The 69,444-nt window shown below is 42.7% G+C and overlaps 4 protein-coding genes across 9 annotated transcripts; 1 reads left to right on the forward strand and 3 right to left on the reverse strand.

The window, feature by feature from the left end:
• The first annotated feature begins 3,203 nt into the window (after positions 1 to 3,203).
• On the forward strand, positions 3,204 to 11,801 carry ANKRD22 (ankyrin repeat domain 22). Its single transcript, XM_057401030.1, has 6 exons — positions 3,204 to 3,558; positions 7,712 to 7,903; positions 9,373 to 9,480; positions 9,803 to 9,880; positions 10,755 to 10,853; positions 11,605 to 11,801. The coding sequence occupies exons 1-6, from the start codon at positions 3,538 to 3,540 to the stop codon at positions 11,680 to 11,682; spliced, it is 576 nt and encodes a 191-aa protein (XP_057257013.1). The 5' UTR covers positions 3,204 to 3,537; the 3' UTR covers positions 11,683 to 11,801.
• Positions 11,802 to 14,959: 3,158 nt separating this feature from the next.
• Positions 14,960 to 28,497, reverse strand: LOC130594825 (lysosomal acid lipase/cholesteryl ester hydrolase-like). 2 transcript variants are annotated; one of them, XM_057401021.1, is made up of 11 exons: positions 28,173 to 28,497; positions 27,883 to 27,969; positions 24,099 to 24,237; positions 22,687 to 22,801; positions 21,397 to 21,595; positions 21,016 to 21,125; positions 19,566 to 19,702; positions 18,859 to 18,999; positions 17,286 to 17,357; positions 16,035 to 16,103; positions 14,960 to 15,190 (listed from the first exon to the last, which is right to left on the reverse strand). In XM_057401021.1, exons 3-11 carry the CDS (start codon positions 24,228 to 24,230, stop codon positions 14,960 to 14,962), a joined length of 1,206 nt encoding a protein of 401 aa, XP_057257004.1. In that variant the 5' UTR covers positions 24,231 to 24,237; positions 27,883 to 27,969; positions 28,173 to 28,497. The 2 variants fall into 2 exon arrangements, with proteins under 2 accessions (XP_057257004.1, XP_057257005.1); XM_057401022.1 differs by lacking the exons at positions 27,883 to 27,969; positions 28,173 to 28,497 and adding an exon at positions 24,366 to 24,435.
• A 2,127-nt stretch (positions 28,498 to 30,624) lies between these two features.
• LOC130594823 (lipase member M-like) lies at positions 30,625 to 41,599 on the reverse strand. Of its 3 annotated transcripts, none has more exons than XM_057401017.1 (10): positions 41,309 to 41,599; positions 39,821 to 39,932; positions 38,304 to 38,421; positions 37,455 to 37,653; positions 36,677 to 36,786; positions 35,855 to 35,991; positions 35,140 to 35,286; positions 34,000 to 34,071; positions 32,432 to 32,503; positions 30,625 to 31,285 (listed from the first exon to the last, which is right to left on the reverse strand). In XM_057401017.1, exons 1-10 carry the CDS (start codon positions 41,323 to 41,325, stop codon positions 31,052 to 31,054), a joined length of 1,218 nt encoding a protein of 405 aa, XP_057257000.1. In that variant the 5' UTR covers positions 41,326 to 41,599; the 3' UTR covers positions 30,625 to 31,051. The 3 variants fall into 3 exon arrangements, with proteins under 3 accessions (XP_057257000.1, XP_057257001.1, XP_057257003.1); XM_057401018.1 differs by having other exon boundaries at positions 39,821 to 39,889; positions 41,309 to 41,598; XM_057401020.1 differs by lacking the exon at positions 39,821 to 39,932 and having other exon boundaries at positions 41,309 to 41,598.
• Positions 41,600 to 58,703: 17,104 nt separating this feature from the next.
• Positions 58,704 to 65,548, reverse strand: TMEM72 (transmembrane protein 72). Of its 3 annotated transcripts, XM_057401027.1 has the most exons (5): positions 65,186 to 65,548; positions 61,226 to 61,292; positions 60,740 to 60,811; positions 59,868 to 60,007; positions 58,704 to 59,696 (listed from the first exon to the last, which is right to left on the reverse strand). In XM_057401027.1, exons 1-5 carry the CDS (start codon positions 65,253 to 65,255, stop codon positions 59,236 to 59,238), a joined length of 810 nt encoding a protein of 269 aa, XP_057257010.1. In that variant the 5' UTR covers positions 65,256 to 65,548; the 3' UTR covers positions 58,704 to 59,235. The 3 variants fall into 3 exon arrangements, with proteins under 3 accessions (XP_057257010.1, XP_057257011.1, XP_057257012.1); XM_057401028.1 differs by lacking the exon at positions 65,186 to 65,548 and having other exon boundaries at positions 60,740 to 60,803; positions 61,226 to 61,275; XM_057401029.1 differs by lacking the exons at positions 60,740 to 60,811; positions 61,226 to 61,292; positions 65,186 to 65,548 and adding an exon at positions 60,587 to 60,608.
• Between the last annotated feature and the right edge of the window lie 3,896 nt (positions 65,549 to 69,444).

Raw genomic sequence — 69,444 nt, forward strand, 5'->3', positions numbered from 1 at the left:
AAATGCTGGAGCAAAAGTTTCACATAGTATGAAGTATCTAACTATGTCTTAACCCCCAGTATCTGCCAACTCTTTTTTAAGTACCCTCGAGGTAGCCTGTGCATCTAAAGACATCCCTGATGATCTGCAGGCTTGGAGGGGGAGGACAAAGGGGAATACGTCTTCCTTTCTCTTTTGCAAAGACTGTAAAATACAAAAGTAACATTCATCTAAGAAAATAGTCTGTATATGCTTTTCCTTTTGTCTTTGAACCCTATTCTTCTTCTCAAGTACTTTTATAGTTCTCATCAATTTTCTCCCTGCCTTTCATAGAATCAATCATTGAATCACAGAATGGTTTGGGTTAGAAGGGACCTTAAATGATCTAGTACACGGTGACCATGCCTATGGCAGGGGGTTTGGCACTAGATGATCCAAAGGTCTTTTCCAACCATAACTATTCTATGATTCTATGGTTAAAGAATCCCTGCCACAGGCAGGGACACCTTCTACTAGCCCAGGTAGTTCAAAGCTGTATCCAACCCAGCCTTGAACACTTCCAGGGATGGGATAGCCACAGCTTCTCTCAGCAACCTCTTCCAGTGCCTCATCACCCTCATAGTGAAGAATTTCTTGCCAATGTCTAATCTAAATCTACCCTCTTTCACTTTAAACTGTTCCTCCTCATCCTATTGTTACTTGCCTTTGTAAAAAGTCCCTCACCAGCTTTCCTGTAGGTCCCCTTTAGGTATTGGAAGACTGTTATGAGGTCTACAGTGAGCCTTCCCCAGGCAGAACAAGCCCAGCTCTCTCAGCCTGTCTCCATAGGAGAGGTGCTCCAATCCTCAGCATCTCTGTGGCCTCCTCTGGAGTCACTCCAACAGCTCCACGTCCCTCTTGTGTTGGGACCCCCAGAGTTGAATGCAGTACTTCAGGGGGGGTCTCATGAAAGCAGAGTAGAGAGGTAAACTCACCTCCCTTGACCTGCTGGCCTTGCTCCTGTTGATGCAGCCCAGTATACGGCTCCCGTTCTGGGCTGTGAGCACACACTGCCCGCTCATGTCGAGCTTCTCATCAATCAACTCCTCCAAGTTGTCCTCAGGGCTGCTCTCAATTAGGTCTCCACCCAGCCTGTAGTTGTGCTTGGGATTGCCCTGACCCAGGTGCATTTTCCACATGATTACCTGTTGTTGAGCAGGCATGTATGGGAAAGAAGCTAGCTGTTTATCAAATGCTTCAGTCTGCTGAGGTATCGCCCAGTCACTATGCCACTTGGCCAATTTTAAATTAAGAATCAGCATATGAGATACTATTGATAGTGAAAATGCATACATGTGTCAGCAGGTTTGTACAGCCCCATTGGCTTTTACAAGACTGCTGTGCTCTACATTGTGTCCATGAACTGATTATGGGGATCGGGATCTCATGTAGGCTAGGATCAGCCTGCTGGCTGAACTGCTGGAGTTGAGCCACAGGATGGGCTGTAACAGAAGTAATCCAGTAGTCACTAGATGAGCACCTTATTCTTTCTCTGGTGAAGGCCCTTCTGACAAACTCTTAGTTCACTTCTGGCTCACATGAAACTTTTGAAGTGTAGTAAAATCGTTTCAGGAAGTAAGAAGCAGATTTCCTGCACAGACTGAGTAGATGACAGCTTGCTCAAGCATTGAGTCTTGGCACCTTCTTGAGTAAAAAAGACTTATTCAGCAAAGAAAGATACAATTTTCAGGATTCAAATCCTCATAAGCATAGTAATGAAACTAAAAGCAGTATGTGAAGCAGAATTAGACCTAACTACATAAATTTGCATAAGTCTAATACCTCATCATTGGGGTTGGGCTGCTTATCTGCTCTCCAGCTGAAGTTCTGATCAAAGTAATCACTTAACTGATTCTCAAGAGGGCCTAAGATGTGATGTTGGATTAAATGGTAATTTACACTATCTTGGGAAAGGTGTTGCCTGAAGCTACCGCAGTGCTTTACGGAGGAGGGTGTGTTTTGGTTGTGTGGGTTTTTTTGGTTTGTTTTTTTTTTTTAATGTTTGTTGGTGTGTCTTTTTTTGAATACTTTCCGTGTTACCATACATTTATAGATTGGTGTTTGTTTAAGGAAGATTCAGTAAACTACTAAGATGTTTTATGTTACAGCTGAGCAATTTGATGTTTCTTTCAACAAGTTATAGTTTATAAAATCGTGTTTATAACAACCTGGCTAGTTAATGCAGGAGGATGTCCATTTCTTAGGAACTGGGTGTGAAGAAACACTGTCAAAGAATGCTTTTTCACCTTTGAGTTGTTAATCACTTCTCCATGTCTTTAGGCCAACAGAAATATCCACCACATGGTGAAAGATCAGTCTATTGAGATCCTCCCAACAGATTGTTACAGATGGGTGTTGTGTATGTTTTTGTTACGAACCAATCTAATTTTCTTCAGGTAAACAACCACTAAAAGGGTTAGAACTGGTGCTGGCAAACTAACACTACCATCAGTAGTGCTGTGCTACTTCAACCAGGGAAGGATAGAGAGACTGTAAGTGATTTTATATGACCCTCCACCTCACTGAAGAATAAATATGAGAATGATATGGAAATAAAAACTCTCAAACATAAGACAGGGGGCTTGGATTTAGGACTGACAGTTACATGTATTGTTTTAAAACATGTTTTAAAATATACTTGAAACATGAATTTTAACTATAAAGGAAGAAGATACTTTGGGTTGTCCGCAGACACTTGAAATGTGCATGCCCTACTTGGAAAGAGTGTACTACAGAAATACTGTCAGCATCTTATCCTCAGAGCCATGAACACGCAAAGGGGGTGGAGACATCCACAATAATTCTCTTCCCAAAGAAGACCTAATGCAATTTACATACATAATTAGCAGGTTAAACATGAATAATATTCATTTTTTGGGGGGCTGGGCTAGGAAGAGAAACCTAAGCAAAAGATGATGAAAGCAGCTGCTGATTTAATGAAAGACTGAAGCTAGTTATACCGGGAGCTCTTATGAAGGGTGTGGGATCTAGTTGCTTCCCTTTTCCCAGTAGGCATCTCGAGCTGTTCTTGCAGAGGGATTGGAATACATTTCGTTCAGAAGTAGCTTGGGTGACAAACCAGCTACCATTCATAGTTACTTGTTTTAAATATTTGGTTCATGTTTTGTTTTTTTTTACCCTTTTCTCCTCCCTTTCTTTGCTTGTGAAACCTTCTTCCTCTCTCCCTCCTACCCTCCTCAGCCTGTTTTGCTACTTTCCTTTTTAGGCAACTGGAGGGTGTTATTGCAAAAATGACAAAGGAAAATGCTTGTGTGTTGTAACTTGTTCTGTCAGTCTCCTGTAAGCTGCTGTTCTCAGGTTTACCTCCTTGGGTTGGGTTTCTGAAGACAATTGTTTCATGCTATCAAGTGGAAAACATTTGAAGGAAATGTATCTAAAGAAAGAGTGATACTTTTAAGTTAAATATTAACCAGATTCAAACAAACTCAAGAATATTTCAAGTGAGGTTAACTTGTTGGGCTGGTGAACAAGAACGAACTCAAGCAGTGAAGAATAGGCATGGGGATACTCTATTCAGAGGTAGGTGACCCTTTTTTGCACAGTAACTGAAGCTATGGAAGATATAGATATTCACTGGGTTTGATTTGTTCCCTTTGCAACCTCCCATACAAGGCTTAAACAGATCTGGATGTTCTTTCCCTTTGGAGATGCTGTACTTCAGCTACTACAAATTGTCAAAAGTACAGTTTGTAGGAGTAAATAAAATGCAATAATCAGCATAACTATTGTGATTTCATGGAGAAAGTACGTGTTTAACACTTTTTGTTGTTCTGTGTTGAGATCAGAATGATTCTGAGCATGGTGCATACTTCACAAACTGCAAACAACTTGCTTGTGTTAAATATAGGTAATAGAAAGCTACTGCCCAAGGAAACACTCCCTCCCACCTGATTTCATTTTTAGCTCTTATCTTTATGGGTTTGTCCCCAGACCACGGTCCATTTAGTTTACCCCTGGATTTTATCACAAATGACACCTAAATTTTATTCATTATTTCATAAAGTTTCCGTTTGCACACTTGTGAGTAAGTGAGAATTTTGGTTCCATTCAACTGTGAATACAGTGGATTGCACTGTTGTTTCTTTTCCCGGAGATAGCATTACATAGCTGTTCCTTTAAAAGGTTACATTTCTGTGCTGAAAGACACCCTTTCATTTTTAAAAGGCTACTCGATGAAATCAAGTGTCTTCTCCTTTTTCTGCGTTACAGGGAGCCTGAATCTGTGCATTCAGAAGGTGATGGGCTGGGTAGACTGTGCCTTGTTCTGAAAGGATTTGTTGCCTCTGCATGTCTACTACTCTGAGTTAGTATTTTACAAGAAAACAGTGTCAATTAGCTTAATTAAAGTGGTGTTTGGAGAATGTTCAAATGCTGTCCATATCTTCCATGATTATTAGTTAATATTTCATTTTAAAAAATTTTGAATGAGATAGAGTTTTCTGGATAAAGTATGATTCATTTATACAGTATAGAAATCTAGAGCAACACATACAAGAAGGTGTACGATGCCTTTTCTGAGGAGCAGGGATTGGATACTAGTGCACTCAATATCATAATCATGATTCAGACTTTCATGTTCAGTTCTTGGCCTTTGGATCCATTTTAGTGCACAGAAAGAGACTATGGATTAGTTCAGAATATCTGGATGTTCTGAAGTAACTCCTTTTTGTCTAAACAGCTGCAAAGTGTTGATGCAATTTAGGCAATCCCCTGAAGTTCTCAAAGGAGTAAGCAATTATAATCTGAAATTGTTCTCCCAGTTGCAAGACTGGCTTTACCTTACCCTCCTCTCTGTTGGCTGAATGCTTTGTCCTTAGTGCCAAGCCTTTAATCTTTATTTCACGTGTGGTAGAACTTGCTGAATAGCTTGAATAGTAAAGCTAAGCAGAGGGAGTTGCAAGAAGCTCTGGAAACAAGTAGACAAATGCAGACGTGTTCACATGGATCTGGGTAAACTACAAGGTCCTGTTTGCAATCCCATTGCCCTCAGTTGATAAAAAATAGAAATAATTAAGAATTCAGTTGTGTAGAGGTATTGTCCTTCCTGACAGCAAAAGTTCTTTTTACTTTTCTTGCACCCCTTATCTGGTGATCTCGTACTGAGTGAACTCAGCCATAAAAACCCTTGCCTGTTCTATGACTACTTCTCACCTTTCTTGAAGCCTCTATCTATTATTCCAGTTAAGTGCCTTCTATAACAGCTTTCTTTTCTTTCTGTGGGAAAGACTGCCTAATACAACATTTGCCACTGGTTGCAGCTTCTGATGCCTTTCTTACACAGGTGACAGATTGCCATGTATTTGTATTTTTCCTTATCCTTATTCTTTCCTGAAGGCTTTTTCCTAAAGTCCTATTGCTATTGGTATTAAAATAATGAGTTTATATTTATTTTGACTGTTTTTTGTACTTACTTAAATATCCTGCTACTATGTTAGCTCCTTCAGTCATGGAGTTGTATTTGTCAGTTTGGGAGGTATATTACAAGTCTGATTTATAGGACTTTTCATATTTCTTTGACTAAAAAAGGCATTTTATAGAATGAAAACCAGCAGAGTGGGTCTCAAGAAAATCCTATAAACCCAGGAAAAAGTTGTGGAGTTTTTGTTTGTTTGTTTGTTGTTTTGTTTTTTTTTGTATGAATGAGACATATTAATATGTGAAAGAATCAATCCTACATAGACCCCCACCTGCAGTGAAATAATAATAATTAAAAAAATACTTCCAGTACATCAATTATTCCTGAATTAGCTGTTGGAATGGATGAGAACCGCTTCCTTACTTTCTTTGTACCCTGGGTGTTTTCTGGTTTCGGTGGCTAAAAAAGCATGAATGACTCTTGTGTGCTGGTCTCTGTGCATGACTTTAGCCTCAAATAGCATAGTCTTTTAGGGAATGGTAAGTGCTGCACCATTATTAATGGCTCTAGAACTGGGTTCAACAGTAGCGTAAGCTTAAAAAGATCGCATGAGTCAATGACAATATAGGTCAGAAATGTTTGGGGTTTAAGGGCCTAGCAAGTTAAACTCTTTGAGGCAGAATAGAAAGAAAATCACAAAAGCACACCATTTGGAGACACAAGCTACTGAACTAGCAAGACTCAGAGTAGAAAAGGAGAAAATTTGTGTGGAAAATGGCTGATTTGAGCAGATGCTCAACCAAACAGCAAATCTGATTAATCTTTAAATAAGCAAAGCAATACTTAAAGGCAGGAAAACCAGAGGTGCAGACTGCACCTGATCTTGTCTTTCCTGGAGAAGTTGCACTATTAGACATCAACATGACAGAAAGTGAGGTTCTAGAGCATACTGATCATTTAGATGGCACCTGTATGCAGGTCACAACAAGAGTGGTTTAAAAAAAGGAGTTTCTCCTCAAAATCGTTAAACTGGTTCTGGTTCTGGAGGAATGTAAAATAGCAAATGGTATAGTAGGCTTTTATAAGAATACAGACAGATGTGCAACATTGCATGTATTCTTTGTAGAGTTTTGTCTGATAAAATAAAAACAAAACAAGAAGTGGTGTGAGGTCTGGTAAACTTGTAAATAATCTCTTTAGAAAGGAAAATCACTTCTCTGATGCAGCTGTCCAGAAGATTAAGCAGCAATGATGCTGGAGGTAAAGTTGTGTGGTAGATCAAAGTTTGTCTGAAGTGAAAGTGTAAATAAGATGAATCTTTTTAATGTGTGTGTGTGAAACCTAACTGCAGGCGGAGTGAGGAAAGAGCTTAGAGTTCAGGGTTAGATCTTGTTTATGTAGTGTATTTAGGATGTAATAAAAGGAGGATAGAAAGGAAAACCTGTAGATAATATTCAAAGAAAATGTGTATCTTGGAAACCGGTGAATAAAAACCTCAGTATCAAAGACAAAAAAGAAGAAACTCATTCTCTTTTCCACTGGAGAACTTCAAATGCTACCAGTCTGCTGTACATTCTTACAGGCCATTAGAAGCTCATAGTACTCTTGTCATACTCAGCCACTCCTCAGATTGAGTTCTTGCTGCTGGAGAGGGAAGGAATTGCAGAGTAAGTGAAGGGTGCGTAGAAATAGTGAATAAATAGTTAAGCAGCAAATAGTTCTCAAAAGCCACACTGAGCTGTGGGCATACATGTGTGTATTTTTTAGGTCTGAGGTTTAACTTCAAGCCCTGAAAAGAAACATTGTGGGGGTTTGATTTTCAGCCCTTTGTTGAAAGTGTGGTTTTGTTCTGGGAACTGATGAGTGAAAAGTGATAGCTCATTCAGCAGTGTTCATCCAAAAAGAAAGCCTGTTGTAAATTTTGAGACGCATGGGCTTATTCGTGCTTGTTTCTTAGTACAGTGAATAACTCTGTAAGATTGGAAGACAGCGTTTTTTTATGGTTGCAAATGAACCGGATTTATTTCTTGGATTATATATCTCCATATATATATGGAATATGTATATTATTATGATCCAAAATGAACAGAAAGTTCGTTCCATTGTGCAAAGGCTGCGACTTCCCAGGCTGCGAGCTGCTGTGTGGCAGCTGCAGAAGTATCTCTTACCGCCATCTTCTGGAAGTCGCCTAGAACCACCTCTATCAAAAGTGCTTGGCAGCGCTTGCGTATTTTAGGATTTTCAAGTCAAGTCAGAACGGGAGGTAGGTATGTTTTAGTGAAATGTGTGCTGATTAATATCATCGTCTTTCTTCAGCCCATTTGTCAGGCAGCTTATAATAACGATTTCAGCGAAGTTCAGTCCCTTCTGGAGCGTGACAGCAACTGTCTGAATATCCGGGACAGCTTCAGTGGAGACACCCCATTAATTTGTGCATGTAAACAGGGAAACAACAGGATAGTTAGCTATCTTCTAAAAAGAAATGCTGATGTCAACCTCAGAAACAAGGTAAGTGGCCGCCCTTCTGTAGCCTTTCTTTGCCTCTCTCTTTTTCTCCACCCTGGTTAAAAGGAAGGTCTGAAGGACAGCCTGTCCATCTCTCACAAATGTGTGCCTGTGGAGAAACTGACTCCACACAAACCTGCCTTATTGCCACTGCAGACCTGCTTTTGTCATGCTACAGAACAATAGTATGACTCGTAATAGCATGCTGGGGGGCAAGGAGGGAAGCCTTCCCCTGTTCTTCCTGTGTTCCCTAATCTACACACACTTGTCATGCACAGGAGCTGTGACTCACTATTTTCCTTAAGGTGATGAGGAAGTGTGGTTTTGTGGTAGGTTACAAATAAAAAGTAGCTGAAAGGTGTGTGCTCTGGTTTCATTAGTAACTTATTCTTACAATGTTAGAGGTGATAAATAACCAGGGAAAGCAACCCAAAACTTTGTCAATTCTATTGTATTATCTCATACTCCAAGGCAATGCTTAGCAAGTTCCTATACATTTGTGGATGATCTTCTGTCTCTGGTTTCCGGTGCATTTGTATATTTCACAGGAAGGCAGGAAATTATCATGAGGTCAGTGGCATATTCTATCCCACCTCTTCTTCTTGATGCAAAAGGCTCTCTATCTTACCTCAAAGTCCCTTTGAAAGGGCTCAGAATTTTGCAGTAAGGTCATTTTAATAGCATTGGCAGCCATTAGATAGCTGTGCTTGCCTATCTTAAATGTGTCTTTGCTTCACCTTCACAGATGGAATCACTCCCTTTGATGCAGAGCTCAGCTATGGTTCTCAGAAATGAGAATGGGAGCAGAGGATAGCACAGAAAAGCTTTTCTGTTTATTTTGGCCACAGTGTAGCACTGTAACCTGGTTTGTCTAACTCCAGCATAACAACCTACAGGAGATTTAACACAAGTGGTCTTTAACACCCAGATTTACAGCTCTGCCCTTTAGTTGCTTTGGTACACTTGGTATTCACAGTTTTTTTTTCACTCTGCTCTCACTAGAGAATACAGGCAGGTATTGCTACTTGCCTGTGTTTCTCATGTGTGCCAAAGGAGATGCCATAAACTCTCATATGTCTTTGTTTCTGTAACAAGCACCTCTATAGGAAGAGTCACTGTGGGGATTTTTCCTACTGGTTTAACTTGCTGGGTGGCAGTAACAGCCACATGTCTACTCTGCCCTCTTTCTCTGCAGCCATGTGCAAGTTTGTAGACATATATATGGAATCCTTTGGATCCCGCATCCTTCTTGCATGTGTAGCCCAATTTACATGAGCCTGTGTATGTTAAATGTGCTTCTGCTTAAGGAAGTAAAATACATGTGTCTGTTTCTGCTTGAAAATCAGAAAATATTTCCAGTAGATAACCTAAAAGAAAGTCTATGAAATATAAAATGGTCTACTATTGCCAATATTAAATAAATATAATCAGATCACTGAATCTGGTACTAATCAGAGTTATTTTGTGTTTAGAAGGACCGCACTTGTCTGCATTATGCTGTGAGAAAAAGGTTTACCTTCCTTGACTATGTGCTCATCATTATCCTCATGCCAGTGATGCTTATTGGATACCTTCTTATGGTGAGTCTGGGTGAAATGAGGAAAAACCCTGTACTTTTTCCTTTCCTCTTATCACCTTTCTCATGGCAATATTTCAGGCCAGGAACCTGTATAGGGTATGGACTGCTTTTTTAAAGCAAAGGCTGATGGAAAGCAACAGAAGAAGCAGGGATTTTGTCATGACTATAATTGGTGAAGCAACAGAACTGTATTACTGCATCGGTTTGGCATTTGCAGAAGCAAATTTCTTTTAGGAAATAATACAGCATTTAGCCATAATCTCCTTTGTACTGTATGCAGATGGACTGTCTTACAGTGCTACTCCTTCCCTTGCGCCAAACAGGTCTCGAAGACTAAACAGAATGAAAACCTGATCAAGATGTTGCTTAGAGCTGGAGCCGATGTTAACGCTACAGACTTTGTAAGTGGGTTTATACAAATGCAGATGTGTTTCTTATGCATGCAACAATACTAACAGACTTATAAATCTTCCAGCAACAGAATCCTGCTTTCAGAGTAAGATCTAGGACTGAACTGACTGTCATGCACTAGGAGGATTCAGTGTTTCTCCTTGACACTTAGGCAATGGTTTTGAAACGTACACAGAAATAATTCTCCACTGACCAACTAATTCTCCGTTTCTGATCAATGCCCTCTTAAAAGAATCCAGGCAAGACAGGCTGAGACACTTACATATTAAATACCTGATCATATAAAGATTCTAGTAATATAAGGGTCTGAGTTTATCATTATTTATGAGTTCTTGGACTGGAGCAGATATGAGGGCAAAGGCCATGCCACAGTGCTAAACCCTTTCTTGGTCTTCAGAGTGCATTGATCTGCCATTTGTGGAGTTCAGTATCCACTGTCCTACTTGGGTGTGGAAGTCAGCCCCCCTACTCTAAGGTAGAAAAGGATAACACCCAATTCTAGCAGCAACCAAGTTCTAAAAGTGAACTGTGAACAAACAGTATTGCTTAAGACATAGTCGTTGAGATCAAGATCATGGAATCCTCTGAAGTTAGTAAAGAACTGTTGGCCTCCTGCTGAAGATAACAGACGTTTTCTAGCAGCTGCATCCCAGGGAAGAAATGATTTTTTTTGTTCCTGTTGCTCCTACGCAAATGTATTTTGTTTGTTGTGTAGTGTCATGCCAGGAAATGATATGTCTTTTGCATCCAGGTATTGGGGGGAAGCTGCTAAAGCTTTGTAGTAGTACTTAGGTAGTTGTACTTACCTATGATTTACTAACGAAGTAATAGAACTAAAGTTCATCTGCTTCTGTTTCCCTTCAGTCAGGCAGCACAGCACTTCACTATGCTTGTAAAATGAACAACCAGGCAGTTATTCCTCTACTGCTTCAAGCTCATGCAGACACTTCTTTAAAGAATCAGGTAAGAAGGTGAATTTGATAACTGTATTTTCTTATCGTGATGGTGAACCAGTACATTGTAGGCTTTTGCTGATGTACAGCAGTTTAAAAAAAGAATGCATAGCTTCCTGTCGGCAGGCTTGTTTGCTGTGGGGTTTAAAGCAAAGTTTGCTCCATTGCCTTGTTGGCAAGAGCAATTGTAAAGTCCACATCCTTCACTGCTGGATTTCCACCAATAAACATTGCCTGGATGTCTACTGGATCTTCTTCTTAACTCAGAACTGCTCTGCAATTGTTCTTAAGATGCAGGCTGCAGGGGAGTGGCAAGAGCCTTCTGGGGTGCTTTTTGTGCCTTTGGACACCATTCGTCTGAGAGGGGCAAAGTCAAGCTGCTTCTGTCATTAGAAAAGCTCAAATATTATCCAGATAAATACTGGCCTGGAAGTATCTGCATTATTGAGTTGAAGTGAGAAACGTACTGCCCATGTTTCTCTTGAAATCAGCCATTAGCTTGGCTCTGCACTGACTCTGGACATTAGCCCCAGGAAACAGTGGAATGGCTGTTGCTGCTGGAGGGGAGGACAGGATTCTGCCCCTGGCTTCAGTGAAAGCAGCATTAGAGCCAACATGTTCTGAAACCTCTGTTTTAGAGCAAGGGTGTGACAGTGAAACTTGTGCAGCAGAGCACTGAATCTGGGTGGCAAATTCAGGAAAGCTCTTTTTACTTGACCCATATCTATCGTATTGCAATATGTGTCATTTGTTTCTTTCAGGATGGTGAGACTCCCTTAGATATAGCAAGAAGACTGCAGTTCCACAGCATTGAAAGTATGCTATGGAAAAATTCCTAGTCATTGAGGACTCCTGAACATGCAGAAAATTACCTCATCTGGGGATCCATCTTGTGCAGCAGCGGGAGTCCTGCAGAGGGTTGAGGGCTCTTTCTTGATAAAGACTTGGTCCAAATCCACCCTTTCATTGCTGCAGACTTTTGAATATTTTGTGTGAGAGTTGTCAATAACCTCAAGGCCACATGCACTGGAAAGTGTTAATTTGGTGTTACTCAGCCTTGAATGATTACAGGAGTTCAAAATATTGCTCTTCTCATCTGCTTCCCCAGTGTTATGACTTTGCTTGTGAGGTCAGTGGATTTTGAAAGCTAACTTTAACATGGCTGGAAGCCTAATGATGATGGTTGGCAGCCAGTAAAAAAATAAAATGTCCTTTAGAGTGTGTGTTACTTATTCTGCAGGGTATACACTTGACAACTGAACAATGGGCCACAGCAGTTTATACAAAGGCTGGTACCTTCCCCTTAGTATTTCTCTTCTTACAATGGGAGTGATTTTTTTTTTTTCTTTTCATATAAGAAACAGCAAAAAGAGATTCTGTTCAGCCTGAAGAAAAGAAGGCTGTGTGGAGACCGCATAGCAGCTTTCCAGTATCTGAAGGGGGCCTACAAAGGTGCTGGGGAGGGACTCTTCATTAGGGACTGTAGCGATAGGACGAGGTGCAATGAGTTTAAACTTAAACAGGGGAAGTTTAGATTGGATATAAGGAGGAAGTTCTTTACTGTGAGGGTGGTGAGGCACTGGAATGGGTTGCCCAAGGAAGTTGTGAATGCTTCATCCCTGGCAGTGTTCAAGGTCAGGCTGGACAGAGCCTTGGGCAACATAGTCTAGTGCGAGGTGTCTCTGCCCGGTGGGGGGGACGGGGGTGTGTGTGTTGGAACTAGATGATCTTAAGGTCCTTTCCAACCCTAACTATTCTATGATTCTATAATTCAATGAGTTGCTGGAGACCAAAAAGAAAGCCAATTCACATGTTGGTTTAGTGCATTAAAAAAAAAAAAAGAAAAAATGTTTGGTGCGGTAGATAAACGAGTCTCTTGATCACCTTTCCATTATAAACAGTGTACTAAAGAAAAAAAAATCAATAAATGAATTGCTGTTGATGTATCCTCCCCACAGGACTGGACAGGATAGCATGCTTCTCAGAATGGTGCATGTAGCAGAGGATGCATGTACCCCAATAATAATAAATTCATGAGTCTTCTCTTGCCTAGGTGAATGCAGAAGAAAACCTGCAGTGGTAAGCATGTATTAATGTGGCCTGGCACTTTATGATTTAATAATATAGCAATTAGGGGAATCTCCTTTCAGATGCTGTTGTATCTTGCTTTCTTGTCTAATAGATCTTTATTTTTTGTTGATAGTTTTGGTAATTTCCTGTGAGCTGTCATAATTTCACAAGATGATAGGTGCCATCATCAGTACTGCTAATGACTGCTACACTAGGTACATGGACCAGCTAACGTATTTGTCCTGTGCTGCAGAACAGATATATTGTTCAGTGTAAGTATCCTATTGGATGCTGACTCCAAGTATAAAGGGTCTTGGTTGGGCAATGTGAGTTTGAGGTCCAACCCAGAAACACCCCAGGAAAAAAGCTACCCTTTCTGAGTCTTTAACAATGAACACTTTGGGTGTAACCTGGGGACGGAAACTCCTGCCTCCAGACCAAGCTGTAGGTGAGCAGATGTGAGGCACTCACATGGGTAATGAAGATGCAATCTCTTCGGGTAATGGCTGGAAAGGGGAAACAGCTGACTGCTTTTGCATGCTGTAGGAATTGCTTGAACAAGGACAAGAGTTAAGACAAAGAGTTATTTGGAAGTTAAAGCTGATAGCTCAGAGTGCTTGCAACAACTTGTAGTGACAGGACAAGGGGTAATGGGTTAAAACTTAAACAGGGGAGGTTTAGATTGGATATAAGGAAGAAATTCTTTACTGTTAGGGTGGTGAGGCACTGGAATGCATTGCCCAGGGAGGTTGTGAATGCTCCATCCCTGGCAGTGTTCAAGGCCAGGTTGGATGAAGCCTTGGGTGGCATGTTTTAGTGTGAGATGTCCCTGGCCATGGCAGGGGGGGTTGGAACTAGATGATCTTCAGGTCCTTTCCAACCCTAACTGTTCTATGATTCTAACTTCATTGGTGGTGTCAAGAGTAACTCATAGGGTAGAAGCTGTATTGTTAGGAGTGCAGCTTGCCTGGCAAGTCTACATCTCCTTATTTCTCAACTGCCTCCATGGTCTTTGAAGCTGGGGGGTTTAGAGTGCATGAACAAATGTTTGGGTGACATCTAGGCATGGAGGGCAGGAAAACATTTCTACAAGTTTTTCTGACGTTGGATTTCTTGTTGTTTGGAAGTCATAGAATCACAGAATAGTTAGGGTTGGAAAGGACCTTAAGATCATCAAGTTCCAACCCCCCTGCCATGGCCAGGGACACCTCACACTAAATCATGTCACCCAAGGCCTCATCCAACCTGGCCTTGAACACTGCCAGGGATGGAGCATTCACAACCTCCCTGGGCAGCCCATTCCAGTGCCTCACCACCCTAACAGGAAAGAATTTCCTCCTCATATCCAATCTAAACTTCCCCTGTTTAAGTTTGAACCCATTACCCCTTGTCCTATCGCTACAGTCCCTAATGAAGAGTCCCTCCCCAGCATCCCTATAGGCCCCCTTCAGACACTGGAAGGCAACTACTGAGCTATTGCCTGATCAGTTACCTGTGTCTCAAGATCTCTTGACTGTGTCGATACTGTAAGTAAATGTGAGGAGGGAAAAAGAAGTAAAAAAAAAAACCCAGGTTTTCTGCCAAGTAGATGAACGCTTTAATTTAAGCAAAGGTCAGTTGTACTTCAACAAACAAATGAACAAATCCCACATTTTGGTCTTCATGGGAAAATACAAATTGGGCATGGAAATGGCTCTGTGGGGTACATAAGGTACACATGGGACCAACAGAGTTTAGCCTTAGGAAACTCAGTCTTGCAGTCTTGTAGAAATAAAAATTGTCCAACTTCAGTGATCTCTGCAGCGTGTGCTCAAGTATATTTATGTTTTCAGTTTTCATTCCTATACACCTCAAACTTCTCAGGAAGACAGCAGTCACAGTAACACTATAAAAACCCTCAAACTATGAGGAATGCAAGAAACAAGTGCAGGTAAATACTGCTATCCACTATGTGTGTCTCTGTGTTTACCTCTTCCCCAGGTTTTACCATTATTGCAAAACAGAAATTCTGGAGATTTCTGCTGAGTGAATCATGTGCATGTGATTTCAATATTTTGTCATTAGTTCAATGATTTTCCGATACATTTTGTCAGTTGCTTCAAGGCCCCAGATGAAATCAAGATGACCCCAAGAAGGAAAATGCTCGTGATAAAGGAGATTTTTAATCTGAGGGAGCAGCTTTGCTATGTCTTTTGGATCTGCAAATTTGTCCTGTCCACCACTCCAGACAGCAATTGGGGTGTTTATTTCCTCTATCTTGTACACAGGAGGAGAAGACTGTAAGAAAGGGAAGAGACTTGAGTGAATGCTGTTATAGCAGGGGTTGTGTTTAGAGGAAGGATTCTGTGCAAGCACCTTTTTTCCCTTCTGCACTCACTGCAATAAAACAGTAAGGATGAAGACCACCCTCTTAGTGTCTATTTCCCTAATCCTGTTCTCTGTTTACTGTGAAAAGTAATGATCCATTCTATTCCTGTGTCTTTCTATAAGATATGGCAGAGTTGTCTTGCCTGCTTTTGCCTTCAGAACAGATATGAAAAGAGCCATATCTGTTTATCAGTCAAGAACTCTGGAGCTTTTTAATGTGTGTATTTAGAGTGGGAAGATCTTTAAGTTTTGTTGGGGCACTGAGTGTAACTGTTGGTCTTATTTGTTATGCTTTGGATTTAAGTGTCAAGGAAATACTTTGGTCAATTTCACTCTAGAAATTTTCTAAGCTTCCCCAAACCAAGGTATGCATTTCACTTTTAGCTGTAAGAAAGATTTCTTTCCTTAGCTGAAAGGCAGACCTTGAGGATTTTGGGGACAGTGAAGAGCTCCATACTCATCCAGTTTTAGGATTGGCTGTTAGCCTTTTGGGAATGGCAGGTAAATTGACATGTCATTGGACACATGTCTGCATCAGTAGAACAGACAAACCAAACTTTCTTAGCTGTCTGCAAGGACCTGCCTATGCCTTCTCTGTGAATAGACTTTTACGAGTATGAAATTCAGGTGAAACATTACCTCAGACACTCTCTCCCTCTGTCTGTATCACCTACAGGTGCTGAAATGTGAATTCTTCTGTTCTTAGTTTTTTCAGGACCTGAGGATAGTTCTCAGGGAAACTGTATTGCCTTACCTGGTTGTACTTCTTCATATTTTCCTTAGAGCCATAGTCATAAGCTTGCAATTGGCCTGCAAGTCTTATCTGTCAAAAGAACAGATAGAAGTGTTGAGGGACGGAAAGGCAGCGTGCAGGAGGTATTTTCCTGCCTGTAATTGAAGCCAAGGCTTAGACAGTGAACTCTGAGTTACTCCCACCCCTTCCTCTGGCTGTAGGCTTCCACAAACATTGAGGGTGGATTGTAGGGTGAGTAGCTCCATCCTTTCCTCTTGCTAACTTTTTCTCCTTATCTCCAGTCACGTCCCTTGGTATGTTTTGTTATTAAATTTTCACTTGAGTACCTTGGTTAACTAAAGTTGGCAAGTTTGTTCCTGGAGTTTTCTCCGTATCAAGTCCCTGTTTGTGATGCACAGTTGGGTTCAGTTGTCACACAGGAAGAGGATCTGAATGTCTAGAACATTTCAGGTTTATTACTAGTTTATTACTAGCCTAGCAGAATATAAGACCTCTCTTTACGCCTCACGTGTTTTGTTTGTCAGGTTTGTCTGGCCTGTTCACAGAATTGGTGGCACTTGCAAAGGCTCTGTAGTTACATGAGTTTGGCTATGTATGAGTTGTGCCCTGACAGCAGTTTTGAGGTGGAACATTAGACACAGGCATTAGCCTTCCTGATCTGGTTGTCTAGAAGAGCTGCTATATGCCCTGCAGGACTGATGTTAAGAGTTAAGTACGCGTCTTTGGAGGATATTTTTTTGGTTTGTTTTTTTGTGGGTTTTGTTGTTGTTGGGTTTGTTTGTTTGTTTGTTTCTCTGTGTGTGTGTGTTGGGTTTTCTTGGGTTGTTTTTGTTTTGTTTTGGTTTGTTGTTTTTTTTTTGTCACATTATTTTGCACAAAAACAATTTTATTTGTGAGTGGTTGCATGTAATAAAGGATTGTCTGTCAGTTTAGAAAACCCTGACTGCAAGGCTTCAAGTACCTGGGAATGTGATAGAAATCTGTTTGCTGTATTGCCTTTGTTATTTTCTTTTTATCCTGATCCTTACTGTCTGATATGTCCTGGGGAAATCCTAGTGCCTGATACCAAAGGGGCAATTCAGATAATGCTCTGGTGTTCCATGGGATACAGTGCTCCTTCTGGCAGGTGCCCATGGAAGCATGTGAGAGGATGTGATCCTCCAAATCCACCCTCTCTGGACTTCCCTTGTGGGTTGTTGGTTGCATAAAAAGCAGTAGTAAGAGTATTTATAGGGCAGTATGCAGTTATACCTGACGCCAATGGATAAAGTCCTGTGCTGATGTTCCAGCAGGAGAATGTCCTACGTATGTATCTATTCGACTCTGGAGAGAAAGCAGAAGTGTTATAAACACAGTGATCCAAAGTGTTATAAACACTGTGATAGAATAAAGATGTGAAGGACCCGAGCGAGCAACATACTGCTTCTGTGCTAAACCCCCATTTTAATAGGCTATGCCTCAAATATCAGACAGAAAACTGAGAAGCAGACTTAGGAATAGCTGTTTAATTGTATGCACCTGCACATTTTCTCCATGAAAGCAAGTCTGTTCCCTGAAGACAGTACTGTGGGATCCTGTGGTTGAGCAGCAGTAGGGAAAAACCTTCCAGTCCTTGCCAAGTAGATTCCTCACCTCACATCAAATTCCTATGAGTGTATAAGTCTTTCGAAGCTTTGGTTTTCTCTTTGCTTTAGTCCTAGTGCTAAAGAAGCCAGCTTACAAAACTGATTGCTTTTTCTTCTGTTTTTTTTTTAGTTCTGCATTTTTATAATTCTGTTAAGGAGATGTTCTAACTCCATCTCCCCAGATTCCTCCTCAGACTTGTTATCTTGCACTGAGAACCACATTAGTGATTTAACCCAAGTCAGGAAAGATCCTTAATGGTTTAGCTCTGCAATTCAAAGGGGCTGCAATGCTTCTAGTTGCTTTTGCATTGAACCTTTGATTCTCACTGCTTTCCCGTATATGCTTTTACAAGTGGTTGTAGATGGAGAAAAATGGTCCTCAGTCTTTACAAATGTTGCAGTAATAAACATTACACAGGCCAGCTTCTGCATACTTTGGCCACTGTAAGGGGAATTTAAGACACACTACAGCATCCATGTGTTGTTAAGCATAGGGACAACTCTCCTGTCTCTCCTGTCCACTCTGCCTGACTCGCTAATCTCTGTGAATCCCACTGTAGATATGTTGCACTTCACAGACAGAGGGGAAGGGCTTTCTGTAGCTCTACAGATTTTTTCAGATTAATTTGTTGAGCACAGTTCTAAGGACAAAAAAAAAAGGAAAAAAGGAAAATAAGGAAAATGGCCCTTACTATAGATCCTTAGGTCCAAGTTCTGGTACAAACAGTCTGAAAAGTGGGAAGGGAGAAGGAGCTTTTTCCTGCTTTTTAATTATTCCAGTGTTCAGAGGACCCTGGTGTCTGCACGCTGAAGAAGCAAACTGGGAACTGTATTACCAAGAAGTCTGACTCCATCATCCATTTGCTCTTTTTAAAGAGCATCTGTGTATGACCAAAACATGATTAACTTAGCCTCAAAAGAGTGCACATTTATTGACATGTGCAGTATAGCTCCAGATTGTTTTCTGTCCTTTCTGTGACTAGGATTTGCCTAATTGTTGTTCCCATCCGTCATTAGCTCTAATCTTGTTTGGCACAATGTCCTGGCATTCCCTCCATCTGCTGAGAACTATGTTGTGGTTTATATATGTTTACATTCCTGACAGTTACTAGATGAGGATAGAGCGCACAGATGTAACTTCTGTAACTTCTGATATCACCTCAGTTTTACTTTGAGTAGGTGTTCTTGCATATACATACCGTGTTCAAATTTTTTATGCTACCTCCAGCTACATAACAGAGTATGTGGCCACAAAACTTATCCAGGCTTGCACACAGCTGTGTCACAGGTCCTCTCAGAAAACCAACCTGGTGCATGGTTCCTTTGCAACCGAATAGTAACTGAGGGAAGGAAAAAGCACAATCACAGCATCACAGCACTTTTTTTTTTTTTCCTTGTTACAGTAGTATTTTATGCATGAAACCGTTGCTAATAGCCTAGCCTCCTAACTCAGTACTCAAAGATTGCTAAAGAAGGTTGCCCTCTCAGTACCCCTAGCAACACCTTCTTCCCCATAGTGTATCATGTATCCTTCCTTCTTGTTACTGTCATCCATACTGGAAGAAACCATCCTCCATTTCTAGTGAAATGACCTCAGTGGTCACTCATTTCTGAAATCCCAGAGATTGTATAGCTGCTATTGCAGCTCTGGTTTAGTTCCTCCTGCATGAGGCCAGCAAAATATTAGTTGAGATCAAGTCTCCTGCTTGACTGGGACCTGCTGCTACAAGCCCTATATCTCCAGTATTTTCCTCACAGAGTCTGGGAACATATTTTTTAAAAGCACTCAATTCATCCCAAGCTCAGCATCAGCATGCCATCTGTTCAGGAACACTTTGCCTCAGATTGGGTGAACCCTGTGAAGTTAAGTCAAGCATTGGGACCCTTAGAGGAAAGAATGACATACCCACATCAGTGGTTCAGGAAGATTTGTCATCTTAACCAGAGGGCTTGTAGCATATGAACATGAGGTTACTGGGCCCAGAGCACAGAATATTTTCACCTTTTTAGCCAGCTCAGGGTATGTAGAAAATGCTATGAAGCCTGCAAGTGCATAAGAGACAGCCTGAGTTAGTGAAGACATCTTCCACAGACAAGATGATAAACAAATAAGTAGTAGGTAGCAAATGAGAAATTAGGCTAGATCTGCAGCCCATTGTCTGTTCATGTTTGTCTGTGCTTCATGTTTTACCTAAGGCAAATGTTGAAGCTAAATCATGAAACGGATTTTATTGGGAGGCAAAGTTCATTCTGAGTTTTAGAGCATGTCTGAATATGGCATTTATCAGAATAGTTTCTGTAGGCAACACGTCAATGAAATTTTTGTGATAAAATCAATTTCCCCTAAAGTTCAAAAAACTCTCATGAAAAATGAGTTTTTCATATTATAGTCTCTAAAGGTCTATGTATGTTCATGCTTCCGTTAAACTGCAGAATAATTAGCTGAATACGGGGAGCTTTGAATCTTTTTGACTGATTGCATCAAAGACAGCTGAAGAAGTCCTAGATCATTACTTTGTTTTGCCATGAGAGTCTTTAAGTAACTTCATGAGAGGAAAAGAAAGAAAAGGTCTGGAACTGTGACAATATATGATTTTCCCACATCTCCTTCTCTTGTCTTCTGGGTCATTTCACATGAATGAACTGGCAGTTGCTCATTTTCTAGTCAATGTCCATTCACAGCTCTTAAACTGTAAACATCAGGAACTCTCAACTTATTCTAAGAGAAAGTTAGTTACATTCAGAGGCCATGCAGTGAGTCAATGCTAAAGGCTGGCACCAAGAGAAAATAAGTTATTGACACTTTTTTCCTAATGTTCAGTCTCTGACAATATTATTTTAAACAGTAATATTGCCAGTTAAAGCAACTCATAAGCTATGCTTTAAATTTTAACATTGCCATTAAGTCACATGACTTAGTAATGTTAAGGTTCTTTTTCCTTGTCTCGTTATTTGAAGTCCTGTATTATATTTTCTGTTTTATCTTTTTAGCTTATCCTTCCTGTTCACAAAGGAATTAACTGAATGTTTTAATATTAAAGAGGAACATAAAAATTCCTGTTGCTAAGAATTTAAGAAAAATACCTGAAGTAGACAGTAAATAACTACTCTCATGTCTCTAATTACATGAAAAGTTGAACTGTATTTGGATCTACTATTGGGTTTCTTTGCTTATTAAGGGTAGTCAAAGCTTGGTTTAGAAAAGTTTTGCATATTTTCTGAATCTCAACTCAGAAGACACTTCTATGTTTGCTAGCTCTCTATAAACAAGAAAAACAACTGAATCAATAGGGTGACCTACCTCCTGATCATATATAAACATGCGTGGTTGTGAACCGTGAGTGTCCTGACATTACCTGATGCTGCGCCTTCAGAGTGACCGACATAATATACATCCTTCTGTCCAGTTTTATTCATGATGAAGTACAGCTCTGCTGGAATGTCATATTTACCCATTTCATCGAAGCTACAGAGGAGAAACACAGAATGTGAGCAGGCAATTTAGCTATCACAGTGTGAATTACTGAGTATTCCATTTTGTTTCCCAGTCTGAAATCTCTTCCCCAGCCAATGCTTTCAACACTGTGTAGTAGTGAGCATCCTTCTTCATCTGGCTCTTTACTCTCCTTGGTTGGTGTAAACTCTGTTCTGGTGTTGGTTTAGGTAAAAACCTTCAGGCTGAAGCTATCTAGTTCCCTCAGAGTTTTTGTCTGAGTAATTTTCCCTCTACAGAGTACCTGAACTGCCAGAACTCTTTCTGGCTGGGATTAAGGGTCTTGTGTTTTAAAGACCAAGTATTCCCTCGGCTGTTTCCCATCCAGACATCATAGCCAGCATCTGCGAGGAGGAAGCCCAAGCTGTTGTTGGGCAGGTTAGAAATCCAGTGTGTAGCATCTCCTAGAAGAGCATGTTGTAGGAAGACTACAGGCTTTTGCCCTGGAAAAGAAAAATATTCTTATATTGGAGCAGTCGTTACTGTGTATTTAAGATTGGTTTATAAGAGGGTTTAAATCTTTCCTTCTTCAAGAAGCTCCCAGGAGAACTATGCATAGATATTGGTCGGAGAAACCTGAGGGGTTTGTTCCATGTAAGCAGGAAACATTTAATGACATTTTATAACAATTTCATGACAGGACTGTCAAATAAGGAATTTAATGAGGAGGCCTGTCGCCAGCTCCTTTTGTACTGGAAAGCAAACTTACAGGCGCCTATATTGAAACCATATATCCGCAGCTGAAAACTGCTGAAGGCGTATGTGTTTGAAATACAAACATTAATTTTTGGTATTTGTAAATGTATTTTGTAAATACAAATAATGTATGAAAGATAAGGCACCGTATCTACCTTTAGGTCTGTTTAGTAGCCAGCTGAGCAGGGTTCCTGATCTAACTTTGTTAACCTTACTCTGACAATGAGGCTGGTCCAGATGATCTCTGAAGGAGGAGATCCAAATAGGAGTAGGCATTCAGAATGAATTATTCTATAGTTCTAGTAAGGAGTAATAAACAAAATAACATCATTGGGGCACCTTAAATTCCAGGTGGAAATTCTTTCTCCATTCAGAAAACATGATGAAAAAAAATGAAAGGCATTTGCTTTTCACTGATGACCTTATCAACTTGCTTAAGAATATCTCTGTCCTTCAAAGGCTAGGAACTAATAGTCATATGCCAACCTGAGAGACTTTGTTGTCAGGCTTCTATTTTGAATGTATGTTACTTAGAATGCTAATGCAAAACCTTCCAAAATCCAGTTTAACACATCCTCCCCAGCCCACATGAAAGAACAAACCTGTGATGTTACAAAACTATTAGAAAAGTCTCAAATAGGAACAGAGACACTGAATGCATGGATTTCAGATGGATTCAGAATTCAAGCCAGATTCCTGACTAGGTGGTCTTGCTGAGACTGAAAGGTGTGGAACATGTCACAGCATGTGCAAAGGAGAAAGATGGGGGACCCATAGAAGGGTTGACCCTCAGGCTTTCTCCTATTTTTCCTCCTCCCATCCTATGACTGTGTCATACCTGTATTTCGGCTGTTCCTCCCAGCAGGAATTCTGAAAACACTAAGAATGTACCCATCCTCTGTAGTAACTTCGTGTTTCTCACTGGGGTATCCATGATATCTGATAATTTCACTCTGTGAGAAACCAAAGGAGAGTTTGTGAACATGCAGGTTGTCCTGTTTTGGAGGGTAACCAAGCTGAGCAGAGTGGATGTGGGCTGTTCTGAGACATCAGTGCAAGGCCCCTGCCACAGGGACCATGGCTGAGAATGATTATTACAGGTCTTGTAAAAAGATGCACCAGAGTCTTCTTCAGTCCTGCTTAAGTGGTAGTTGTCTGGTATTCGACAGCACATTATGGGATGAAACAGGACTGCACTGAGTGACTAACTTTTTGGGAGATAGTTTGTCCTGTTTTGCAAGGCTGATACAGATCATACCTTTCTATAAATTAAATACATAGGAGTGTTGATATAAGACAATGCCAAAAGCTGTGGGTTTTGGTCCATAATCAGTCCTTCCTTGCCCAAGTGTAGTTAGGAAAGCCAAGCAGGCAAGACAAACAAGGGTGGAGCTCTTGTCACTAAGGAACTCATAAGACCACCTACACCTAATTTTGCATGTACTGTGAGGAAATTTTTGGTGATTCAGAGCAATGGGTCTTGGATTACTTTGTGTAATGAGAATCTGCTACTTGAAGAGGGAATTCATCCTCCCCTGCCACTATACTGAGGAAAGCGGTTGTTACAGAAAGGGAGGGCTTTGTTTTGAGACTAGAAACCAGCTTTTGCCTCCGCAGCAAAGGAATTCTTCTCTGGCAGCTTGGACTGTTTAGATGTTTCTTCTTAGCTGGTGCTCCCTATCATAATGCTGGAGGATCTTTGTCCTCTTGCCAGGTTCATACCTTCCCTTCTTTGTACGGCAGCCAGAAATACCAGTGTGTGTTGAGAAAGGTGACTGCAAAAAGGTGTCATGAGGCATCGCCCAGCCTTGTGTTCATCGTTTTTCTGTTGGGGTTCACCCTAAATGCAGACAATGAAATTCAGTTGGTATGGAGTGGAGAGTGTAGTCTAGCTTTGGTCACAGTCCAAGGCTGAGTCCTGTTGCGGGAGTCACAATACAGTAGCCTGGATCTCTAGTGCCCCTCTGGAGAGTTACCTGTCCCTGGAGGCAAAAGTAGCAGCCAGCACCCTCCATTGCAGTGTTATGTGTCTGTCCTCATGCCATATGCAAGAGTCACATCTGTCCCTGACACATTCATAGCCAACTCTCATTGCAGCGCTGTCAGTAATGCAGTGGTTTTAGAAAAGGCAGGTTGGGAAAACAAGAAATGCAGAAGGGACATTTTTTAGCATCCTCACTGGGACTGTTAGTGATTAGGTATTTGGAGAGACACTTGAGAAAGAAAGAGAGAGAAAATGACCCAACTTACAACATTCATAAGGGATTCAGGGTTACGAGTCTTCCTGAACTGGCTTTCATCTGAGTTCAGAGTGGAGGGTGTTGTGAATCCTGCTGAAAAGGCAATTGCTTGAGAGCAGAGCAGCATGAGGAGGCACCACATCTTGGGGCTGAGTGAAAGAGCACATGCAGGGTTGTCTGCATTAGGAGAGGCATGGAATTTCACAGGAAGACACAACTGGGGAGTTGAAGAAGGTTGCCTACAGTCTGTTCCCCAAGGGGCTCCCAGAATAAGTACCTTTGTGAGGAGGCACTCTCTGCAGCTCACCCTGTTCAGCAGGCAGGGCTGCAGAACAGATGAGGAAAACACTTTGACATACCACACGTGAACATGCCTGAACACTCTGCAGGTAACAAGGGAGCTGTGATTGGCAGACAGGGCAAGGTGTTGGCATGAATCTAACAGAAGCCTGACAAAGAAGCATGAATACTTGAGATGACCATCACTCAGATTGCCTTTATCTGCCTCCTCTTCTCTGCCAGCAGGAGAAGTGAAAGGAGAAGAAAGCACTGTTTGTTTCCTGTCTCACCAGGAATGAGGTGAGAGGTCTCTTTCTACCTGCCCTCTCCTCCTTTGGGTTCAAATGCCATTCTTGGTGCTGGTCAGTGGTATGCTGCGGTGAGGGACAGTCAATGAGGCTTGTGACAGCTGCAAAGGCAGTTATACAGGGACTCTGGGAAGAGATGTAATGGGCTTAGGGCACTATGCTTGCACCAGGTCAGTGCTAGCTTGTGCTTTCACTGTGGGGTGATGTGCCCCAGACCAGGTTCAAGTTCTGTTTGAAACCAGTTCCTTTGATAACATGAAGTGAGCAACGTCCCCATGTGTGGTTCCCCAGAAGCCCCGTAAGTCAATTCCCTGTCAGCCTTGCCTTTCAGATTGAAACTGAGTCATCTAGGTCTCCATTTACCAGCCCCTCAGGCTTCTTCACTAGCCCCTTGCTGCCTGCTTCTTCTGTTATCCCCAGAAATTGCATTTTTCCTGCTGCTGCTTCTGCGTCCAATGTTTCTGTCTCAAAATCAATGGCTACTACCAGCCAAGAAACCATGGAATGGTTTAGTTTTACAGCAGTGAACAGTGGAGCCCGATACTGACTTCATGTTGCCAAGGGCTTACCTCCCATATTTCTTAGAAATGGCAGTCCATATTGCAAATCTTGTATTGGTCATGGGAAAGTGAGACCTTGCCCTTTCCTGGGTTGACTGGTGGTACCAGATTAGCTTCTCTGAATGCAGAGTGCAGTCTATCTAGCACCAGGTTATGCTGACTTCACCTACAGTATACATGCTTCCAGGTTTCAGTCTTTATTTTCCAGAACCCAGTCAATGAATGCGGGAACACTTTCTTTGCTTTCAACACACAAACGTTGACTTAGATGCTCCTTAGAAAATGGAAGAGAAGGTTCTGCAGCCCAGAAGGTTACTGGGTGTGGGACTGTCAGTTAAAAACTCTTGAAGAGCAGTAAAAGCAGTCCTTGCCTACAAGAGAGCTGCAAGTAAGTAGGATAGGAATTTTCTATCCAATCTGACCAACTGTACAAAAATGATTCGTACATGAAGCTCAGGACTGTGCTTACACATTCTAGAAAAGCCATTATATATCTAATAGTTGTTGTATGCTGTGCCTGCATCAGTGAGGAGAGAATGAGGGCTGCAAAGAGAAAAGTAGCGGCCATTCTGCATGTGGAAAAAGACTGTAAAGATCAGGCAGGCTATATAAATGTTCAGCAAGACAATCCATGGGACGAAAGGGTCAGGGACAAAAAGGTCAGGTAATGCAATGTAAGTCTCCAGCTCATCGAGGCGTCTAGTAAAATTGCCTCACCAGTAATGACTGGGGACATTACTGCTTTTGTAAGCTTGGTTTCCTCAGAAGAAGAGGGCACACTTCTATGACTGCAGTGTGTTTATGTTAGTTCACCTTTCTGCACATCCTGTAATTAACTCTGGATGTCATTTGTAAATATCTGCCATGTTCAGCACTGAGATACAAGCTTGTAAGGGAATGGATTCACAGGATCTTCTGAGGACTGTTTGCTGAAGGAGACTATTCGATGGAGTTAGCATGTTGCTGGGGGAAAGGCAGGCCAAAGACAGCTGTTGTATGTTCTGCAACTAGTTTAACAGTCAGCAAAAGTGAACTAGACAACTAGTCAGTGTCCATGTAGCTTAAAAGTAGTCACAGCATGGCTGGGCATTGGTGTTTGTGAGAGAATGTCATAGGAGACCTGCCTTTACTATAGTTTGCATTAGGAAGTTAAGCAGACTACGTAAACAAGTTTTTCTGAAACCAGGCATTGCTAGGTCCATTAGACATGGAGAATCCAATGTTTAAAGAACAGAGGTTTTCATGCAGCCACATGTTTCTGGTGTCTGCTTCTAGCATAAGACATCTGCTGTGAGGAGACATGCTGTTCTATGAAGTGTATTCTGACTTGAAAATGGAGCTACAAATCAAGATAAAATAAGAAAGTATCCTCTGGTAAGTAGTGGGGAAGATGAGCAGGATTTGTGGGAGTTAGGGAGGGGTAACCAAGATATTTTTGCACTCTTTAAGTCTCTTTATAGGAAAAGGATTTTCAAATTTTTCTGGTATTTAACCAGAAATTTAACCTTTAAATTTGACTGAAGAAATTTAAAAGAATCAAACCTCATGAGTCATTGGAGAGTTCGAATGAACCAGTGTTTGGGAACACCCAGAACTTTAAATTTGGCAACAAAACACACTGCATTCAATTCTCTTTGTATATTAAATCCCTCTTAATTTCTGTTGTCAAAACAAGAAGTCTCACAACTACATAGACAGCCAAACACTCTTTTTAGCTTTCTGTTGTTTTACTCCATTCTAATGGCAGTAAATTATGCTTCCCCCTCCCTCCACAGGGAATCTTATTTTGGCAGAAAAAGTTCTGCTAATATCTCAGCTTGTTTTCAAATCACTTTCAAAACTAGTCAATGCAGTGCAGAGGCTAAACTATTCCTCTCGTTAAGGCAAACTTTTCTCAGTGCCCTTTAATATCACCTGGCTTAGCTGGCATTGCTCATGGACTTCCAGTTATTTGCCTTTTAAACAAGGTATAGTGGGCTAAGCAATATCAGTCTTGGCAGACCACTGCTCCCTACGGTGCAGGAATAAAGACAATTAGGAGATGTGAGCAACATTTTATCTAGTGAGATGGATGGGCATGTTAAACTGTCATTAAAGAATGCTTAGAAGTTAAAAAGGTCAGAGAGAAATGCCCTTGAAAGTTCGTTATGTCTTTTTAATAAAACTAAGATAGAAGCCCTCCAGAAATTTATCTATCTTTGTTCTTTAAGCAGTCTAAATTTATTTCATGTAAGTTGTAAGGCATGCACACACCAACCAGAGAAGCAACTGTGACAATGTATATGAGAATGTACTGCCTTGCCCTACTCACAAAACATGCATGTGCATTACACTGCAATAGCAGGAGGTTCAGTTTACACACACTGTTGCAACACTGAGACTTTCATTCCCTCGTTCTCAGCCTGAAGAAAACAAGCTGAGGGAAATGAAATAGTTGCTCTTGTTCTTCCTTTTGTGCAGGTTAAACTTCTTTGTCTTCTGTTGTGAGCCAACAAGCACTTCTGTGTATACCAATAGGCATATGGATCAGAGAGGCAAAAAGCTGTCTATTCTTACAAGCAACTGCACAAAAACAAGACTGAATGTCTTTATGGAGACAGGCAACAGAGAAAAAAGGCATATAAAGACATATGTACAAGCAACTTACCTCTGTATTGACTGCCTTGCTTGTGTCCTCTGCCTCAGTTCCTAGTTTGTCTCCACTAGCAGACTGATTCACTGGCAGAAACCTGCGCTGATAAAAGGAAGCCAGAACACAATGAGCACTTCAGGGTAGCAGCTGTCAGTGTCATGAGTTGGCAGCATGTATTGTAGAGCTTGTTTAAGTGCTGCTTTGGCAATGTTTCAGAAATGGGGAAATCTTTGAGATGAAAAAGATATTCTGGTGAAATTCATGACCCCAAAATGAGCCATGGAGCAGGAGATTTTAAGAAGTACCTACAAATCAGTAATTAGGATGTTTAGCTTGTACCTGGGTGTTCCAGTTCCCTGAGGCTGTGGCAGACCTTGCCCTGTACTGTCATCCAGCTGAGGGGCTGTTCCAGATGTAATCTTTTCAGGATGAAGAGGAGGAAGTGTCCAGCTTCTTTCAACATACACTTTCAAGAGCACTGTCTCTGCTATTGTTTTTCATTTGCTTTCTGTTAAGTTTAACATTACAGACTGTCTTGTTTTTCAGTGAGCAGCACAACTCATGAAACCCATCATTCTACATTAGTCGCTCAGAGTTGACATGGCTTCTGTAAGGATACTCTGGTGCTAAAGAAGACTTGAAAACATAACTTTTCTCTCTGAGGGAGCAAACACGGGTTCTCGCTTCTCCAAAGCCATTTTCATCAACTCTGAAAAGATAGTATCACTGGAGATCTTTGCCTAACTGCTGAGTTACTTACAGACAGCCTGGGGGCTCAGTCTTCACTGAAACTGGCTTAATAACCATGGGCAGGACACCTTCTGTGTCTTTAAGCTAGCTACAAAGTAGGATTCTCCTATGTGAGGAGCAGCCTTTTTAGCCAATTAATTGATAATTGTCTTCAGAAGATCTTGTGTTTCATTATGGACTGATGAACATTTAGAAGAACACCAGATGAAAAGATGTGTTCTTGGAAGTAGCACTGAAAAGATGTGTTCTTGGAAGCAGCACTGAAAATAATATGATGCCGTTGGGTGGTGGGGGGAAGGAAAGGAGTGAAATAAGAACAGGATATCAGTGAAGCCACAGTGACACTTCTGTTTTACATATAAAGTAGACAACATTTTTTGCGATGGTGAAAATGTAGTTTGGTAATTTCTCAGTGAAAAGGAATGTAACTCATCTGCTTTGATGTCTTTAAGTGACAAACAATAAAACAATCACCTTGAAGGGCTTCTGCAACATGATGTCTAGTCCCTCCTCATGTGTCCAGGTGGGATCAGCAGTCCCCATGATTTTTCCAAAGCTCCTTGCCTAACCTGATTCTTACTGTTTTTCCAGAAAATTCAACACCCTGCCTCCCTTATGGTTTCCAAGGTTGCAAAATAGCTGAATGGCTGAAATCTCTTTCTTGGGTGAATTTAGGGGTTGCTCTGGCTTCTTTCAGATATATTGCTGTTTCATTTCCCATTTTAAGTGTGGAAACTTATAAAGTAGGTCTTGAGTCCTCACGTGTTTCTTCTACAAGCAATGAGTTAGTTGAAGGGCTGACTTTCTGGAGGGTATTTGTCCCCAGGAATTTGTATTGGATGTAAGGAATGTTCTTGTCTGGAGGGGAGCTGTTTTGTTTGGTTCAAACTCTACTTACATTCATGGAGAACAAAGCGATGGGATAGGCTTCAGCAGTGGGCTCAGGAAATGAAATAGACCTGTTGTTTGTCTTGGAAGGGAAAGGAACAGAAGTGATACCAGGCATGGTTAATTTGTTCAGCTAATGAACCATATCACAGAGTGAGACATTGACCCTTTGGTTATAGAGTATAACCAGTTTAGTGTAACAGATGTACCTGCCCTGGTTAACATCCCAGATTAGTCCATATTAACATTTGATTCAAATGGAGAATGATGGTGTCACTCTGAAAGGAAACCCCTAAATGCACTGTGTTTCTTTTCATAGTGAAGCTAATGACATCTCATTGTGGAGGGACAGTGAACCATGATGGTGTAACCTAATAACCATGGAGGGTATCCTTCAACGCACAGTCTTTGTGCAATAAGTACCCATTTGAAACAGGATTGGTAGAGCCAGAGTTACCCAGGAAATTAAATAGGATGACAATTTCTTCAGCACTGTTTTCGAAGCAGCCCTTCCCACTAATGAGCAAAGGGGTCTAATTACACATGAGATGGAGATAACGGATTCTTTCTGGCTGTGGTTGAGTACTTTTCATTTTAGCGTTTAAAACCCAAAGAGGCTTCTCATAGCCATGATAAGGGTTAGAACAGCTCAGCTCTTTGGCAGCCAGTAGTTTCCGTGTGAAATGGCAAGAGATGGGAGGTTCCTGCTGGGTTCAGAGGGTAATTTTGAACCAAAGTGTCCCATTGAAGTGCTGGCATTGCCAAGATGAAAGCAGCTCCTTTCTCCCACCCTGGAAAGCTCATGTACACAGATCCTGAAGCTGTTGTCAGCAAAGATTGAATTTGCCAAGATTTTTCTGTGTTGAAGGAGGGGACAGATATTGAACCCAAGTTTTCTATCTTCCAAGTGCATGCTTGAACCATGAGACTGACTACTGTTTTCTGCTGCGTCTACCCTCCCTGTGTCCCTCACTCTTTCTCATGAAAAAAGTGAGCAGCCCTGTTTCAAATGAAGACAAACCATCATCTTGTCAGGAGTGAGTTTTTTGGTGTGAACTCATTTTTTACTTTCTGTTCATTGTCTCATCTAATAATAAAATTAATCAATACCATAACTGCTAGAGTTAGTCTTGGCTTACTTTGCAATAACTGCAAGCCCCATAAACTGAGAAACAATACAAAAAATGGAAAACACCTTGAACTCTGTGGTGTTCACATATCCAGAGAAAGTCAGTGCTTTCACTATTGTTAGGGTTTAAAGAAGAAAGCAGGCTGCAAAAAAAACCCTTTCTTCTGTCAGCAAAGTACAGTTATTGCAGAATGAGGATGTACCAATTAAAAAGTGATTACTGATCCACAAGGTTACCAGAATATATGAAGTGCATCATCAGGATGCAAAAGGCATTGCAGTGACATGTATTGGGAAATTAACATCAGGAGGAACCCATTCTCTGACTCCAACAGAAACCATCAGATGCAAAGTGTTGTGTATACTCAGTGAAAACAAGCGTCTTAGCATGAATCAGGTATGGCTACTGGTTGTGGGTTAAGCATTCTTCTGCATCAGATCAATAACTTCATTGTACACGTGCAAAGGTGCATCCAATCCCCAGATGAAATCCAGGTGTGCCCATCCAGGAATCCTTTTGTGGTAGATGAGCCTTTTAATTTGAGACAGTAAAATGGCTGCATCCTTGGGATCTGCAAGCAAGTCTTGCCCCCCAGTCCATACTGCTGTTGGTACAGTCATCTCTTCTACATTGTAGAGAGGAGGAGTAGCCTGAAAAACATGAATAAATACAGGAATGGATGTCTAGGAAAGCACAGCAAACTTTAGACATGCATTTGAGGTTTCTTTTTGCCAGTGTTCAAAGTAAAGGCGCCTAAACTAAACAGGAAGAAATTCCCTTGATTGTCTTTTCTGTCTGCTTGTAGGGATGGCCCAGCTGATAACACAAAGGAAAAAAGCCTCCTGAGCTGATAGTGTTACTGTTGGTCTTTGCTCTCTCAGTTAGGAATTCACAGGACAGGAAACTGCAACAAGATAGAAAATGTCAGGATGCCTCTATAAACCCTCATCTTGGTCCTTTTGAAGCACTGGTCAGCCCCAGAAGACTTACATGGTCTAGTTAGAAAGCACATGTGACAAGGTTGAAAAGGAGTCTGGAATAACAAATAGTTTAGGACTCCTGGGTTTGGAAAATAGAGGACAGAGCAGGTTCAAGTGATGGCATTATATAATCACAAATGGTATTAAAAAAGAGCACAGGAAGGAATCACCCTATTACTTCTCATAACACAAAACTTCGAAATCATCCAGTGACTTTCCAGGGGCAAGCAAATTCAAGACAAACCAAAGGAAGTTGCTCTTCATGCGAGCTATAATTAAAATGTGTAACCCATAATGACAGGCTGTTGTGGAGACCTAAAGTGTAGGAGGGTCAAAGGACAGGATTAGACTCTTGAATTGAGGACAAATTCCTTATGCCTCTGGCTTCCAGAATCCAGGGTAGCTGTTAGCTCTCCAGTTGCCCTCTTCCTAATATTGTTCTCTTAAGCACTTATACATTGGCAACTGCTTTGATCATGCTAGTAGGCGAGATGCCTCTTTAGTCTTATCAAATAGATGTACTTTTCTTTTTTCAAATTCATTATTCTATCTTTCCTGCCCTTATTTCTTTTTATTCTTATTGATCATTTTTTAATTTAAATGTTTCTGTCTCCCCTCACCCCCCCCTCCCCTGCTTTTTTTTTAGTTGATTGTTGCCATTAGTGCTTGCATGTTTTCTCTGTTGAATTCCAAACTGGAAGGTAGTAATACTTCCATCTATATGTATTCTGAAAATGTATCCTACCACATCCTTGCTCTCTTCATGTGTGCTTCTGTGTTGTCCGAGTGTTATAATATTATTTCACCAAAATATACCTGTTGGTATTTTTCCATGTTCTTCTTTGAACTGCCCCAGTCATAAGCTTGGAACTTCCCTGAATGGGCTTCCTAAGAGGAAGAACAAGAGAAGGGTAGTTACAAAGCCATCGTATAAGAAGTCTGTGGGTTCTTTCCCTGCTGAACCTCTGACTCCAATCTAAAGCCTCAGCAGAAGTTCTAAGAGCTCTGAAAAAGACAACATTAAATTAACTAAAAGTCTCAATTAGTGAAAAGGCGTCAAATGTTTTTGTTACAACCAAAACTACCATGGCTCCGGCCCAGAAAGGTCCAGGGATGCCTTTGCAGGCAATTTGTTCCAGTACTTTGTTACTGCTGCTGTGTCTTTTTCTGAAAGTCATGTTACCATCACTCAGCTTTGTGAGGGACTCCTTCTTATGTTTTTTCTTCTCTCTCTGGTTTGAATAAAGAAGTTCTTGCCTTATGTTCCTTGGCTTTGCCTACAGTGTGGGTTGTTATTACTGTGAGAGACACCATCAATGGGATCTTAACATTGAAGGCAAACTGTTAACTCCTTTAATAGTAAGAACAGCAATGACAGTGAAGGCTTAGGAGTATTAGTCCTGCATGTTTGTGCTTGCCAGGCTGTGGCTAGATGCTGAATTAAACCTGAACAATTTGCAGAGCTTCCCCCATTACACTTTTGCAACCCTTTTTCTTTACAGGCCTAGGATGGTCACAAAAGCAACTTAATCAAATCTAAGATTTTATGTAAATTCACAGCCAAAAGTATTCTTTGATTTTGAGTAAATGCCTGTGCAGGTGTTACCCAGACTTATTTGTGCTGTGTTAAAAAGTGCATTAAAGCTCTTGCAAGCTCACTGTGCTTGCAAATGCTTCCTGCTTTGCTCCAGAGCCTGCAGTGCTGCTGGGAAACCTGTCCTGCATGCAGCAGCTTCTGTGACTGAGCCCAGACTTTATGAATCATGAAAGTGTGAAACCAAAGCCTGAAAGGCAGCTTTCCTCAGCACTGCTGCTGAGGATGTACTGTCACAGTACCTTGTAAGTAAAGCATATAACAAGTGTACTGAATAAAGAGTATACTATTTATAGTACTATTACTGCTCAGACATTGAGAGCTTTGGAAACAAGTGATGAAAATACAAGGGCTTTTACCAGTAAAATCCAGTATTTCATAAAGCAGCCTATGTCTTGCTCATTTCTTGACTCCAGATTGGATACATACTAATTGCTTAAGGTAAAGTGTACAGAACTGTGGACATCATTTATAAAAGGTACTAGACACACAGGAGGAAGAAAGATATATACATCTGTATACACAGCTGCCAGCATACATGTTTTTACAGAAATACCATGTTTCATTGTTGGCTTCAAATGTACCTGAATCACATAGGGTACTTCTATCCTGCTGGCAAAGGATCAATGGAAAATAGTGGTTTGAATTAAGATTTCAATTGTAAACCACAAGTCGCATGTATTTCCAAGAACTTAGCAATGGATTCATGGCAGAATATCAGCTTATACCCATTCTATACCATTCAGACAGAAGTGAGTATCTATTTTGATTTCCAGAAGTTTCTTAGTACCTGACTCCAGTGGACTATGTTCTGCACAGAAGTTCCAGCAGTGGTTTGTGCAATATACACATTGATTCGATTCTGAAAGAAAATATTCAGTGAGTATTCTCTTCCTCCCTTCTATTCAGATATAGAACAAAATATCTGCCACAGCAGAGTTGTGTAACAATAGAAACAACAGAAACTGGAGTGGTATGGTCATCGACTCCCTCAGAGTTACTCCAGACGTGGCAATGTCTCAGGTTTGGAGGAGCACTGAAAGAACAACCCCCAACCAGAACATTTTCTTGGATGACTGAGAATCTAAAAGAATCTACAGATAGAAAGGATAGGATAGCAAGTCAGCAACTTAGATCTCACACTAGGTGGGCTCTTTTTTGTCAGGAGTGTATAACACATCTTGGGTGAGAGGATCGCTGTTGGGCAGAACAGCAAAAGGAACTATGACTGCCTGAGGACTGTGTGACTACTTGAAATAAAACACACCCTAGTTCTGCAGGGGTTTCTTAACAAGTTGCTATGTAATCCTTCCTCAGTGAACGTGCTTGGAGGCATTTCTGGAAAAGGCTGGAGCAAAAGTTTAATGCCAGCTGGTCTCACCTACGGCTGTACATAGCATGAGGTGTCCAAGTATGTATTAGTCCCCAGTGGCTGCCAACTCTCTGTCAGGTACCCCCAGGTATCTTGTGCCTCTGAGCACATCCCTGGTGGTGCAAGGCTTGGAGGAAGGCAAGGGAGTGTGCTCCTTTCTCTGTAGCTCCTGAAAGCACGAAGCAAGTAGGGGTTTTTATTTCTCTTCCCATGGTGTGCCAGCATACTGAAGATCTCTGATGAGACTGGTAGTCACAGTGTGAACCAAGAGACAGCGCCCTAGGTGAGGTATGGCAGAAGGCAGACTGCAGAGTTCTGGGGGGACTTTGAGCAGTTTTTGATTGTACGGATGGTGCCAAGTGCTCTTCTAAAGAGTGAGGCAGTGGTTTTCTGCCAGTGATGGGGCAACTAGCAGATATTGCTGTGCAGTAGTGGGGACTGTTCCCTGCAATGTGATGCTGACTAATAGAAATTCAGGATTCACTTCACACCACAGAAGGTAAGTTTTGGGAGCAGAAGTTTAAACCCTCAGTAGAGCTGTAAAAGAGTTATACATACCACGTCAATGTTTCTCAGGTTACAGCCGCCCAGACCGAAGAAGACACTTCTACAAAGCCTGACAAAAGCAGGGTTGCTGCAGACAGGAACTATTAGCCTTCTCAGACACTCAGTCTGAGGAAGGAATTCTCTTTTGCCAAGCAAACCCTGCAAAATACAAAGGTAACATTCATTTAAGAATGTACACTTGTATATTGTGCTGTTGTTTTTAAAAGGTGTTTGTGTCCTGTTCCTCTTCTCTAGCACTTTCAGTGGTTCTCACTTGCTTTCTCTTCGTTTGCCAGATGATGTTCACATAAATAAGAGAGAAATTAGGTGGTAGGGTTTTTTTTCCATTGCATCAGCCTGCTCAGGCATTACTTAATTTGGGTTACATCACTTTTAATCAAGAGATGTGTTAAACGTTAACTCCAATTCATAGTTTAGGTCTAAGCTTGCACATTGATTGTGGCTTTGTCTACAGGAATCTTGGAAACCTTTGAGGATCTGCACCTCTGTACGTCTCTGGGAGACCTATCCCAATACTGGACTACTGCCCTAGATAAAAAGCTTCTTTTAATGTCCAGTCTGAACTTCCAAAGACTTCAGTCATGAGGTAAATCTACCCACATGCAGATGATTAGACTTTGTAAAGCCCTATACTTTCTGTTTATCCATTTTAAAAGCTAAACAAACAACTATATGGTTAAACATTTGAAACCAAGATATCACATACCCTGAGCAATGTTTCTGGAAGGTAGAGAAGTTTTGTCACTGGGCTTCTAGCGTACTTAATAGTAGCAACAGGTGCCAATGCCAAATACAGTTTGATTTTTTGAGCCAGCTCTGGCATTGTTGAAAAAGCAATGAAAGCTGAGAAAACAAAAAAAAAGGCGAGTTAAAGAAAATCATTTTTACATCAGACTATTTTCATTACTTATAAACGCCATTCTGCAATTTCAAACCTACAAGCAACCTTGTAGTTAGTTGTTGTTATTGTTAGTTGTTCAGAGATCACAGTTCAGCCTCGATTTGTGTTAAATCCCTCTTCTCCATGTGTTACCAGATTGTAGTTTTATTTCCCTCTTCAGAGAGAAATTTCTGTCTATATTTTGCCTTTGCAGCTTTTTTTCAAACCCATTTAAACATAAATGCACACTTCTGAAGCACATTCATACATTTCACGTACTACTGGGAGGTGCAGCTGTTTTTCTTATGGTCAATCCAATTTCATATTTTCTTTTGTGTGTGTGTGTGTCTTTTTTTTTGTCCTGTCAAACTGGCCAACTTCTCTTTCTGTACTTTCATCTTCCTGTTTTGTTTATTTTGGTCAACTGATCAGCTGCTGTTGGGCATGCCCTTGCATCTTGGAATAAAACAATTTGCATGGCCACAATAATATCCAGTATAACTAAATAGAGAGACTTAGAGCAGCAGTGAACTTGGCCCATTATGTTTTACTGTCTTTATAATAAATTAAAAATTCTTTATGCTGAAACAGCTTATCCCATGTTTTTCACACCTGCATAGAGTTGATAAAACCCCACATTTTTCTTACCGATGGTAGTACCTTGTGAATAGCCAATATAGTACAACTTTTCCTGTCCTGTTTTCTCCACAATGAAATTTATTGCTGCTGGAAGATCAAACTTTGCCATCTCATCAAAACTGCAGGCAGGAAATTGAAGGAGTTATGCATAAATTAAAAATCAGACTTTGAATTCACATTTTTATTACAGGCTTGTTAGCACAGAAACAGCATGAACTGTGAAATGAATCATTCTGCTATTTTTCTGGCACTGGATATGGAAGATACGACTCAAAATTTTCTGGGGTATTTTCTCCCTTTACATCAAAGGAAGGACTATAATTTCAAGGAGTGTCAGGTTGAATTGTATGCATCTATACAAAAGGGACAAGTGGTGATATAGTTACAGAGCTCCTTCCACAGAATTACTTATTTTATACAATTTGCCATTAAATAAATGGTCTGTTTTTAAAAGCTCATTAAAATAAGTGCAAAATTATTTACATTTTCTCCTTTTGTGATTTTTGTATTATTGTAATATACAGACTAGCGCTTCTAAATAGCCTTCAAAACTGTTTCTGGAACTAAGGAAAAGCTTGGAGATGACCTGTGCAGGTTCTTCTGTGTTGCTCTGCTGTTATGCCTCTAGAACTTTTTCTATCAGTAATAGTCTCCATTACTGTCAAAGTGCACCTCAGCAAAAGTGAACATAGAGAGTGCTTTGTAAAAGGTAGCATATGTAAACCCCTGATTTAGCCAGCTTAAATAAATATGGGCAATGGAGATGCCTTTCAATGGTTCCATCTACCTGAAAGCCCAGAATTCGTCTTGATCAATGGAATGATTTTGATGCTTTCTGGACCAGCGATTCCCTCTGCTATTTCCCATCCAAACGTCAAAACCAGCATCAGCTAGTAGGAATCCCAAGCTGTTGTTGGGCAGGTTTGTGACCCAGTTACTAGCGTCTCCCAGTAATCCATGTTGGAGAAACACAGCAGGTTTTAAAGCTGAAAAACAAATAGAAACAAAACAATTCATTTTCTTTTCTGGTAGTTCAGAAATATTACTGTCAGTACTGGACTTGTTCCTGCACCAATTTAAAGGGAGAAAACTAATTATAAAAACAAAACTGTAAAGAGAGAACTTCTAAGCTTCTGTAAGGATTTATGGAAAGATCTGTCTGACACCAGTGAAAACTAGTTTGGCACCCTCTGGTCACTGTATAACTCAGCTGCATTAACTTGAGATTCTCAACACTGATATAAAGAATGAAGGTGTGGGATTGTTTGCAGAGGTTTCCTTTACCCAAAATATAATCATTACCTGATATTTACCAGGTGTAAGCAAAACCAAAGCAGAATCAGAAGCTGGAACAGCTTTCACAAAACAGGCTGATTGGGCAGATTACAGCCTTTACCCTATTTTTTAAAACCCCATTTTACTTATCAACTCTTATTATGAGGGTATATGTTTCATATATAGTGGAGTTTTATTATAAATAGGTATGCTGACATAAATCAGGTTGCTCTTGCCATAATTCTCTGCTACAATTTCACTTGCATATACAAGCTTTGATGGATATTTTATAAATACAAGGTATCTCTTTCCAGAACATGCACTATCTAGGCTAGTTTTGTCTCATATTAACAAACTGTACCTGGGTTTCCCTGATTCTGTGTACCATAAGGGATCCGGTTGAGGGTAATAGTATAGCCATCTTCTGTTGTCACTTCATACTCCTCACTAGGGTACCCCTTGTAAGTAATGAGCTCATTCTAGGAGAGAAGTTAAATGTATTTGTTTGCACAAGTCTATTTTGTATATTATCCGCATAAGATATTCACAATGAAGAAATGTTAGAAAGCAGATACAACTAGGGATTTAGTCTATGTATATTAAGCATCTGAATAATGCAATACCAGATTGGATATTGTAACCCTAATGCTACAACAAATTTCCTTCATTCTTTGTATTAGATCTAGGATTCAACTGTTCAGTTACAATCTGTTAAACCCCACCTGTATTACGCTACTGCTGTACAATCATCACAAGCCCTTGCACTCTGGTGATACAAGAATCATTATAAGCTCATAGAAATAGCTTATGATTCCATTAGCTTCTCTCTCATCTTCCCTTAGAGATAAAGAGCTGCTCAGATACATGTTCCAGATCTGCTGTCATGCAAGTGAAACCAGTTTATTTAAACTACCTTCAGAGAAAACCAGGGAGCTTCACAACTGCCCTTTTGTGAATGGCACATATGCAGTGAGTACCACTGAAAAACTGACTACATTATGGAAAAACCAGGATCAGCCACTTGCATAGTCACAAGGGAAATATTGCTAGCACAGCCACTATTAAGCTCTGAAATAAAGTACTACTTTTGACATGTAACACTCAACCTGTTTTGTTACAAAAGAGGATTGGTTTTTATACCTTGTACTCAGTGAATTGCGCAATGTAATTTGCCACATGGCACAGAAACCCCAAGATTTTAACAAGTGACTAAAGATCTAAACAAGCTTGCTTGCCAAGAGGTGCTCTTCTTAAAAGCTGTCTGCTTCTGAGCTATGCTGGTCATTCAAAAAATGAGAAAACATACACTATAAGTTATTTAGAGTTGCCTTTGCTGACGATATGCTGACATTCCAAAGGGTCATTCTTTTCAGATAGGGAGATAGTGCCAGCAATAGCAAACTGGTAACCGATATTTAAAATTAAATTAACTCTGGAGATTTACTAAGGAAAGATGTCTGATTTAATTTCTATCAAACTCAAGAAGAGGAAGGGAAGGGAAAGGAAGGGAAGGGAAGGGAAGGGAAGGGAAGGGAAGGGAAGGGAAGGGAAGGGAAGGGAAGGGAAGGGAAGAGGAGAAGAGAAGAGAAGAGAAGAGAAGAGAAGAGAAGAGAAGAGAAGAGAAGAGAAGAGAAGAGAAGAGAAGAGAAGAGAAGAGAAGAGAAGAGAAGAGAAGAGAAGAGAAGAGAAGAGAAGAGAAGAGAAAAAAGAGAAGAGAGAAGAGAAGAAGTAGGAGGAGTATATACAGTGATTAGAGATGATGGGTAAAATAAAGGCAGCTTATCCACCCTGTTATTTCTAACACCTAGAAACCCCTCTGCTTTGAGACATGTTGAGCGTTGAGCTCATGAGCTCAATGACATCTATTGAGCAACTTACAATATTCATAAATGCTTCAGGATCCACAGCTCTCTGAGTTCTTCTGAGTTCTTCTGAATAAGTAATTCCCTGCAACAAATACATCACAGCAACAAAGAGCCATATCTTCTTTCTGGATAAAACAGTATATTCATCAGTCAGTAGCCCTGCTCAGCACTTGTAATCCAGACAGGTTCCCTGCTTTTCTGATGAGGACGTACTGCCTAATACTGAATGAGCTGGTCTGGTACTCCTTACTTGTTAATTAAATGGGACAAAGCTGACTTTAAACACCTATCTAAAGGAGTTTGACAGCAATCTGGATTATCTGCTAAGGTTTGGACCAGGATGCCGCTTTCAATCAGGGCAAAAGTATCAGTGAATCCAAGGAAAGGAGCAAAAGTTGCAGAGAAAAGGATTTCACTCATTCTTCTGAGAAGCAAGTTACTTACATTACCATGCCATGCATTTGTTCTGTAGATTAATTAGGAAACATTTTTGGCTAACTCTGAGGAACACTAGAGTTATTGGGCAACTTGCAGCTAAATAGATCATTGTCACAGTGAAGTTTCCAAAGTACAGACAACCAAGTTGTTGGATAGGTGGCTGAAAAAACAGACAATTGAAAATAAACAGATTTAAATATTTCTCATTTAATGAAGAACTTAGGTACCTAAATGGCAAAATTTATCCACTCCGTAGGATGAGGATGAACAAAAGAAAAGAAAGTTTTGCTAAATGTAATGCTAGCTAAAGACTGAGTGCCAGGAGGTCCAGTTTTGTTCAGGAAATAAGGGACAAAAAACTGAGAGGAAAACTAGCTTCCTTAGAGGCACACATAGCAGCTCCACAATCTGTGAACACCTGCATACTCTTAGCTCAAACAAAATACAGAGTGTTTGAATTATCATTCTACACCATGCAAACCTCTAGAGGCTATGTCTAAGCCTCTGTTACAGACTTCTAAGTTAGACCGAATCAGCTAAAAGTCCACTGCATTTATTATTTTCCCAATCAAGAAGACTTTGTAACTTTTTTCTCAAGTAATATGAATACCTAATATTTTTTCTTATCACAGAACAACAATTTATAGTCTAACCTATAATACATACTCACATAATCTGTATCCTGGAAATATTTAGCTCCTTTTGTAGGAAAATGAATAAACATTTTTTTTAAAACCCCTTTCTTTTACTGAGTAAGCATCTCTTCTTTTGGTTGAAAGCTGCTGCAGTCATATTCCTGCATTTGCCATTTCCCCATGCCTCTCCAATTATCCCAGTTACCTAATTCAAGCTAGACAAGTCATATTACTTGCTTTTAGCTGAAAGGAATTTTTCAAGGAATAGCCATCCTGTCACTTATATGAGTTACAAGCAAAACAACACAATGAAATACATTTGTTCTCAAATAATAAAGCAACTCCTCAAGCCCAGGTTTGATACCATCTTTTGCAGTCTTCACCAGTTTGGGTAAGATGGTTCAGAGATGAATTAAAGTGTTACTGACCTTGTGTCAGAAATCATGTGTTCAGCTGAGCAACAGAAACAACAGAAGAATGGAAACAGTTCTAGGCTGTTTGGAAGCAGCGCTGGGTAAAGATGGCAATAAAATGATGGTCATACGCTTCTTTTTCCCCAGTCATGCAGTACCTTGATGATGAACATCTATTTCTTTCCCACTCCTCATTTGTTCTGCTATCACTTCAGGTTTTCCCTAGGGTAGCACCAGAGAGAGGCGACTCCTTTTATACTCACACCTTGTGCTTTTCATCTCCTTAGACACCACAGCTATAACAAGGCTCTTTTCACTATCTCAGATTGCTGGATTTTTAAGGAGAATACCAGCTCTGCAGAGTGGCAGAGCAGGATCAGGAATTTTGAAAATAAATATGTTTCATAGATATACCTTATCATATTGATTGAAATTGTCAATAAACCTCTTTTACTATCAACTTGCCAATTTCAGCTTCTTATGTTATGTGAAAGGATGGAAAGAACTCGGATCCTTGGGTACTTCTATACATGTTATAGCACATACTTTTATTCTTTTAATGCTTATATTGCTGTTCCGTACTTCTACCTTGTTGCAGGAGTGGTTTCAGGAGATTTTCCTTTATTCATATTTCACCTCAAAAATGGCCATAGAATAACAGGTATTTCCTATGAATAGTTATGAGGCTAGAATAATTTTCCTTTATCTGTACAGACTGAGGAAACATTACCATAATGGCCACTTACCCCAGTGGTCTCAAGCATACTGGGAGGAGGCCAGTATTGCCCAGGAGTAGAAATTAGGCAGGGCCAAGTAGATTGTTAGGTCTTCAGGATAATGACCTTTGTAAGTCTCTTTTTTTTGTGGAGTACAAGCATAATGCAACCATATTCCTTAACTGATGTCCTAGATACCTACCAAGGTTTTAAATAGGCTTCAATATTTGTATTTCTATTGTAGTTTGCATATTTTCTCCTTGCAATACTAGCATTGGTTAGACCAGAATTATTTAATATACTCGCAGAAGCCATTTTCTTTAATATTTACAGACCAGAAAGCAACATGAAATAAAATTTCAGGAGAAGACCTGTTCCTACAAGATTTGCTAGCAGGTCTTCAAAAGGAACTATAAAGAGCAATGTTCAGCTTTTGGCAGGGAATTAGGAGTGGAAATGCTCACAGCCCAGCAAGCCAACTGTAACCTGGGCTGCAGCAAAAGGAGCACGACCAGCAGGTCGAAGGAGGTGATCCTGCCCCTCTGCTCTCGGGAGACCTCACTTGAAGTATTGTGTGCAGTTCTGGTGTCCTCAACATAAAAAGGACATGGAACTGTTGGAACAAGTCCAGAGAAGGGCCACGAGGATGATCAGGGGACTGGAGCACCTCCTATATGAAGACAGGCTGAGAAAGTTGGGGCTGTTCAGCCTGGAGAAGAGAAGGCTGCGTGGAGACCTCATAGCAGCCTTCCAGTATCTGAAGGGGGCCTATAGGGATGCTGGGGACGGACTCTTCATTAGGGACTGTAGTGACAGGACAAGGGGTAATGGGTTCAAACTTAAACAGGGGGAGTTTAGATTGGATATAAGGAAGAAATTCTTTACTGTAAGGGTGGTGAGGCACTGGAACAGGTTGCCCAAGGAAGCTGTGAATGCTCCATCCCTGGTGGTGTTCAAGGTCAGGTTGGACAGAGCCTTGGGTGAGATGGTTTAGTGTGAGGTGTCCCTGCCCATGACAGGGGGGTTGGAACTAGATGATCTTAAGGTCCTTTCCAACCCTAACTATTCTATGACTATGATTTTCAAAGAGCTGGTTAAGAACATGGAATGTTTCCAAATGTTGACTCTACACGAGGTAGGATTTCTTTTTTTGATCCTTCTTTATTTTCTTTCATATATTTTAAGATCTTTCATCTTCCCTCTCCAAAATATATATTTTCTCTTTTCAAAATTCTTGTGTCTTTCAAAGCTCGACATGAATTCCATGAATGAACTGTTTAAATATGTACTTGCTTTTAAGTACCTCATGGTATTCTAACTCATTAACATGTGCTAATAATCCACTGTAAACAAAGCCAGCTTCATTCCTTAATGCAAAGCAATGCTCCAGTGACAGAAAGAACTCAGTAAATCAATATTGAGTAAAAGGACAATGTATAAATGGCATAATACCATAAACAGAGAACTAAGGGATAAAGTCATCATTGAAGGTTAGTGGCAGCACATTTGAAGAGCCTGTTTGAGATGGGGAAAGAAGGTAAACAAGGGTGTTTAGGCTGATTTTTTTAAACACAAACATTCACCCTTTGCTGTAAGTTCATATGTTTCAGGGTGAGTTAGTCACCCTATAAGCAGGTGTAGAATTCAGTGGAAATGCTTAAAGGTTGAATTGTTATTGACAGAGGTGTGGCTGCAGCTTCACTAATGTGGTCATGAGCAAATGAACTTTAAAGTGGTCAGCCTAGGTGCCTGTATATAAATAAGTGTTTTTGTAAAAACTATTGACTATGTTTGGTTTATGAAGCCTCAGCTCTTTCCAGTGCTCTTTCTGCATAACCTCTCTATTCCCCCCAAAAACCCAAACAGCAATGCACAGGATATACTCCCTAGCATTTTGGTGTTTTCTGCAAACTCTTTGCTCCCCCCATTCCCTCCTGCTTCACAAATTAGACCTGGCTGTGTAAGTGACTTAAGAATGGAAGATGTTTGTGAGCAGCTGAATATAGCTGTTCTTCATGGACCAAGTATGTCCTTTTGGATTCTTCATCTACGTACATAACTAGTGTATGTAGTTATCAGAAACATTTAGCTATTTTGAGTATGTTAAGGAGGGCCTTTAAAGGAAGGTATGCTTTATTGAGAGGCAGACTTGTTTTTGTCCAGGTTTCCAGCCAGGAGTCTCCAAGGAAACACACAGCAGCAAAAACAGAAGGAACCCCTCTGTGCGCTCATATGGCTTTAAAAATATTCATGCCATGAACGTGTAAACACGTTGTTTCTTGAGAGTGAGCAAAACACTGGGAATTATGAACAGGGTATAACAGTGTGTTCTCCACAGCATCCCTGGGAAAACACCCAGCTTCTGGTAGCAGGGATGCAGTGCCTGCCCTCAGCCACCCCATCCCATGCTATTGCGTTGGCGGGAGTGCTGTCAGCTCCCAGCACAGGTACATCTGGGAGTGAAGGCAGAGCCCCCTGTCCCACAATGGCTCCCACGCCTGCAAAGAGAGAAGGGATTCCTTCCAACGGAATCCACAGACAGACACAAGTGCAAAAGCAGAAAGCAGTAGTGAGAACACGTGCTGCTTGGGTGAGACATTCCCCCAGGTCTGTCAGGTCTGCGAAAATATACATGGTGCTCATCATCAAGGTAAATGGCATGAGCTTGCCTGGAGAATTTGCATCACATAGGCTGAGTGGCATGATATTCTTAAGCAATGAGTGAGGTATCTCTGAGTTGGCACTTAGTGTCATTATGAATCTTCTGTGTGACAAAGGTAAAGTAAGAAGTGTTACAAGAAAGGGCTCAGGAGGGACAGAGCCCTCCTCTTCTGTTCACACTGGCGACACCTTGTCTGGAAATGCTCCAGGCAGTGCTGCCCTCCTGCCCAAGCCTCAGTCACCCATAGTAAGGCAGCTTGCAACCCCAAAGCTTAGCACCAGCTCCTCTGTTGACCTATCCGAAGGCAACACAACTTCTGAAAACCACAATCATTTCCATGGTACTTTTTGGCTGATCCTGAAGTTTGTGAAATGGATTGTCATGGTTTAGCCCCAGCCAGCAATTAAACACCACGCAGCCACTTGCTTGCTCACACCACCACCTCCCCAGAGGGATGGGAGGAGCATCAGAAAAAGTTAAAAACTGGGTAAAACCCATAAGAACAGTTTAATAATTTAAATGAAGTAAAATATACTACTACTAATAATAAAAGGAAATAAAGAGAGGAATAAAACCCCAGAAAGACAAGTGATACACAGTACAATTGCTCACCATCTGCTGACCAATACCCAGCCCAACCCCAAGCACTGATTGGCTCTCTCCAGCCAACCTCCCCCAGTTTCTATACCAAGTGTGGCGTACTATGGTATGGAATATCCCTCTGGGCAGTTCAGGTCAGCTGTCCTGGCTCTGCTCCCTCCTGGCTTCTTGTCCCTGTCCCTGGCAGAGCATGAGAAAACAAAAAGTTCTCAGAGTAAGCACTACTTAGCAACAACTAAAACATCAGTGTGTTATCAACATTATTCTCATACTAAATCCAAAACACAGGAGTGTACCAGCTATTAGAAAGAAAATTAACTCTATCCCAGTCAAAACCAGGATGTGTATGCAAGCCAGGATTTCTTCACCTCTGAGGGTGGATGAAGTCTCTGTTGCAATTCATGAGCTTTGCATAGCTGTTCAAAGTGTTTTGCCCCACAATCCACAAGTAATTCTTTCTATCATTCCACTAATTTTGTGGCAATGTATACAGCAATATCTCCTCATCCACACATGTATCAACTGTAATTAGAAAAAAATAGAATCCACACACCTGTGTACACATGAATGGACAGATGAATTAGGAAGAGCTCATTTCTCTTGCTTTTGTTGCTTAATAAAATTTTGGTAGTGTGAACTCCAGTCTTCTGGCAGAAGCACTGGAACCAGCATGAGCACTAAGCCAGAGTTACGCTCAGTGTGCACCAGTCAGTCCTGGTGAGCGTGTGCCATTAAGCACAGGTGAGCAGAGTATGGACTACTGAATGAGGCTGGGATTGGGTTGAGCAATTTGCTCCAGCCTGTGTTGTGTTGGCATCAGCAAAAGCCATCCAGGTATTTTTAAGGATATGGGTTGGAGGGTCTGGGGGCAGAGTGGCTTGGGTTTTACTTAGGGCTAAGAATTAAAGTAATGGGTTTCCTCTGGGACAGAAGGAGGCTGCTGGGGGTTAGAGGTGGCAAAACCTCCATCCTCTGTTCAAACTGGGATTTTGCATATCTACAACTGGGTAGGTCCAGGGTTGAGGTGGCTGCAGACCAGAGTGGGCAATGAGCTGAGGTCAGGGCTGGGCTCTGGTGGCTGGCAGCTGTGACCGACAGCTCTCTTCCTGTGAAAACCCTTCTCCTTCTACTGAAAAATTCTCTTCAAATGCAAATTCCATTCTTAATTACCTCAGTTCTGGATTTGAATTTTTTCATGCATAACAAACAATTTTTCACTAACTTTTGCTAGGCAAACAGCTTGGATAATCATAGCTCTGTCTTTCCAAATTGTAAAGCACTTAGTTTTGTTTTGTTTTGTTTTTTCTTTTATCTTTATACACAGTAGGAATTTCTTTTGAAACAGTGAGTGTATAGCTAACTCATAGATACGGACTTTTCTCTTTAAAAAGTGAAGATACAGTTACCAATACAAATTTCTGGTTTGCTCTTTTTTCCCCCATAGAATCATAGAATGGTTTGGGTTGGAAAAAACCTTGAGATCATCTAGTTCCAACACCCCTGCTGTGGGCAGGGACAAAAAAACAGTCCACCATAAAATAATAAAAATAATTACAAAATTAAGATGATTACCCTGCATTTAGGCTCAGAATATTCTGTTTGTAAGGGAAATGGAACACGATAAAAGTATTTTAACCTTAGCTATAGAAATGTACTTTAAATAGCAAAGCTGCTTATCAAATGCAGTCTGTGTTTTCAATAACAGCTTTCCCTTATAAAGACAAAATTTGTCTACTGACCCCAAAGCGGTATTTTTCAGAACCAAATGAAGAGTCCACATATTCTATTTTTCTTATGTCAACAATATTTCATTCTCTTGCTATGTGAAGGAAGTTTACTTATGTTAATGCCAACACGTAGTCTCACACAGAAATACGACAAATGAAACCACTTTCAACCTCTGCTCTGTTTGATGTTGCACCAGACATTCAAAGTTTCCATGAAACAAGGGAGTATTCTTTCATTAAGCCAAGTAATGTCAGACAAAGCATAATTCTTACCATCACAAAGGAAACCTGCCTTTTTGATGGTCAGGATGACCCCTCTGCTTTGGAAACATTTTGTGGAGAGCCTTGAGGTAGGAAGATCCCTTTGCAGAGTGGTCTCCTGGCTGTTTCACTCCCCTGGAGCATGTAACAGTGGCCATCTGAAAAGTGGTGGATTCCCAAGGATAGAAGCACAACATGTCTGTCAGCAGGGATGCCCCATGGCTCCATTCTTTCTGCTAGTGGGACTGTCAATCTGCAGAAGAGAAACTCCAATGCTGGACGAGAAACAGGTCTGAAAAGTCAGTAATTTGTATTTTCCTTTTGAAAGCCAACAGGAAAACTGTTTATGTCTTCACTGCCCAACCAATTGTTGGTGATCCTCAGGCTGATTCTGATCTGAGCTGGCAGCTTCACTACCTAGCTGTGTATAGAGGTAGCAGCATGGACCTGGCTGTGGCAGTACCACTTTTAAGGTGCTGTTTGCTCTGCATTGCACCCTGACCCTCAGATGGCAAAGCCAGACTGGCATCTCCATGCTGCATTCACCAGCATCACTGTGTCACTTCTCAGCCAAAAATCCCTTTGCACTTCTTGTATCTAGTCTTGCTCAGGTCATCCTGGCATCTTGAAATATCTGTCCAGGTCTAATGAGTAGGACGTTGAAGCACTGGTCACTATTGTGTGATTCTGCTCAAGTCGTTTTGATCTGCATGTCTTTTGTTTCCTTCCTGTTGTCCAGCTGGCACCTGTTTAAGGGATATTTCCGTTCAAACTGCATTCTTATTCATCTGAATGAATATTCAGATGAGTGAATGAAAATCATGGCTGAAATACTTACTTTTGTGGCCTAAGGGATGTCAGATCTTATTCATATAAGCCCTAAAGACAGACATATCCTTATTTCAAGTTGTATTAACAAAGATTTAAGAGAATGGGCTACTGGAGGCAAGGAACTCACTGACGAGCTTTTGTTCTGAAAAAAAGGAAGGAATATCTGGAAAAAAAAGAAAAGATTTAAACAGATTTTTAACAGGCAAATAGATCCTTGGAACTAGCAATGTTGTTAAAGTTTTCAGTCAATCTTATTAGAGTTCTTCTGTGTTTAAAAAATCATTCCCTGAGCAGTAGATGTAGCAACACTGGTATCCTGTCAGTTTGTACCTTACAGCTGTTTGCTAATTCCAGTTAAATGTTTCCAACGACTGGGGTATCTCTCTTGCTCTTATTCTTCTTCTTTTCACCTTCTAATCATGCTGCAGAATGACTATGGTGCTACCAGTGAAAACTGGCCACAGGGCTCAAAATTTACAGGGGAACATTGGAAAACACAGACAGCATAATCTCCTGAGCACAGCACCTTTAGGAAGGCAGCTAAACCATCCTCCCTTAAGCCTTTGAATGAAATCACTGTATGGCTCTAAACTGTTACTAGATTGCTCTTGTCTTCCTGTTTTAAAGAAGGATTGTGTCACTTCAAAACGAAACAATTTTTTAGACTAGTATAATTTTTAAATTACATAGACAAGTACAAATATTTTGCATGAATGAGTTATACTCTAGACCCTCTGATGTTACAGATTCACCGTTATGGGCAATGAGCAGCATAAAATGGGGTGCATATACTGGGTACCTGGCCGCTTAATTTTGTGAGAAAACATTTGTTTTCCACAGAAGGCACCAGCTTAGGAAGAACCTGAAGTTAGTGCTGTTTCTCTCATGGTCTGTGCATGGTTCAATTTCAATTAAATAGGAACTGAAACTAGACCTGTTCAGAGAAAACCTCACAAGACTCACCTAACAATGGACGGGAGGCCCCAGTGTCCAAGTGTTTTGGCATGTACACAGAAAGATACATTACCATTTTTCACAGTGTGAATTCTCACCTCGCATGTTCAGCACCCTGGAGGTTGTTCCAGACTGTACAGAAGTGAATCATGTCACTGTGTCATGTCTTTGTCACAGCTCATGTCCTAGTGAGGGATGCTGAAGAGGGCCATTGGGCTGATCTGTGGAAGGATCTAGCCTTTCCTTCCCCCTGCAGGACTGCCTAGTTCAGCAGATCTCCCAAATGATGTCTTCTCCACATGCAGTGACTTTCCCATGTGCGATGCTTTCCCCAGGTTGTTTGGGCCACCGGCGCCAGGGAGGGTGAGCAGCATCAGGGCAGGTCAGCTCTCAGATGGCTTCTATGACCACTGCTCTATAATTTTAATGTGGAACTACAGAGAATTACAGTCTTGGAGTTTGTTTATTTATTAGAAATTAAAATCAAAGCCAGAGCTAGATAATTGCTTATGGCAAACTGACTTCTCTATGTGGTACACCAGCTGTCAGCTCCTAGTGGGTGAAATCCTGAATACAGGGTTTACATGCACACCGGGTGTGCACATGCAATCCTCTACTCACAATAGCTGTTTTTTACCTTAGATGACAACTCCCCTCTGAGGGAATTTGGGGCAGAATTGTTTTGCAGAGTCACAGAATTTCAGTCACTAATCTGTCTGCTTTATTTTAGAATTATTTATTTTGAAAAATCTTTGGCCATGACTACCTGTGGGACACTGGACACAGAAACAGAGTGTAACAAGATAAGGGGCTACTCAACACACCAGTAATCAGTTCCTGATACAGCAAAAAGAAGTAACTAATAATGGATTCTAGTGCTGTTTGAGATGTCCTTGAGCATCCTGCCTGCCTCTGGCATTCATCCTAGGTTTTGTGTGTATTCATTTTGGTTGAAGTAGTTTCTTGCTGGATCATGTCTGGAGGGTGTGAAGTGTTTTATCTTTGTCTGTTAAAGGTTGCTTTATTTACAAAAATATTAGTAAATAATGACGACTGGATTTGCAGGTATCCCCACTTGGTTTTGCAAAGCAGCAGCTGGATTTTTCTCTATGACTGAGGCACTTCTTTGAACAGAAACTGAGTGTCTGATATCCTCACATGACTCCAGAAACAGCAATTTTAATGGAAATGCCAACCAACTTTTTAATAAAGTCTTTATTAATTTATAACACCATTATAATTTAACTAATTAAAGTTATGACTTTTCATAGCTACTGCAAGCATGGCAAGTATTAATACGAACATATAGGGTTTGATACTATCCTTCAACTTCTGAATACTTGACAGGTAATGTTTTAGTTTTTTATCCAGTTCTTTGATTTTGTGCAGGTTTGAGATTTTTTTTTGTTAGCTTTGGTTTGTTTTTTTGTGGTGCTTTTGTTTGGTTGGTTGTTTTTTTTCCCCATTACTGATATATTTGGGTTTGGAATTAACTCTAGTGATGAAGCAATTCATGTCCAGACTTCCAGTCATGTGTTTCATTACATGCAACAGGCCATTGTGCTTGCACAGTTCTGTACAACACATAGGGTGTTAGACATAGTGTGTGTGACTGAAAAGTGTGTGCTGCAGAGGTTAGCTCTGTTAGTGTGCTAATCCTAGAGGGTTTTCTGCCTTTGAAACATCAAATGCACTAAGTGTCAGCTATCCAGAATGCACACGTATTTCCGTCTGGGAAATCGCAGTCAGAAATTGTGTAACTGCAACTAATTGGAGACAATCATCCTGATATTTCCCATCAAAGCAATGTGGATTTACCAGAGTGACACAGAATGAAATTGCAGGCTCTTGCTATGCAATGCTCATTTGTCTTGTTTATTAGTAGTAGATAGGGGAGATCATTTAGGATGAGCCTGGTTTGACTAAATACAATTGTAGCACGAAGAGGTGTGGTATCTCCTGTATGAGCTGAGGAAAATCTGGTTAGCTGCAATCATGGCGCTATAAGAACGTTCCATTCCCATACACACCCTGGTGTACCATGTCTCTGAGCCCCATCCAGACATCTTCATCTGCACTGAGAGGTGGTGTATATTGTCCCACTTGTCCTCCCACAAAACCACACAGCTATGCTGCAAGAAGCAGAGTATTGCACAATGTGTTCAAACCATCTCAGAATTAAAAAGCTGATGGAAAAGTTATACAGGACAATTAATTATCATGTATCCAGGTTTGCTATGTTTGCTTTTTTTAAGTCTACCTTCTGGTCTTTGTAGGGGAAGGAGCCATTCCTAATACATGTGACAATTTCAGTTCCAAATTTAACCATATGTTGCCATACTTCTGCTCAGGATTATCAAAACAAATCTTCATTTAGCATCTCTTTGTTCATTAAGTGAGGCCAGCTCCTAACCTAGCCAGTGTCCTGCCCCTTGTCTACCTTTCTGAACTTCAGTCGTCTCCTCCTGTTAATGCCTTCTACTCCCAATGTTTTCTTGCATGCCCCAAACACCTCCTGTCCCTCGTTTGCTTCTCATTTCAGTGTCTTGTCATGTTTTCTTACCTATCTTTTGTCCTTACCTACCTTTTTGTCCTACCTTGCCTACCTTTGTCCTTTTCCAGCTCTTCAGCCTTTTATAAATTCCTCCCATTTCTTGGCTTTCCCACACACCCTTTTCTATTGTGCTTTCATGATCCTCGTAAGTATTTTCTTGCCTCCCAGCTGTTTCTCTTCTGTCCACCATGTCTTTACATCATACCAAATGCTCAGGCATATCAATACCCCAAATGAAATCCAAGTCCTTCTAGTCATGGAATTTCTTCTATTAAATCAGATCACAAATCTGAAGAGTAATATTTCAGGTCATACCATTGCTCTCTTTCTTCAGACTCTGTAGCAGTTGGCATGGCCTTTTTTAGTTTACAGAGGGGACAAGCAGATGTGGGGGAAACATACATTTGAGAAATTATCCCAATTTTGAAACAGAATCACTAACTTCTCTTCAGACTTCAGCTCTCATCCTGGTCTGTTAAAGTTTTTCATTACTATTTTGAATAAATCAGATTTTAAACATGATTAGGTAGATCAAAGGAAATATAAACCACAGTATAGTAAAACAGAAATTCTACTTGGCTTCAGAGCAACTTGTTCTTAGCAGCTATCTTGTGTACTTATTGGGCCACATACAACCTACTCAGCTTCATAAGAAACCTTTAAGGAGATGTCAGTCTTTTTCCTAAAAGGATAGAACAAAGGCAAAATGCTATTAATAAAAATCTTTCATCTTAGTAACTACAGCATTAAAAACATTGAGACTGCCAAAAGAAATTATTGTTTTCAAAAATATGACTTATAAAATCTAATCACTGTTACATGAAAGCTCTGCAAAACTTGATTACAAGTTATTGTTAATGATTTTCTACTTGATACTAGCTTTGATTGCATCCCATTCACTTGTAATTTGCACTGTGCTTGCTGAGATGTACAATCTTTTTATCAAGAAAGAAAACCCATCTGAATGGCTCATCTGAATTCCAGTAACATGGGAGTTATAGTCTTATAAAATAGGTGTAAGACATTGCCTAAGATAATCTTTATTACACTTTTCTTACTGTTTTACTGACTTAGCTGCTTGTCAGGCACTCAAATAATTACTTTTTTTCAATAAAACTATTGAGTAACAAACTAAGCTTTTGCATGGTAGCTCCATGCAGCCCTTGGTGGCTGTATGGACATTTCACAGGCGTCAGCCACACAAGACTGGAAACCACAGAGGATGCTAGAATGAGCAGGCAGCTGGAGCTGAACTCTGGGTATTTTTCCACTGTCATTTACAGGTCTAAGCAAGTAAAAAGAAAGAAGAGCATCTGTACAGAATGGCATGCAGGATGCTGTTTCAGGGCAGAACCAGCATAGCGGTTGCAATAACATTTCCATGGCAATATGAATTCTCTATGGTATCATGGAAAGGACTTTAAGATCATCTAGTTCTAACCCCCCTGCCATGGGCAGGGACACCTCACACTAAACACTGTCATCCAAGGCTCTGTCCAACTGTTTGCCTTGTCTGGTAGTTTGTATTGCATGACCTGTCATGGTACCTTGCCCATAAACACAGTGTTCACTGTTGATGGAGTAATTTATACATGTGGTGCTGTTTTGGGAAGGAGTAATGCTGCAATTAATAGATTTGGGGTATTTTAATTGCAGCTGCTGGGCACAAAGCCAAAAATATTTTGCCATTTTGTGCTAGCTTTTCTACAGTGGAAAGTGCTATGTAAGTGGAAAACAAAGACACACAGTGGTAGCAACCTTATGAATAATGTCAGGATGCAAAAATGTAACTTGTATTTATGACTATCTGATAAATAATTATCAGAGGGACTACATTTTGCTTTCATTTGGAATTTCGATTTTGAAGGAATCAGCTTGAATGTGTGAATGTTTGTGCCTGTGACTACTAGCTGGAAGTGAAGAAATCACAAAACAAGTTAGCACGAGATTGATAAAATATTTATAGCACAAATGTGATAGTTTAGTATGGGATAAGAGCCAGGAGAAGTAGCAAGAGCAGAGCCTTTTCCGTTTCCAAACCAGTCAGCAGGAATTGGTTTGCTATTTCCTTCTTACAGCACTTCCACATGAGAGATGTTGACAGTGTGTAAGATTGTCATATTTTTACACTGTAACCATATACAGTCCCAATGTGAAACACATAACTTGTCTATTTCTGGAGAATCATAGAATCATAAAACCATAGAATGGTTTGGGTTGGAAGTGACCTTAAAGGTCATTTAGCTCCAACCCCCTGTCACGGGCAGGGACACCTTCTACTAAGACCAGGTTGGTCAAAGCCCCATCCAACCTGGCCTTGAATTTTTCCAAGGAAGACATGTTGATTCCCATTTATGCAGCTGATGTTTTCTTCTGAGCTTGTAGATGCTTACACGAGAAACAGATGCTGCAAGGGAACACAAATTTCACAAAACAAGTTAGCACGAGATTGATAAAATATTTATAGCATGAATGTGGTAGATCAGTACTGGATAAGAGCCAGGAGAAGTAATGACAACAGCAGAGCCTTTTCCATTTCCAAACCAGTCAGCAGGAATTTGTTTGCTATTTCCTTTTTATGGCACTTCCACATGAGACATGTTGACAGTAAGTCAAACCTTTTAACAGGGCTAACAAGCAAGGCTGGGTATCTGGGTGACTACCAAACCCAGCCCCTCTTACAGGGGAGTTTCAGAGGGGGAAGCAGTGGAAGAAGAATTTGGGCAGGGAGGAACTGTGCAATCATATCACTAGGGCAAGGAGGAACTGTGCAATTATACCACAGTATGTATGAGTTTGTTCAGCATGGATTGGTCAATGTGGTGGAAAAAGGTTGGGGTGAAAAAGAGACTGGGCAGAAGGAAGAGATGAGGGTGGGATGGGAATTATTGTTAAGATGCTGTTCACAACTTCCCCCTGTGCTGTGTGAAGTTCATTTTAGATACAGGTTTGGATGTGGAGGAGCTGTGACAGGACTCACTATTCTTCTGGGGGTTTTTGTTTGCTTGTTGTGTTTTTTTCTCTTTCTTTTTCTCTTTCTCTCTTCCACCCTTCTATTACACCAGCCCCCTCCCCTGCCCAGTCTGAAATACAGATTCCCTCTTTAGTCTGCGATCCAAAGACACAGGCTGGAAAATCAGGTTCCTTGTGTTTTGCATCGTGCCTCAAAATAATACTCAATAAAGTCACATGCTGAGTGAGTAACCAGAATTAGCGTCCTTAAGGTACCTTAATCATTCACCAGGATATAACCTAAGTGCAGTCATTTTACCAGTAGCATGTAAGCTGATGTATAGTGGCTGGAAGCCAGATTCCTCCTTTTGCACACACCATGACAAGCAGATAAGGGAACTGACAGCTCCAAGGCATCTCAAGCAGGCATGGGACCTATAGTTCCTGCACAAAATGAAGGAGTCCAGTGAAAACAGAAGCTGCCCAGAACATGGCCCAGCACATGGGAGAATCTCCTGAATGGGATGCGAGAAGGTGCTCAGTGTGTGAGCATGCAGAATTTGAAATCGAGTGCAGACAGGTTCTTTCCTGCATGTGGATATGACTCAACATTGAACTAGGAGCCACCCACGCTACTGATGTGACTATCGGTGTTTGCTGCCATGAGTGTTGCACATGAAGCCATGACATTTCTGAGTACTGACACTGCAGAAACCAAACACTTTTCTTTCCAAATGTACCTGATTTTTGTGACTCTGCTGCTCTAGGGGTAAAACATTCATATCCATGTTTCAAACAGGGAGCAAGGCTGTTTCTCTATAGCGAAACTGAGGCTTAGAGTCCCTGAGGCTACTCACAATAGTGTGCACTGGAGGAAGAGTGGAATTGCAGCTGAAGCCTGACTGAAATCTACTTTTTCCTTCAAATAAAACTTAAAATGGAGCAATATTTGCAGCATACCAGTTCACTAAGTTGTGATGGGAGCTGTCAAGTATCATTGCAAGTGTTTCCACTTCACATATACATGCAAAGCAGGTGGATTTTATCTTGCGCAGGGAAATCTTTGGATGAAATTTTGAAGGAAACAATTTCTGCCAGGATTACCAGGATTAACTCACAGTTTTACCTTACACTTGTACTTGTTTTGGATGACTCATCCTGTTTCCTTTCAGTATGTGAATTCATAGGAATTTATAGTTTAGTGCACTCTAACTCAGTGGATTTATCTCAGTGGGTTAGCTATATCATGGCTTAACTGTAATCCAGGCAAAAATTCGATAGCAGTGTTCATGTAGTGCTGTTTGTCCAGGCAGCTCAAATTCAGATATCACTGCACTGCACAGTTAATAAACTTCATCCTTTTCTTCTTTTCCTGCAGTTATCCTGCATATATGAGAGGTTTTCAAATACAGCCCCCCCCCCGAGGAGCTCTCTACAGCATCTCTGGTGCTTTCAACAGCTGCTGGGATGCCCCTCACAGCCAGCTGTATGGACAGGAGCCAACACAGAAGTGCACACTTGAGGGAATAACCTCCAAGCCCTTTGCAGTCATCTGACATCCCCTGAGGCTGACCATTACCTCTGCACTGGGATTTTAAAGAAAGCCTGAGACTGCATTTCTTTAAGCTCTTCTAACAGCCTGCTGCCTCTGAAAGAGGTGCTTTTATCCCCCATCCCCTTCATTTTGTAGCTGGCCCTTCCGTCCATGAATTTATTTGGCTCATTACCCAAGAAGATAGCTACTTGCATTCTTTTTCTGAATTATTTTTCCTCTGGACTAACAAGCTCTGCATGCTGATGGAGCTGGAAGATAGCACCAGGGGTGGGATGGGTGGTGAGGAGCAGAGCAGGCATGTACAAATGGACTCTTTGGCAGGGGCAATCCAGGGAGCAGGTCAGTGCCTGCAGTGGGATCATACCAGTCTGGTGCCATTTGGGGCACAGCTCAGCTGCCTCACAGGAGCATCTACTTCCCTGGCACTGGTGCAGGCTCTTGGCAGACTTCAGGTAAGCTAGCCATGTACCTTAAGTGATCAGGCAATTTAATACCACAGAAAAGATGAGCAGCTTTTTTTCCAGCCTTCATCTCTTGGGCCAGCTAGCTGTGGGGCTGGAGAAGATCCAGGCCAACACAAGGGAGTAAGCAAGAAAAGCAACCAGGTCTAATACTGTCTCCAGGAATGCTCAACCACTTCGCCTATAGATTCTCCCAGTCTTGCTCCCTAAGGGAAACCTACAATAGACTTTTAAAAGAAGAGCCTAAATCCTGGAATGTCTGATTCTGCAGACTAACAATTGCAAACTCATTTTATGCTTTTCACAGAGCAATTAAATCTGCTCCTCACACACTTCATGGTGCAAGGATGCTCTTACCATATCACTTCTCCCCTTGTCAGGTGGCCCCATTGCCCCATTAGTAGGAAGCATGGGGATGAATTTGTAAGGGCTGAAGAATGAAATCTGTTACGAGCAGTTGTCCCCACCCAGGCTGCTCTGGAGCTTTGCTCGGGGCTAGAGAGGCAGCTGGAGAAATGCAGTCTTTCTGTAGTAAGCAGATTGGTTGATGTAGTGGGAGCAATGCCTTTCCAACAAACTTTATCTCTGTGTGTGTAATTATAGTGTTCAAAGAAGAGCTTCAGATGATGCAGAAAGCAGAGTTTGCTAGTGAGAGTGGGTCTAATTGCAGAGCAGATATGTGTTTGAGGTGGGGAGTCAGCTCCAAGCGCAGTCTTTAGGGGCAGAGTTGTCAGGGGGGGTACCTTGTTAGCATGGCTGGGTCAGGACCTTTGTTGGTGCAGGTATGTTGTTTGGTCACCAAGTTTAGAGGAAAACAGCTATATGTTCAGTTGTTAATGTGATGAATACACTAGCTTAAGAGCACAGCTGTGGCTGGATCCTGGCCTTGCTGCTATCAGTTGTGCAGTGTTAGGCTGTAAAAGGGCACAACTTTCTGAATATATTTTTCCAAGTGAAAAACCTCTTTAAAGGCAGATGTGTACATGACTCTTCCTCAGCATGCAATTACAGGGAGGAGGGTTAATTTGGGCAGCCATATGGAGGAAGTCTCTAATCCATGTATCGTGTTTAGAACAGATTGAGAAGAGCTATCAATTTAAATGTTGGTGATGCAACAAAAAGCTTTTTGTTTATGTTGGTAGGAATGAGAAATCTGTGCAACCATTCATAAGCTGTTCTTGTAGACAGAGTTTCATTATCAAACACAGGCAGTCAAATACTGTGAGTCAGTATCTTCTACCTTCTTCCCAATCCATCTTCCAAATTAGGAGTCACTTAAAAAGAGTTTATTAAGAAACAGCACTGTGTTCTTATCTCAATTACCTTCTGATTTTGAACTCCTACACTTTACATTTTCACACTCCACTGCTTTCCTAAATGAACATGTGATCGAGACTCAAAGCTTAGTAGACCCACTGGCTTGTATCTTCTAAATATATTTTAGGAAGTCTCAGAGATCTTTTCTCCTTACCACCACCTCACCCCAATACTGTGTGCCTCTTCATCCCAACAGTGATGTCAGTGTGGCTTCATGTCCCATGCCTGAGAAAACCATGATACCCAAGTTCTTTCCCATGGCCAGCCAAAAGAGCTGCATGACACTGATGAGAGGGTGTTAGTGTTGGTGCAGGCACAAATGTCATTTGCCATCTGGAAGCAGAAAGTCTTAGCTCTCAGGTGGGAGAGAGCCAAGAGGATGAGTTGAACAGAAGAGAAATGCCCAGTTATAGGTAGATGGTCCTCAAAGGGAATAAAATATGGTAGGATTAAGACAGAGGTAAAGGGTTCGTGGAAGATCTGGCATGGAGGGGACTGGTGGGACAGTGCTGTAACTTTTATTATTGCCTCTGCCCTCTGGGGTCCATAATTAAATCTGGGACTTACATGGAATCTGCTGTGCCAGCATGGTGCTGAATTTTATCACCTGAGCTGCCACATCATCCCAAAGCTCCTCTAACTCAAGAGGGCTGTCCAGGCAGGGGACATAAGAAAACCCGTGTCCTTGCTCCTCCATAGGTGTCCCCAATGCCAGAGGTGATCTCCCTGCAGGGCTCAGAGTGTGTTTCAGGGGAGTGCACTTAGCAGGTGCTAGTGCCAGGGGTGTGCTTGGTCTCATCCCACCTCTGAAATGACATTTTGGATGTCTTAGGACTGGTGCAGCTGCTGCAGGTGCTGAATGTGACCTGTGCTGAATGTGTCCCAGCACTGAGCTCTTTATTGTGCAGCAAGAGCAGGGGGGAGACAACTGCCCCCAGCAGAGGCTGCCCTGAGGACATGGTGGTCTCCCCTGCTCCTGCCTACTGCTGCTTCATGGGAGTCACACACCATGGCTGTGATGTTAGGCAGGAAGAGCCACTCTGAAGTGTAGTGCCATAACAGGGGAGTGACCCACGTGTGAAGCCATGGGAACAGGAACCTGACTGTCCCAGCACTACCCTGGCTGGACCACCACCTGTCTCCTGGGCATGGCGCTGGAGGGGCTGGGGACCACCACTGGCTCTGTCACAAGATGCAGGACCATATAGTGCAGGAGGTGACACAGTTGTCACCCTGGAGGCAGGGAGGGCAAGGAAGGCCACTTCTCAGGGCACTTTGGCTGCTGAAGCAGCAGAGAAAGACGCCAGTGCCAAGAGTAGCAGCTTTGTCCCATCCTCATTCCTGCTGAGGGCTTAAAATAGGCCCGTGGTGCTGAGGGGAGAGAGGATGACAGGTGCATCAGGTGGGGTGAGGATGGGTGTTGTGTCTGATGTGGTCTCTTCAGCCTCACTGTTTACGTCCTCCAAGCTCTCACTGACAGAGGGGATGATCTGCACCACCTTCTCCTGGAAATGCACTTGCTTGCGTGGGCCTGGCAAGGCTGCTGGTTCAGTGGGACCTGCTGGGGCTGGGCTCCTCTCCTTGCTGCCCTTCAGGATGCTCTTCATGTGGCCCAGCAGTGAACGGTGCTGCTCCCTCTGGGCCTCGTGGAAGGTGTAGGTCTGCTCTGTGTCACCAGCAATGGTTGCGGCTGCAATGGTGGCTGAAGGGTCTGCGTATTGGCCTGCCTCGGGATGCGTCTCTTTGTGCCTTGGGCTCTTCCTTCTCTTGCTCAGCAGGAAGTAGGCCAGGGCGGTGAGCACCAGCATGGACCCTGGGGAGAAGACTATGTTGGCTGAGGGCCAGGGCAAGGCGAAGCTCTTGGTCTAGCTAGCTCAGCACCATCTGCAACTGGACCAGCACCTTGCATATCCCCACCCTCTCTGGCGCTCAAAAGACCATGCTTCTACCTGCGCTACTCCCCACCCCTGCATGGGATCCTCACCAGGGATGGTGACGTGCCAGATGAGGACAGGATGCAGGAAGCAAGCCACTGAGAGAAGTGTGTACCCCAGGAATTTCTGAAAGCTCCCTGGGCGTCTAGCTCGCTTCCAGCAGGCTTGTGCCAGGGAGTCAGGCTCATATCTGGGGAGAGAAACACAGGTCCTTGTGTGATGGGGCACATGGCACATGGCAAGAAGAATTGGACCTAACCATCCCCCATCTAGACGTGCAGATCCTCCCTCTGGTTTTCCAGGAAACCATTGTGTTGGTCAGGGAAGGTAAGCAAAGCCTGAGCCTTTCCAATAGGCAGAAGAGGCCAGGGGCTTCATCCGCCAGATGTCAGCATCTCAGGCCATCTCTCCTTGGTGTGGCTACTAGTTGAATGCCTACTAGCTGGACTAAGGTGCTGCCTCTAAGATATCAAGGCTTTTGAGTTTATGCTAAAAGACAGCAAAAGTGCTCAGCCTCTGAGAAGTACATAAGGATTTTCTACATTTTAACTTGAACTTCTGCACTGTCTCTGGGAATGGGTTGCAGCTCTCCCTGGGAATCTGGCTCTTCCCTCAATCCCATTTCCTTGCAGGGCTTCATACTGTATGTTAAGCAGATGCCACAGACCAGGGTTTGTTGTGTTGATGCTCAGCAAATTATGGCACAAGCCTGGCTTAAACCACAGGTTTAATTGGCTGTGGACATGGCCCCAGACATGGCCCCACTTACCTCCCCCCTGCCTGACTGCACTTGCCATGGTGTTTGGGGAAGGACCTTTGGTTTGGCACTTGCAGCTCAGCTAAGTCTGGTGTTGCCTGTAAGGTGCAAGTTGCCTCAGGAGGTCCCACCAAGGATGGAGAAGACTGGAGAGGGTCTACTCACGTGAAGCACATCTCCAGGAACAAACTGATAAAGAAGAAGCCTTCACAGACAGTAACTGCAACCCCTGAAAAACTGAAAGGTGGAGCTGTCAGGGGGGCAGGGCTGGGCTTGAGTGTGCTCTCCAGTTGGCAAAAGGGGCAAAGAGGGCCAGGATTTACTATCCAGTTCACAACAAAGTCTGTGTGCTAGGGTCTGAACACCCTCTGCTCAGATGGTTTGTGGAGGAGAGCTCAAAGACCTTCTGTCCCTGGGGGGTCAACTTGCAGGCAGTGTCACTTCTGGCCTGAGTCTGTAGTAGCATGGGTGACACTGTAACATCAGTTTTTCTAACAGAAAGCTTACTTTTCTGAAACCTGGAGACCTGAACTCCCCAAAGCCTCGGACACTGCTCCCTGCTGCTGTTGAAATCTGTCTGATGTGAAATATGGTGGAGGGGTCAAATGAGTCACCCCTGCCAGCTCTGACTTGAAGGACAAAAATACTCACAGAAGGTAGAAAGCCAGGCTTTTGAATTGTCCTCGCTGCAAAGTTTCTACGCCCACACCGATCAGCACTAGAAAGAGAAGGTAGAAAAGATGCTGACTATAGGGTTGATTCCCGACTCTCTGGTGCCCTGTGAGCTCCCAGGATCAATGCCCCAGCTTCCCCAGGGGCTGATGAGGCTACTCCTCCCATGCTGTGCAGCACATTAGGACTGCCAGCACCAGTGATTCATGCTGACACAGCAGCCCAGGGTAGTCAGAGCTGAATGCTGGCCTTGACATACAGCCCAGAAACCCATCCCAGCTGCATCCCTATCACAGCAGTCTTGAGAGATGCTCTGGGGATACCAGCTCACCTTGGACAGCTGTGGGAGGTGAGCACCAGTGTCCTGTGTCCCTTCCACCCCCTGCCATGCTGCTCCATCACAGCTGCCACAGGGACTTCCCCCCCAGTGCCTCATCCTCTGCCACCTTGGACCTCTCTGCCGTGTCCCCTCACACCCCTGCCCTCCCTGCTTGCCCAAGCCTGCTGCGCTCAACATGCCACTGCAGGGCAGCAGCAGGACACAGGAACCACACCAGCTGCCTTCCCAAAAGGCCGTAGCCATGGCATCAAGATCCTTCGCTAGCCAAACAGAAAAACATGTAACTGGAGCAGGCAGATTAAAACCATGGAATGAACGTTCCCTCAGTGCCCTGGGCCAGCGCAGCACACTAGAGAGTCAGTTTAAGGAGGATTAAGAGTATTAGCAAGGGTAAAATCTTCACTGGACTGGCTGTTGGGGGCAAATAGCTTCAGGAATGGAAAATTTTCTTCAACATGCTTCAGTTTCCCAAAAGACTATTTCCAATATGGAGTGGAAATGAAGTGCCTCACGCTAGCTGCAGCAAGTTGGTTGGTATGTGACCAGTCATAGCACACAAGTTCCAGCAGCATGGAGCTGAGCAGAGCCTGGGTTGCATGGCCAAGCCATTGCTCTAGGCAATCACTGCACTTCCTGTGCCCACCTGATGTCTCCACATCTTCCTGCCTTGCACTGGTGCTCAGGAAGTTCATTGCTGGTCATGCTCAATGCACACTGTCTAAGGCTTGGGGTGCCAGTTGGCTTCCTTTGTCTGAGCTGTGGTTTGCCCCAGCTGGAGAAGGGTACCAGGCTCCCAAACAGGATGCAGATCAGCGTCCATGATGCCTGTGAGGTGGATCAATGCTGAAGGTCTGTGCCTGAGCATGCAGCTCTTCCACCTGGGCTGAACAAAGGCACTCTGTGTCACCTGCAGACATGGCCCCTGTCAGCTAGGTGAAGGCATGGGACCCATCTACCACCTCTCCAGCCCTGAGCAGAGGCACAGGGAAGTCAGTCTCATCAAAGGGCTGTGAAGCTGTGTGCGCTGTGTAACCCTACATGCAAAGTATTGTCCTTTACTATCTCGTGACTGAGAACCCTTCTTTATACCCTTTCTTACAAATGTGGAATTTGTTCATTCATTCATTCATTCATTCCCTATGGATGAATGCAGAATTCAGCAGCTTGGTTGTTACGCTCGAATCTCTGCTTTGGATGGGGAGGTTCCCTCATTTTGCACAGCTTCTGCTTTATCCAAAGCTGTTTGGATGAACAATCTGAAAAAAAGCCAAGGGCTGTTTCCGACGTGTTTGTTTGGACCAGTTGCTGCCTTGATTTGGATCTTATCCAAACCATGTGGCTGAAGGCACATGATTAGGAATTAAATGGTTGAAAGCATGAGAATTAAGAATTAAGTAAGGACTCTCTCCTAGATGAAGAAATCACAAGGCCTAAAATCTCTGAGCTACAGAGATACCCCAAACACGGCAACGAATTGCAGGGTTGTTTGGTCACTCTCTACTAACTTGCCATGAGGTCTGCTGGTTTCTAACACACAAGAAACCCTGCAGCCCCACCATTGCAGATAGCCATTACCTCCAAGACCTTGGGGGAAGGGAGGTTTATATTATGTGGGTAACCTTCTGTGTTTGCAAGCAGCTTATGGAGCTGGCCAAGCCTCCTCAGAATCAATTAGTGAGGCTGATGCACTCTACTCTCCCTTTCATTCCTTTTTTTTTTTTTTTCCAACTAAATCCCATGTGATTCTCTTCTGCATGGTTTCCATTTCATGCACAAACCTCACACACCTCATCAGGCACTAAACACTGCATCAAGCTGTTTTCTTACTCCGCTGAGACACACAGAGGAATAAAACACAGGCACCTCTCATTCTTCACTGGCTTTTTGGAAAAGACAGGTGATACTGGGAATGCATCAGAGCTATGGAAAAGTGGAGATCAGCAGTGCAGATGTCTATGCCCTGTGATGCTCAGCAGAGAGACACTACTCATTCCAAGAACTACAGAAAGAGGTTCAGATGATGCAAAAAGATGACAAGAAAACAACCGGGAGAGAGAGACATTATATACCACTATGACACTTCCAAATTGTAAGCTTCCTTCAATTTTGCTGGTCTAAGTTTAGTTTTCCCATAGCAACAAGCTCATGTTTTCTCGCAGGAAAGTCTCTGCTGTGAGTTTCCTTGGAGCTTTAACAGAGAATATGACTAGCATGCGGCTCATGTGGGCCCGAGGTGGGTGACGATGGAGGAAAAAAAGATTTGCATTTGCTGGTTAAAGTTGTGTCCCAGCTCCTACCTGTTGCAGTCTCATCATGGTATGCACTTATCTACTGTGAGTTTGTATAAACTCTGAGGCTCAAATCTCTGCCTCTTATCAGTCATTCAAAGCACATTCCAGAGCACAGCCTCCAGCTTCCCAGCTGAGCTTTGGGTGTCACTGAGGACCCATGCTTTCTTCAGCTGACCTGTGTGCTCTTTGCTTTGCCCCTCGCTTGAACAAAGTGCCTCTCATGGCTGTCTGCAGTTGATAAAGGAAACGCAAAGGTAGGAGAGCCTGCTGCAACCTATTCTGCAGTGTCTGACTCTGAAATTCCCAAAGGCCTGACACAGGAATCACAGGTACCACCTCAAGTCACCTCTCACCAGGAACTTCTGGTTGATATCTCCAGCCATTAGGCAAATCAGGCACTTTGATCTCTGTTTTACTGATGGGGAAACTGAGGCAGACAGAGCTGTTTATCCTGTCACGTAACAGTGAGTCAGCAGCAGTGCCAGAGTGAACCTGAGGCCTTTGCTTTAGCTGTTTCTCCACATCCCATCCAGAAATACGCCCCATGTGAGGGGATCTGAGGGGATCATCCCCCACAGTTGAGTCCTTCTGGGTTAGACACTGTGCCTGACACATCCAGCTCAAAACACCTGTGTCTCACCTGAGACCAAGCTCTCGGATGCGTCACCAAACCCAGAGGACACTAGTCCCAGGCAGCTCCGGGCAGTCGGTGAGAGGATGTAACTAGCCAGGTGGGTGAATTTATGATGTTTGAACTGCAGCTATAACCTGAACCGCTTCCTGAGCCTGCTCCCTGATGGGTTGCTAGAGAGGTAAAGCAGCATTTTGTCAGTAAGTGTACTGTAACGGCAGGGACCTCTCCATCCTGCGTGGAACAGGACATCTCACTGTGCACAACACAAGGTGCTCCTCCTTTTTCACATCCCACAGAGCAGCCTGGCAGTTTTGCACAGCCATGAGTGTTTTGCTTTTCAGACTCATTCACATCTTGCCTGTGCCCATGTCTGTTTTACAAAAACATAATGTAGTTTTGTTTCTATTTTTGCCTTAGCCTGTCCTCTGCCATACTGAGTGCTGGCTCTTCCATTCTGATGTCTCACTGTGTCTCCCACAGCATTTGGAAAGAGCCTGACCAGCCACCCCGCACTCCCCCTCCCTGCATCCCAAAGCAAAAGTGATCAAGTTTCCTTATCCCCCTGGTTGGATGTGACAATGGCTGCTCCTGACCAGAGGCAGGGAGACAGCTCAGGGGTCCCCACACCCACTCAGTGCCTTTTAATGCCTAAGAAAGAGAGAGCTCGCTCTTACCTGCTGCAGTGGAGATGCCCAGCAGTCGGCAGGTGTACTCCAGGGCACTCCAAAATGCCTTGTGCCGCATGGCGAAGAGATGGAGACTGTGGTGCCAACCAGGCAGAATGTCCTCTTCAGGGCTCCTGCCTCACGAGTACCCAGCGGCTCCCAGCCACAGGTGAAGCCTCTGACATCCAGGACCAAGTGACCTTCCTGAAGGAAAGGGCAGTGCATGCAGGACCGGCCACCTCCAAGAGGCCTCCCAGCGGAGGGTGGTCGGAGGGGGAGCTGCCTCCACGGGGAACCGGCCAGCACTGCTTCCCACTGCTCCCACGCGGGTGCCGACACTCGGCCTTTCCTGCTGCTTGCTCTCCTTGCTGGCCCGGCAGTGATTAATGATTGGTAAGGGGGGTGTGCGTGCAGCTTTGGGAGCATTTGCACCAGGACGCACCACGGCCTTTCCTGCTCCCGAGGAGGAGGCTCTGGAAGCCCAAGCTGATTAAATGCATGTGAAGTCATTAGTGCTGTGCAGCTCCCGGCAGGTTAACCATTTGTGAGGATGGTGATGTTTGCTCCTGACAAGAGAGCACTGCATTGCTGGTGAGTCACAAGGCTCCTAGGGCATCCCATTCCTGCTGCCTCCTGCCGCTGACCCCCACCACTGTGCAGGGTTTGCCAGGCTCTGACTAGTACTGCTCAGGCAGTGTTCAGGCTGATGTGTGATCACAGGAACAAGGAGCTTAGGTCTATTCCCAAGGGTCCTACACATCCAGGCCAACCATAGAAGGGAAAATGTGTATTTCTCTCCTTGGGAGCCTCAGTGAGAAGTATTTCTGTGTTGTAGTCACCAGGGCCACTTGAATGGCATCACGGTTGCACAACTGTTCTGATACGTAGAACAGGGTGTATAGGTACTCTGACCTCTTTGTATTGGATTCGGTAATCTGGTTAGGGGCCTTCACCTTGTCTGCAGGATGCACTGTCTCTTGAGAGGGCAGCCTTAGGCATGTCTGAAAGCCAAAAAGGACAGCATGGGCCTGTTCTGGACACCAGTCCCACATTCCTGTGTGCTTGAACATGGTGCATCTCACTGTGGCTCACCATGAATCCCCATGCTGCTGCTCAGAGAAGAGGTGGTGTGGCAGCATCATCTGGTCATAGCAGTCTTGGAGCGAGGGGCGTGTGAGCAAGAGCACAATCCCAGTGGGCAGAGCAGACGGCTGTTGCCTGCGGGGTTCACAGGTCAGTGAACTCACCTTGTGCTGCAGCTGCCATTGGTGAGCAGCTGAGGCCCCTGCCCCTTGCTGTGAAGCAGCAGTGGTGACAGTGAGGGCCTGGGTGACTCACATTCAGCTCATGCGCAGTCAGTCCCGTGGGGACGTGGCAACCTGCTCAGCCTGTCTCCCTCCAGTGATCCCTTGTCCCCTGCCTGAGACCACACTGAGTTTGGCTGGTACGTGTTGCACTGATGTGTACAGGGGGCAGAGATGACTTTGTCACAGCAACTGCTGTCACAGCAACAGCTTTTCGCCCAATGGATCTTGGTCTGTATTTCAGACTGGGATTTTCCTGGGACAGCCAAATGCCTAAACTCATGAATGGGTCCCTAATTCCTGTAAATAACTGCAGATAGTAGTTTTCTAAACACTTACAAGGTGGTGCGTGGCAGGGATTTTGCCGCAGGCAATGCTGATGGTTTGGGGCAGAGCATTTTCCATGTGAACACTGGAAACCCCACTCACTGGACAAGAGCCGCCTGAGCATCCTGAGGGTCAGTGCTGAATGGTGTAGATCCAAAGTGTATCTTTGCCATGCAGCTCTGCCTTTGGGTGTTCCCATTTCCTCTTGTCCTCCCACACTACTGTGGGTGCTGGAAGGAACTGCTGCTTTTCCACAACTGATGACTCAGCAGTGCGTCAAAACTTCCTTTTCAAGAGAGACACAAAGAGGGAAACAGAGGCATACCAGTGGGGAAGGTCGCATGAAGGCTGGGAAAGAGCCCAGCCTGGGTGATCCCTGTGCCCTCGCACGGAGCATTGCTGTAGGCTTCAGGAGTACCCTCCACTTCCAGGAACCACAAAATCAGTGGCTTGAGAGCCCTGAGGTTGTACAAACAGTCTGGATGGTTTTTTTTCCCAGCTATCCTGATTTTATTATTTTTTTTTTAATATTGATATATGGAATTTCAGGTGTTTCTTTACAAACATGAAAGCTAGAAGACTACTTGAAAAGCAAATAGATGAAAGGAAAGCATAGAGTCTTTCAGAATCCCATAGAGCCGCGAGCTTAGGCTTGCAGAAAAGCGGCAAACACCACAGTGCAACCCTGAGTGCTGTCAGCACCTACCCTTCAGCAGCACCCAGCACCACTCAATGCAGCAAGCCGCTGCTTCTCTCTGTGGCACCGTTCCCTGTGGCCAAAATGGGCAGTGCAGCACACTGGGCTGTTTCTCTGGAGCTCTTATTAAACTGTACTGATCCCTAGCCCAGAAGCTAAATGACTTTGTCTAAGTGCCCTTGACAGCAGTGTTTCCTTTCTGGAAAGCAACAAGCCCCAGGGTTCAAAATAAATGTGAATTTATGGGGAGGTGGGGGTGGAGAGTGGGTAGTGGTGATGGAGGAATGGAATCTATTTGGGAAAGGCAGATTAATAGTTAACAATTTAAACTTCCTGCGTCCCTCTTATGTTCCCTTACCTATTGCCCAACCTCCATTCTCTTAGTGAGACTACATCAGCCTTCCTGAGGGTCCTTGTCCCCTGCCTGGGGAGGTCTGTGGTAACTTAGTCTTCTCCATTCACTGTTCACTGGTGCTGTAGTGCTTCTCTCATGCCAGTGCCCAGGAGGGGAGCATGGAATGAGCAGGACTGGTATCCTCAGGCTTGCTTTGTACCAACATGCCTTTAGCAGCTCCTTCCTTCCTTATAGGAGTTTTTGGCTAGTACTCCTGCAAAGCAACCTCATATGAACCTGATTTTTCATGGTAGAGGTGTGTCCCTTCTCATTCTGTCTCTGTTCAAGTGGGGAAATGATATCTTCAATGAAACTGTGCCATTTGCCTGTGTTTTGGTGAGGTTTTTAGGAATAAGTTTATGCAATTAGAAGAAGACCAAGAACTTACAAACTCAGAGGAGTTTAATAGCCTGTAACCAACACTGCAAAACCTATGCACCAGCACAGCCTGTTCTGTAAAAGCAGTGGTCCCCATTATACATTAAGCCACTTCTCTTGCACAGAGACTTGTCATTTGCACTTTGGCTGCCAGCCAGGATTCACATTTACAGGCTGCTTCCAGTGGTATATGGGTTGGTTTGAGAGGATTTAGTATCAGTATTAGGGTTTCATTGTAATGTTAGTCCTCATCCTCCTTCCTTGCACTTTACTCAAGTTATTTTGCTGTGGCACAGCCATTGGGCCCGTTCTTGTGTGACCAAAGCAACAGTGCAGTTTCTGTTCTTAGCAGCCATCTTTGGAAAGCTGTGGTGAGCAGCAAGCACCTTGTGCCTGGCCTCTGCGGAGAGTGGAGATTCCCCTCACAGGGTGTAGGGCACCACAAACTATGCTCTGGCAGAAACCTATGAGTCCATGCTTGACTTAGCTATTCTCACTCCCTGCCTGTCCTGTAAAAGCAGTTTCCAAACTGCCTTGCACAATGCTCCAGAAATTTGTGTTGTTTCCCCCACTTCTTTCTCTAAGCCCTCAGCTATAACCACTATGTCAAGCAGCCTTGCTTGGCAGCCTTGGTCCCCTCTCTGAGCAGTAGCAGCAGAGGCAGGATCTCTTTCCACCATCTGAGACAGACTGACAGCAATGCTCTCCCTTGGCTGCCAAAGGACAGTCAGTCAGAAGGTCCAGAGCCTTCCTTTGCTGTGGTGCCACATGCTGCCTCCCTGGGCCCTCCTTCCACCAGGTCACCTGTCATAGAAAGGAAATGGATTTTCATGGCAGCTGGCTGATGGTAGATGGACCCAGTCGTTTAGAAGCACCAATAAATGGCAGCCGCGGGTTCACTGGGTACCATCTCCTTGCAGTTAGCAGGAGTTTCGCTCTGCCTTGTACATTCAGACTGGTTTGGACCAAGCTCATCCTGAGGTGAGCTTGCAGACCTCCCTCCTCTCCTGCGGCAGGGAAAAAGCCATGGCACTACGGTGCCTGAAGCCACATGAACAGCAGAGCTGCAGAGAAAATCTTAAGTGTGCCCCGTCTTCCTCTGCTGTAACCACTAACTCATGCGTTGTGGAGACTTCAGACCTGGAGCAGCACCACAAGCCATGCTGGG

The sequence above is a fragment of the Pezoporus wallicus genome, unplaced genomic scaffold (assembly GCF_028554395.1).
Source record: "Pezoporus wallicus isolate ANWC-B61680 ecotype Strahan unplaced genomic scaffold, APGP_CSIRO_Pwel_v1 contig_5524, whole genome shotgun sequence".
NCBI lineage: Eukaryota > Metazoa > Chordata > Aves > Psittaciformes > Psittacidae > Pezoporus > Pezoporus wallicus.

Bases quoted from the DNA above. Each gene is read 5' to 3' on its own strand.
- ANKRD22 (XM_057401030.1), top strand. From the start codon at position 3,538: ATGGGGATACTCTATTCAGAG. The intron at 3,559-7,711 runs GTAGGTGACCCT...GTCTTTCTTCAG, and splicing joins TGGGGATACTCTATTCAGAG to CCCATTTGTCAGGCAGCTTA. The intron at 9,481-9,802 runs GTGAGTCTGGGT...TGCGCCAAACAG, and splicing joins TTATTGGATACCTTCTTATG to GTCTCGAAGACTAAACAGAA.
- LOC130594825 (XM_057401021.1), bottom strand. From the start codon at position 24,230: ATGTGGTGCCTCCTCATGCTGCTCTGCTCTCAAGCAATTGCCTTTTCA. The intron at 19,000-19,565 runs GTATGTCATTCT...TCCTTCCCTCAG, and splicing joins TTCCTGAACCACTGATGTGG to TTACTATTCGGTTGCAAAGG. The intron at 15,191-16,034 runs GTAAGGCAATAC...CCTTTCTTACAG, and splicing joins ATATGAAGAAGTACAACCAG to TCTTCTCCTCCTGTGTACAA.
- LOC130594823 (XM_057401017.1), bottom strand. The intron at 37,654-38,303 runs GTACAGTTTGTT...TTTGTTTTTCAG, and splicing joins ACAGAATCAGGGAAACCCAG to CTTTAAAACCTGCTGTGTTT. The intron at 32,504-33,999 runs GTACTAAGAAAC...TCTTCCTCTTAG, and splicing joins ACATAGTCCACTGGAGTCAG to GAAGCCCATTCAGGGAAGTT.
- TMEM72 (XM_057401027.1), bottom strand. From the start codon at position 65,255: ATGCGGCACAAGGCATTTTGGAGTGCCCTGGAGTACACCTGCCGACTG. The intron at 61,293-65,185 runs GTAAGAGCGAGC...TTCTCTTTCTAG, and splicing joins GGGCATCTCCACTGCAGCAG to TGCTGATCGGTGTGGGCGTA. The intron at 59,697-59,867 runs GTGAGGATCCCA...TCTTCTCCCCAG, and splicing joins CTGGCACGTCACCATCCCTG to GGTCCATGCTGGTGCTCACC.